We start from the raw sequence: 63597 nt of genomic DNA on the forward strand, positions 1-63597 counted from the left end.
CCAAAAATCATTTTATTCTCTCTCTCCCATATTCTAAGCCTTAAACCTATATTCCTAATTACACCATTCTTCCCTTAAGCACTCCAAGGAGTCCATATTTAACCCGAGGTTCCGTCCTTAAACCAAGGCGTGAAAGGTACACATAACTGAGGGTTTGGACAAAATCAACTCTACTTTTATTTAATTTAATTTTCATTTGATTTATATTTTTTATTGAAGTTACTAACGATTTATTCATGATGTAGCAATTTAAAGGAACGCGCGGAATGTGAGTAATTAATTAATTTAATTACTTATTTTATTTTAATATTGCTAGTATCATGATTAGGTTAATTTATATTTGATTTGACTAACGCTATTATTGTTAAATTGCTCCAATATTAATGTTTATTCTATTATTTATTTATTGATCACCATATTGCATGTTAAAGGGAATATGTAATTGAAAATCAAGCCTAATAAGATAACTTGGACGACTGGTTTAGGTTCCTTTTTAATCTTGATATTAATTAAAGTGATCACAATATTTTAGAATAATGTGTTGCATTAATATTCAACCAATTTAGTATAATAGTAGTTTGGAGCAAATTGAATCTTTGTTTGTATGTCTTTGAGATCGCAGGAATCACTTTTCACTACAGAATCGAGTAGAGGCCAATACGGGCGAATGTGACTCCATGACTCACTTCGTACCATCATCCCCGATCCTCCTTTCGTGGTTCCGAACCATATGGAGTTAGTAATCTCATGGATTATGAATGGGGTATAACCTTCACGGGTCAATCGTTGTTGCCTTTCGTTGTCCCTTAATCGTGGTTGCCTTTTATGATTCGTGAACAGTTTACAAGTTCCTTAAAAACTTGTTGGCGGCTCCCTACTTTATTTGTCCCTAATCTATTATGTCAATTCTCACTTCCTATGAGTGTCAATCATATTCACCACATGCTTTAACGTAGGCGCATTTCGAGCGACGCCTACAATAATAAAAAAAATAAAATAAAATAATGCTTGAACTTGAAATATTTTTGTGTGTTTTTTTTATAGGAATTAAAGATGATAACAACTCTTAAATAAAAATAACAATATCAACTTAATTATAAGATGCTTTTAATAAGCTAATAATTTAAGAATAAAGCTAAATTAGAGAGATTTTAACTAAAGCAAAGATTAGAGGAGAAAATTTTTTAGAGAGAATTTTTAGAGAGAGAATTTGTAGGAATTTTTGGTGTGTCTCAAACTTGAGAATTAGTGGGGGTATTTATAGGAAACTAAAGGGGTTAATTTGTAAATAAAAAAAGTAAATAAATTAAAAATCAAGGATTATTTTGGTAAATATCAAGATTTTGGTAATAATGAGAATCTTGACATTAAATTCTTTCGTTTTATATGTAACAAACTTACTTAATCTGTTTTGCAACACCTAAACTGATAAAATAAAGAAAACCGTAATAAAATCAACTCTAATATTCACATAAAAAGGTTCTAAAATGTCATGGTATTACAAAAAAAGAAAATATATGATCAAGTTATGTCACAACTCAGTAATACCCACATGGTATACAATAGCAAAGTGCCTAAATTTATTTATTGACTATTATACTTACCAAGGTATTAAAACAACACTTATAAAATAAATATCAGCTCTGAGATGTCAGCTCTGAAAGTTACACAAAGACATTAGGTTACAATACTAATAGGATTGGACAAAATATTTCAGAGATTATATAAAAAGTAAAAACAATAACCCCTGCCCTTATTAGACAGTACATATAAATTTACCCAAGAACATCTAAACATACGGCGAGACCTTAAAAGTACGAGCATTACAAATAATAACCCTTACTAAAAGTATAAAGGTAAATCATATAAAATCATAAGATTGACATGGTCAAAGTGAAAATATACCATGTAAAATCATACAATATTAAGTCATACGACATAAATTTCAGGTAGTCAAGAGTAAACTATATTCCTTTGACCGAATGACCTTAAAAAAAAAGGTGAACCCTTATCTTGGTTTACTCTACTAAAACACAAATTTATATTTATCATAGTCGTAAAAAAAAGATAAAAGATAAAAAACTAGATCAAAACAACAGGAAAACAAATAAAACAGAAGACAAAGACAAAGACTGCGGGATAAATAACGATGGGTTTAGTCCGAACTTATATTGATCGGATCAAGTATTAACTGCGGGACAAAAAGACAAAGACATTATAACAAGCGTACATAAAAGGATGTCCCTTTAGCACTACAACGTATAGTACCCATTTAGGTGTGGGGATGTTTGTCATTTCCCTATATTGGTTGGGCATGAGTCTTTAGAGTAGTGGACTTTATAGCTTAGGTAAACTGGTCATATAATAGAGTATTGCACAAATCGCAAAAATCACTAGATAAAATAAAAAGAATAAAACTTACTCTAGCAGTCTAAGTGAACATACGAATATACTTATTATACTCTAAAGGAGTAAACAACGCTTGTTTATAAAGAAAATGACATATTCCCCTGGCGAGACAAAAAATATTGTACTTTATACAATACGATTATTATACATATACATATAAAAATACGGTCTAAAATACTTACTTTTTACTATAAAAAGAAATTACCCTTATCCAAAATCTCCACTCACCACTTAATTTTTATCTTCTTCCATCTTTCTCCTTACCCGAAAAAACCTAACAACAAAAAAAAAACCATTAAAACTCGGCCACCATGTTTCGAGAAAACCAGGAAGATCAGCCTGTCTTCACCTTTGAGGAAGACATTAGGATGATAAGGGTGTACTTCATGTACATTGTGGGGCTAGTGGTCCTCCTAATGGCTGTATTAATTTACTTGTTAATCCACAAGTAAAACCCGAAAATTACTTCGGTGGAGTAGAGTAAAAATACATGTAGTGTTAGTTGTACTTCTATATTTTGTAATTTAGTAGTTTAGAAGTACAAATTGTAACATGTATTTTGGAAATTATAAATAAAAATCATTATTATTACTTGTTTTCTTCGTTTTAAATAATAAAACAAACGTCATTAAGTTTATAAAATATATTTAGCAAAATAATAATAATTATTTGCAAAAAACGATAACTATAATAATAAAAGATAATTAATAGTGATAATTAGTAAGATCAAAATTTGGTGTCTACAAGTGCCAGAGGTTCGCAACCCTAATTCATCGCCCAGCCAACAATTTGTCAGCCATAAGTAGTCCGCTCCCCTTTGCAAAATGGGGCATGGACATCTTGGGTCCGTATACACTAGCATCTGGTCAAAGACAATATGTGTTAGTAGCAATAGACTACTTCACGAAGTGGGTCGAGGCCGAGGCCGTCCGGGGCATTAAGTGTACGGATGTGTCAGCTTTCATATGGAAGAATATAATTACCCGCTATAGAGTACCTCAATCGATGGTGTTCGATAATGGGCCCTAGTTTGAAACACGCCAACTCAAGGAATGGTTGGAAGACCAGGGCATAGCTCATTGCTTTGCCTCAGTCGGCTGACCACAAGCCAACGGCCAAGTAGAGGCCTACAACAAGTTGATCTCCAATGGTATCAAGCGCAAGGTTGAAAAAGCAGGCACCCTATGGGCCGATGAGTTGGTTAATGTGTTATGGTCCATAAGAACAACAGCAAAAAGTTCCACAAGGGAGACTCCATTCTTTTTGGTCTATGGTGCCGAGGCAGTTCTCCCAATAGAAATGTACGAGCCTACCCCCCGGGTGATGTTATATGATGAATCAACCAATTAAGAGGCCATGAAGACCGCCCTGGACTTTCTTCCAGAAGCCAGGGGCAATGCGGCGCTCAGGCACGAAATCTATCGTTTGAGGATGACAAGGCTATATAATCGCCGAGTGTCTAAGAGTCCGCTAAAGATGGGAGACCTGGTGCTAAGAAAAATGGAAGTTGTAGGTCGAGCAAATGAGGATGGTAAGTTAACCCTGAACTGGGAAGGGCCGTATCGAATCAGCGTAGAAGTTTGAGATGGTACTTTCCGTCTTGAAGCCCTAGATGGCCGTCCAATTCCACGAACATGGAACACGAACAATCTCAAAAAATATTATGTTTAAAGTCTTTTGTACTTAGCCAAAAAGCTGTATATACATCTAGGTCTTAATGACTAAGCAATGTAATTAGAGTCGTACGGCCCCAACAATGTAATCTTGACACATTAATGAAAAAGTTAGGCATTGTTATCTTATTGAGTTATCTGATTTTTGAAAGGCCGAGTGAAAATCATAACTATGTTGCTTGCAACATAGCAACACGGCCTATAAGAGATGAACAAAATTGTTTACGATATAGCAAGATGGTCACAAGGGGCCACATAAAATATATATATATGAATAATGACTAAAGCATCAGGTACCCTAAATCTGTCAAGGGCAATACCAAGGCATAATAGCCCAGCCAAATTTAGAAATTTCTGAGTTGAGATATTACTTGAAATTTCCTGAGCACGTCCGAGCGATAGATTCAACGGACGGCTCACATGAGGCACATCAAGCGGCCGCATAAGCTGTTGATTCGGCGTTTCACCTAATCCAAGGGCAATCATTACAATGATTTTATTAACTCGCTAGTTGTTATACCCTTTAAGGTATAAAAACTACCGGGTCAATCAAACCACTCAGAATATGGATTAGTCGAACGCCGAATAAAGGGGCATACCCCCCTCCTCCCAGGTTCGTACGAAAGCATAAAAGCGTAAAAATGCGCAAAAATTTTCTAAGTATAGAACAGATAAAATGAAAACCGCTCAGAAGGCGGCAAAATTTGCATTAATAAAAACCGCTCAGAAAGCGGCAAAATATCTTACAAAGCTGCTCAAAACAGGCGGCACCAAATAAAAAAAAATTTCGTTCAACAAAAACAGAAGTTAAAGACTGAAAGGCTTGAATTGAGGGACGGCCGGAGGAGGACCTGGGCTCTATTTAGCCAAGTCTTTGTCTTGGGCAGGCTCCTTAGAGGCAAGAGTGGATGCATTATCAGCAGGTTGTGTCTCTTCTTCTTCGCCTTCCGCCTCGCTGCCTCACCCTCCTCATCTTCCTCCTCGTCCGAAGTGGCCGGTGTAACGACCAGTTCGGGAGAAGGTTGTCCGGCCTTCTTGGCCTCCTCTCTAAGGCAGACGAAGTTGAGACGCTTAGCGAAGCGCTCCTGATAATAGGCGGCCTCCCCTTCCTCCACCATCAGCTCGAACGCCTTGAAGAAGTGGCTTTTCAACCTCTCCTCGGCGTTGTGTTGATCTCGGTGGGGCTGGGCGGCCGAGGTGCCTTAAGCTACTCAGACAAGTCTGAGACATTCTTCTTCAGCGTCTCCACCTCCGCCTTGAGGGCCTCCGCCTCTTGAAGGGCCGTCTCTAGGTTCCGTTGGGCAAGGGCCAGGTCCCCCTTCAGCTTTTCGGATGCCTCAAAGCCCTCCTTCCATTGTTGGGCGTTAAGGATAGCCTCGTCCCTCTCCTGCCGAAAGGCGTCCCTAGCTAAGGTCTCCTTTTCAAGAGCCTTCCCCAGCTTCACCAGATCCTCAGCTTCCCGTGCCGCCTTGTCGGACAGCGCGTTAATATGGGTCTCCAAGTGAACCCTTTGGACGGCGGTCGTCCCCGTCACTTTATCCTGGGCCTTTCTGACAGCGACCCAAGCCTCTTTCAGCCGTTCATTCTCCTTCTCCTTCCACTCTAGGAAGGTAGTGAGCCTGAGAAAGAGCTGCGCGCGGACGGAGATTCGTAAATAAGAAAAATTATTCAGGTATAGAAGCTAAAATAGCAAGTGAACGCAGACAGTTACCTCAGCGCTGCAATTTATCATGGGGCCGAGGAAGCCCTCGTTAATTCCCCGGAGCTTGTCCCTCTGCTCTTGAGGGACGGCCCTAGCCATGGCCTCCCTCATCGCTTTTCTGTCCGCACCAGTCAATCACTGGCCGGGCAGCCTCTTATTCATCTCCTCCCCAATATCTGTACACAATCGCAAAAGCTGTTAAGTTAGGAAAAAGATTGCAAAATAAAAAAAAATAAAAAAAAAAAAGGGAAAAACACAAGTTGGAATTCCTCTCTAACCAGTTGAGAAGCTGGGAGGAGATGGGAAGTTGAAGGTGAAGGGAGGAGGAGGTTGAGGTTCGTCCTCCTCTTCACCTCTGCGGCCGGTTAACTCTTCAGTCGAGTGACTGGCAGCCGCTTGCCAATCCGACTTCTCAACCCTTTGAACAGGGCACCCGTCCTCTCCCAAGGACAGGTCGTGGACCGACCTTGTTGGCGGGTCCACGACTTGGAGTCCCCACTCGTTGCCAGCTGGGGTTGGTCTCCTTTGGATTGCTTTGAAGCAACCCGCAGCGTCGTCTTGGCCGCAGAAGCTAAAGGGGTCCTAGCAGAGACCGACTTCCTTTGTTTGGACGCCTTCTCCTTGTCCTTAGAAGAGGTGGTCAGTGCCTTTCGTTTTGCCCTTGGGGTAGGGGTGGCTAGCTGCAAAGAAAGGAGGAAATTAGCGCAGGAATAATTAAGGCAAGTAAGCTTCCGCGCTAAAAAGGGAAGGAGACCCCTCCAAACATAGCAGCACGGACATGAAGAAAAGTTCCCGCAAAAAAGGTGATTCCCCCCGTAGTAGCAGGACGGACAGAAGAAATTGTCCGTGCCAAAAAGGGAGGAAGCTTCTCCCCAATGTACCAGTACGACAAAGGACTTAAAATAGGGCAGCTCGTACCTCCTTGGTCTGCTCGTACATTCACTACCGAGCCTTGTACCGAGCACGATCAATCTCGGACATGTCAGCTTCCCCCTTCTGCTCCTCGTCCAACATGGCGTACGCTTCCTCTGCAAAAACAAAATTTAACCAACAGTTAGAATAATTTCCAACACGAAATGAGTTCGGACGCCAGAAAGAGCTAAAGTCCCACCTTAGAGAATGTTTGTGTACAGGCCACATGCGGACATAAAAATTGGGTCATGGAGCCAGCCGGCCAAGGGGATCTAGTTCTGGGGCATGACCACCAACTTTCCATCCTGTCTAACCTTCCTGACTTTAAAATATTTAAGTTGGTGAGCCTAGTCTGGATGGACGGGTGGTTTGTATGGTCTATGATCCCCTCGGTCGAGTTGGATCGGCTTGGCATTAAACCGATTCATCCGCAAATTGAACTCTGTATCCTTTGTTTTAATGCGGTAGAACCGGTTCTTCTAATCACGCCACTTCGACACACGGTCCATCACCACCATATAATCCTTTGTGGTGCTAAGTATGAACCATCCATCCGTGTGCTTCTCGAGGCGGATCATTGCGTGTATCTCGCAGAAAACCGGGAAATCCGGCTTGAAGCCCTTACGGATGCACGTCACCAAGTACCCAAATATGTTCAACCAGCTGTTTGGCACCAGCTGAAAGAAGGCAATATCGTACTCGTCCAGTACTGTACGAATGAAGGGGTGAATGGGGAAACGAAGTCCAACGTCTAAGGCAGCTCGGTAGACGCTGAATGATCTGCGACACGGCCGCTCATCCTCCCAGGCGGCCACCGAAAGAGACCTTTTTCGGGGCCTTAAGTTCAAATCCTTCTCCCAACTGGAGAAACGTCTTGTACTTGTCAAAGCCATCATTCAAGTAGGCTAAGGTCGTGTTACCCACCGTACAGGCGTACGGGCCCTTAAAGGTGTCTACATTGGAAACAACCTCCTCGGCCGTTACCTCACCCTCAGCCACATTCCCGCCTTCGGCCGTATCCACTGCCTCCTCTTCTCTAAGGTGAGGAGCAGATCCAAACTTAGTAGACAGAACTCTGTCTAGATCAGCAGCCTCAGCCCAGCTCCTACTTCTGGAGCCGTGGTCGCCCCTAGAGACAGCTACCTCTTTAGGAACTAAGGGACCCTTGCCCTTGTCCCTTGCAACGGCCGCCTGATTTGTCGAAGAAGGGTTGCTGCGAGGTGGCAGGTCGGACGGCTCATTAATGATAACCCCGGTCCTAGGCATGTCCGTTCTGCTATGTTGGAGATGGGATGGTGCAGGAACTGAGACGGACGGACCAGCAGTGGCCGCCCGAGAAAGGGAAGGAGGCCTCTCACGAGATAGCAACTCGGCCACTTGCATGGCCAAGTTGGCATGTTGTGAGAACCTGAGTTCCGGGGTTGGCCCGGACACTCCTGCAAAAGAAGAGATGCCCTGTGCACGTTGGCGCTCTTCAAAAGAAGAAGTTACTTCCACGGCCGAGCAATGAGTACCCGTGGAAGCGGTTGTATGGGTAGTAGACCCGGTTCTACGTCCGTGTTATTTGGGTCATAAGGATTCCTAGGATTGACCAGACTACCGCCTGGATTTCTGGCCGCACGAAGATCATATGTTTGCCTTGTCCTTGCCATGTCCGACTGCGGGGACAGTGAAGAATAAGTGGAGGTGAGTAGGTACGCACTAGAAATGGACCCACTCCCTGAAGGAGACAACTCTTCTCCATCCACTATAGACTCCTCAGTCCCAGGCGAACGGCCGGCCTCATGAGGAGAAACGGACGAAGCCGAGTGTTGAGCCAGATTTGAAAAAATAAATAACACAAGGAAAAATAATAATACAAGTAAAGGTGAAGGGAAAGAAAACAGGCGGCCTACCTCTGTCCGTGTAGAAAACTCGAAGAGTTCTTGAAAAGACTTGAAAGTTGACCGGAAAACTCAAAAATATGCCCGAAAAACTCAATCACACGACGGAGCTCTTGAAGATTCAAAGGAAATCACTTTCTCTCTCTAAAAAGCTCTGATCTCTCTCTAAAAATTCGCAAAGTTCCAAAGTGCAAAAGTGAGGTCAAACCCTCTGCATATATACGCAAAATTTATGGGGGCATATTAGTAAATTCATCTTTTTCGCCCTCAGAATTCGAATGGTTATAATTTGAAAATGTAACCTAGAATTCAAAAGGGTGAAAAGATAGTCATGTTAAGTTGGACGGAGAAAGAGACGGACGAGTAACGGCGCATCCAAATAGACGGTCAAGTAAACGGAATTAAGGGATTCGTCCTAAAAATCCGGGCGTCCGAGCTTACCCCCAAGAATCCAAGTGGCATAGTTCGTCCGTCTAACTCCCGGACTCGAGCGTCCCCTAGAAAAGTTTTTAGGCGGACGAAGACAGTCAACCAACGCAGGACGGCCAACTTTATGAGGGCGGACAAATCTGCTCGCCTTCTCAGCAACATGCCCAGTCTCCATGTACTCGTACGCCTCAAGATGGGTGAAAGATCAGAGGAGGCGGCCTGTAGCATACGAGCCACCCCCTCCGAGGGGCAAATATTTAGGGTAAAAATACCCCATAAACGTGGTCCAACCTCGTAGCGACACGTGGTCCAGTAAAAGGGCGACACGTGTCCCTATGGGAAGATGACGCGTGTCCAAGGCTCAAAAGAGCACCTGAAACCAGCATAAAGAGGCCTTATTGCATCATAGCCCAACTTCCGAGAAATATTCTTGAAAGCCGCAAAACGGCGCCCCCGTATTACACGTGGCACCTCCTAATTGCGCAGCCAATCATGTCACGGAATTTTAGGTCACAAACCCTAAAGGGGCACAAACTCCCACCCCTATAAATACCCCAATCATTTATGATGGGAAGGGTGGATTACGACATTACATAAAAAGAGCATAAAATAGCTCCAACTTCTCTCTACTTTCTCTCTCTAGCCTTTCCGTTTTAGATCTCTAACTTCATCGTCGGAGGCGAATATTCCGGTTAAGGAATATTCGTTCATTTTGCAGGTGTCTGAGTCTCATTGCCTGCAGAGCGCGACCGGTATCCGAGGAGATCCAAAAAATACCCGAAACATTAACTGTACTTCAAAGTTTTGTAATTTAGTAGTTTAGATGTACAAATTGTAACATGCATTTCGGAAATTATGAATAAAAATTATTATTATTACTCGTTTTTTTTCTTTTTAATTAGCTTAAAAATTATCATTAAGTTCAAATATTTTAGCATATACTTGTGTTATTACCACATAATTAAAATAAAAAAATAGAAAAATAATGATAATTGTTGCAAAAATAACAATTATGATGATAAAATAATAAATAATAATATTAATGATAATAAATAATAATAATAATAATAATAATAAATAATTAAATAAATAAATAATCACAATAGTGAGATCAAAATTTGGTGTCTACACCTCTAATACCACCTCTAATAGTATGTAGAACCGCTAATACCGTTAGCAAATGTATATTAAGTAGAACCGTCATCATTGTTAGCAGTTTATATTGGAAAAAATCAAAGCTTGGAACCCAAACCTACGTGGACGGTATTGTAAGAAATAATTTATAAACCAAACTATGTAAGGAATTAGTTTATGGAGTAACATTATTTCTGTAATTCGCCCCTTTTATATGCGTGTGGCTAGCCATCATGGGAATTATTTTAGTACTATAGTGAATACTCGGTTAGTGTTATAGGGGTTACTTCGTTAAATTTATAGGGATTATTCGGTTAGTATTACAAAGGTTACTCCATCAATATTACAAGAGTTACTCTTTTACAAGCGACCACATGGTGTGGTTAGCCGCACACAAAACGTGTTGTTTTTAATAAAGAAATAAAAAATAAACATAACGTTTCCTGTTGGTCACTAGGGATTACATGTGGATTTAAAATTTGGGTCCTGTACCGCACCCACCTCAATTGGAGAGGGTATGGGTCCAACTTAATTAGTGGGTAAATAGACGGGTATGGGTATAAAAGTTATACCCATTGTGGGTATTAGCGGGTAGCTAGCTAGTGGTGGATTTGATGCCATACCCTGCCTTTTCGCCCAATTATCAGCTAACTTATTACTACTTTTATTATTTTATCACAAATTGACTTTAAATGCAAATCAAGTGTCAAAAAGTTAAAACTGCTCATGGTGTTGGGAATTTTCCCCAAAATATTACAAGTTTACTTTTTGATATGCATACTCTCTCTACTTTATAATAATGCACATTTTTCCACCTTTTAAAAAGTTTGATATAACTCTTAAGAATAGTGTTTGAATGATTATACCCTCTAAATATTTATTTACTTATTTGCCCTCAATAATGTTAATTGCCTCTTTATTTGAAATTTTAAGAGCTTTATGCGGGCATTTAAACCGAAAGAGCTATTCGAAAATGACTAACTATGACACTTGTATCGCGCATATTTTTTGAAATAAAATTGATACATAAATAAAAGTCATACGACATCTACAAAGAGATTTAGATCTAACAAATACATAATAATTTAATCAAATGAAAACACTTTGTAAGCAAAGCTACGATCGTTGTTGCAAATCGTACATTCTTCATACCCTATTTCATATCGTTGTGATTTACAGCCTTCTTTGGCGAGGGGGCCTATCAATCTGTTGTAGCCATGCAGAAAATTTTAGTCCGATTCGTTAGATTGTAATCGAAATATTAACCTCTTTTTCGATCCCACACAAAGTTTTACCCATAAAACAGATCCATAGAAATCCATGAAATAAAAAAGCAAATCCTCCCTCAAAAGAGAGAAGAAAAACTCGGTCTTTCAAAGGAGCCAAATCCTCCTAAAGAAGAAGAAAAATTATGTCTTTTGAGGGAGAAATGTTCCTCGCTCCTAGAAGAAAAAAAGTTATTATAAACCTAAAATAAGAAAAAACAAACACAAAAACGACGATTGGGGCTTCCACCGGTAAAAACCGATGGAAGCCCCTCCGAAATTCTCCAAAATTCACAAAATTCTCGCATTGCGCACGTTAGCTGCCATTGTTTAAAAAAATATGTCATTACATGCAAATGCATAACTTTAACCATTAAACCATTAACATCATTAATAAGTCTTGCGTAAGGCAGGTGTACGTTAATTTTATTGTAAGACAGTTAGTTTGAGGATAACTTTAACTATAGTAACTTTAACCCGATAAAGGGTAACTACTTTTAATTTGTCGCTGGTTTGAATTTTATATTAATGTGTAGTTTTTTATAGATTTATGATTACAAACTATAAAGACTAGTATGATTAATATAATACATTATAAGTTTTTGTATAGTAAGATAAAATTTACTCCCTACGTTTTTTTTTTTTTTTCATAAACTAGAGTTGAGAGTTTTCACTTTTTATATGTCATCATTGATTTAAATTTTTACCAATATATTATATATAAATATGATCATATGATATGTTGTTGGATTTGTCATAATATCTACTTTTATAAATTAATTTTTTCATAATGTTTACATCTCTCATTAAAAATATTGATGGTCAAAGTTGTATCTCGCCAAATGTGCAAATTTGACTCTAGCTTATAATTAAAAAAAAACAGAGTAAGTATATTTGAAAAATAATAATTTTTAGGAAAATTTGTTAAAAAAAACCTTTTAAAAGCATCATTTTACGAAAAACAACCTTTTTAAAGCTTTTTGGCAAAAGAAAATCAAATTTTTAAGTTTTTTACAAAAGAAAACCCGATTATAATTTTTTTTGTTAAAGACAACCTAGTACTTCTAATTCACTTGATTAACTTGTAATTTCTTTTGATTAGCCTCTAAATATAACATAACCATTTAATTATTAAATTAATTTATAAATTAAAAACAAAAACCACCACTTCCACCACCAACAAGCCACCTCTTCCCTTTCCCCCTCCCCTAGCAGCACCGCCAGACCCCCCATCTGCAACCCCACGGCCACCAATCCTCACCTAACCACCGTACCCCCGCCTAACCCCCTAAAATTGACCACCCAGCCACCATGAAACCCCTAAAAATCGACCATCTCGAAATCACCAAAAATCAATCATCGCAAAAACCCCCTAAAACCCAATCGTTACTCCATTTACACCACTGTCTTTCATCGAAATATCTAATTGGTTGTTGTTAATTGATATCAAAACACACCCATTATTCCCACTGCAACCGCCGCCGCACTCGCCACTTTCAATCACTCGTGTCGGTGGTCGACTTTTGGGGATTGGTGGGATTTTTGGAATATTGGTTAGGTCGATTTTGGGGTTTTGGGGTGGAAGGGTAGCTTGGTGGGAATCTGGTAGAAAATAAAATTATGTGGAAGCTTGAGAAATTGTTCATTCATGGCAGAAATTTATCTTCCATTTTTCTGTAAAATTCTCTCTCCTTGTAGCAGTGGTTTTTGTGGCTGAGGTGGTGGGTAAGTGGGTTGTCAGGCTTAAAGTGTAGGGAGGAGGGTTAATTGGTGGTGGAGGTGGGTTTTCGGGGTGAGGGGTTCAAGGCGGCGGTCAATTTGGGAAGGGGATTGTTGCCGAGGGAAGGGGAAATGGAGAGGGGTGGCTAGCTGGTGGTGGAGGTGGTGGTTTTTATTTTTTATTTTCATTTATAAATTAATTTAATTATTATATGGTTAAGTGAGTAATAGAGGGTAATTAGAAGAAATTATAAGTTAATTAAGTGAATTAGAGGTACAGTTAGGTTTTAACAAAAAAAAAAATTAACTTTGGGTTTTTTTTATACGATAACACTTTTAAAAGTTTGTTTGTTTGTTTTTTTTTCACAAAAATGGCGCATTTAAAAGGTTATTTTTTGACAAATTTTCCTAAATTTTATAGTATATGTTTATTGTAAATTTCGTCAAGTGGGATTGAATAACAAAATCTAGGTTACAAACCAACTAAATAAAATCTTAAAAGAAGATAATGCAAAAATAAAAGGATGACACCAGGAATTGGTGACGCGAAAAACCCAAAGAAGGTAAAAACCGTGGGTAGAATAAGGATCTACCAAACTTTCACTATGTAAAATATTAATTAGAAAGGTTACAATGTATGCTCAATGTATTTTCGTAGCTAGGTTTCAGTGTGTTTCTCATGGACGAAGCTTCTTGGGTTGAATGTAGTTGTTGTAGAGTGATAAGCTGCCTTCCCCAATATTTGGAGTTATCCTTTCAATTGCTAACCCACAACTAAGCCCACTAACGGCTGTATTTGGCTGGGTAAAGACCAAGTCTTCAATGCTTATCTCGTTCTGGAAAATAAGAAAGCCATTTTTTGAGTTTTGTCCATCGAAGCTGGGCTCTTTTCGTCGAAGCTTACTCTCCCGTCGTTGACAATGGCTGACTTTCGTTGACTTTGACTTATGAAAATTTACCCATAACAGTATAAAGTGTAACTTTAATTACTTTTAAGATAACTTTAACTCGTTTTATAATGAAAATTTACCCATAACAATTTAAAGGAGGGCTGCCAGTTAATATGCGTTATTAACGATGAATGTTAATATACTGGCAAAATCGCAATTAAAAGAGGTTTCTTGTATTATTTTAATATTTTCTCAAATTGCAGGTGAGTTGGCACTTAACTTCGACGTTAGTCAATGGTTAACATTCATTTTGGATCCCGTTTTGACTTGCATTTGGGCATCCGCATCCTCTACCAAAGACCGTTATTGTTGTCTGAGTTCTAGTTCTTCAATCTCCAGCACATGTGAGAGAGTGGGTGAGACGAAATTCAAGGTTGGAGTCTTCAATCCAGATTATTGGAGCTTCCTTGGTGCAGAGTGCTGTTAGGGCTGCAGTGACAGGTAATTTTTTTTGGATTTGAAAACCCTAGCCGTTGTAAACCCTTACAATCGATTGATTAGATCAGGGGGCATTTTCTCATTGTTGAGGATATGGTAGTCGGGGGATAATTAATTTGCTGCTTGTGACTCAAAATGAGGGGATATTGATTTGTAATTCATAATCACAAGAACTGGTTCTCGTTAACAACAGAAGAGCATATGTTTCGAACGGAGATACTGCAAAACGGGGATTCCTTTTTTACGGACCTCATTCAGTTAAGAGGTGATGGTCGTTTTGCCGCAGTTAACGTCCAAACTTTAGTAGACAAGTTTACCCTTAGTACAAGGATGGAAATGACCCTGAGAACCCCATATTAACACGACTCGTCAATATGCAATATTAACGAGTATTTTCTCAATTTAAAATATAACTTTAATTACTTTTAAGATAAATTTATCTCGTTTTACAATAAATTCTCTTACATTCACCTTTTTTTAGAATTTGTGTAACTTCATTAGATCGGTTACTCAAATTGATAAATTGGAGCTCCCTTATTTTGTTGCGGTCTGTTAGTTAAAGTGATAACCCCGTCTAACCCTGTGTCGTGGATTCCTCCTATTGTACATTTGTACATGTTCTCGGAGGTAAATCGAACAAAGGTGAAAGAGAATTCAAGATTTGCTGACTTCAACTTTCCGAATTCTGCCAAATCTCCAACCCACATCATAAAATTCTTCCAAATCCTCGAGAAATTCAGCTCAAATCTCTTCCTATTTCCAGAAAAATTCAATTCATCGGCTACAATTTTCTATGATTGATTGAGATCGCCTGAAATTCACGAAAATTGAAGTTTGAGCTCATCTTTATCTATTGGATTACATTGATTTTGATTCGAAGGCGAAAATGATGGTGGAAGACCTCGGTGTCGAAGCCCGAGAAGCGGCGGTGCGCGAGGTTGCCAAGCTTTTGCCTGTTCCTGAGCTTCTTCAATCCATTTCTTCAATTAAGGCTGATTACATTTCGCGTCAGCAGGTAAATTAATCTTTTTTTTTAGATTTGATGCTTTTCATTTATTGCTTTGTATACTGCAATTGTGCGCTTATAATTCTCAAGTAGGAGTGGAATTTGTTCTTGGCGATGTGGGATTAAGTTTTAGTTAGAATTTTACTCTTTTGTTCAGAATTAATAGTCGTGTTGATAGTGAAATTTGAGTCGGAATTCGGTACTGTGGATGTTAGGGAGTTGTTAATAATAAGGGTGTTGCAAATAGATGATGAACTCATACTATTGTGGATTCATAGGTTGAAAACATGTTTGGATTGGAGGGTTTACAACCCTATTTGTACAATTAGTAATCACTTTCACCGGTTTCCTAATGAAGACAATGTTTCGCCTTTATTGAATCTTCATACCCGTGTTTCATGCTGCTGAAAAATGGCTGTGTTCTTGGATACTTAAAGTTCCTATTCGTTAGAATTTAAACACTATTATGCTATACCATCTATGGGATTTTGCTCTCTTTTTGGCTTTTGAAAGAGATAGTGAAATACAAAATGCTGTATGGATTAATTATCATTCAGGCAGGACATGGATTGACGCGGTGGAGAGTTATGTTGACTGGCATATGTTATTCTAGACAACTACCCTTCAGGATGTCAATGGACCTCATAGCCTGAGAAACTTCAAATATGAGGAAACATGGTTCTACTGAAGTGTAGATAAAATGATTTATGAAGTTTGAGATGCTAGAAAACCTAGATATTCTTTTCCTTGCACTCGTACTAAGAATGATGCCTTGAAAATTCTTTAATTATTCTTTTTTCAGTGAAATCAAGTGAGCTTATCATCCATAAATTGAACTAAAGCATATTTACCGTTAATTGCACTGTACCTAATGGCCTCAAATATTTGTGTGTTGTTTTCAACTTACCAACTTAGAACTGAATTAGAAAATGTATTTTTGTTAAGGGTTAGGTAAAATTTTAAAACTTTCTTAGTTCGTCTTTGACCTTGATGAGATTTAGACTAGGTGCTGTAATTTTGTTTAACTCAAACAAGATTGGCCTTGGAACTCCACAATTATGCTAGAATTTTCATTTTCTTGTTTTTCTTTTTATTCCTTAGCAAGTTAAGCCTATGTATTGATCGATGTATATCTGCAGTTGAATGTTAGTTTAATGGTTTCAAACTTTATTGTTTGGAGATTGAGCTGTTAAATTTACCATAGCATTGAGCTGATGCTTTTGGGATTGTTTCGACAAATTTTTGGCAGCCTGAACTTTATTAGACAGCCATGGGGACCTCTATGGCTACCCTTCCACTTTCTAACTTCACTAGAGCCTACCATTATCCATTTTCAGCATACTTTGACTAAGCATGGTTGCATGGGTAAATTGCCTACATGAATTCACTCTAGAATGTGGAATGACGTTGCATTGGAGCGTGAATTCACTTGATATTGAAGGGACAATCGAACGGGACAATTTGTATGGATTTGCCAAGAATCTTAAAAGAAGATTTATAAGCTTTGCATGGCTTTAACTAACAGTTATAATTGAAGGGACATAAAACATGCTAAGGTTTCCTATCCAACTACTATCGAAGGTTTTTATTTTTTTGGTTGACAATTTGACACAACTCAAAGTGGATGGAGTTGGTCTCTTTGGTATTTAGGTGATTATTGATAGAGTATTATGCCAGGCTAGTAGCTGATTCAAGAAGTTTTTTTTTTTTTTTTTAATTTTTAATTTTTTAATTTTAAGTAGTGGATCATATTAGCTAACATGACTACTTGGTAGTTTGTACTTCTTCCATCCTTTTGGATACAAGATGCACACCTTTTGGATACGAGACGCACCGCAAGTGTCAAAACCCTGTAAAATCACTCTATAGCAATGTATAAGCTTTATATATTCAAATAACATATTATTAATGCATAAAATAGCGAAAGGACCACAAGATACCGCCAAAGGCGCTAATGGCATAAAAGTCTTCAATTAAGAGGTCTAAGACACAATTCACACACTCAACATAAAATGAATATGTAAATAAGCAGAGAGAAAAGCAAATATAGTAGTGCTTCAAGCTTGCTACTTGGCATACTAAGATACTAGTAATCTATCTCATCAATGTCATAGCATCCTCTTCTTTTTGACTAATGTCCTCTTCTATAGTATATTATGGTAGTCCCTTGACCTGACTGCAAATTTCTATTGTTATGATCAGGCAAATGATGCTCAGCTTAGCACCATGGTTGCCGAACAGGTATTTTCAAGCTTGTAAATAGCTTCAATATTTTTCCTAATATTTGTGTAGCGTTATTGTTGTTTGGTATCTTTCATTGCAAATCTGCCGACATTTTACCAATAATATGCCTTTTTGCAGGTTGAGCAGGCACAATCTGGACTTAAATCACTTTCCTTGTCAGAAAGAACAGTTAATAATCTTCGAGATAACTTTGTTTCCATTGAGAAGTAAGTTGTTTAAGCATAGCCTCACACTAACCTTAAAGCCTTCTTTTCTTATACATCTTGAGTTTTGGAGATTTGGCCTTTTATCCACCTAATCCAAACCCATATGATATTAAATCATGCTTTTCTTAGACATCATCTATCATTCCTATTCGAGAGAAGAAAGGGGTGGGGGGCTAGTATGATGGTAAGAGTTTGAACAAGGCGTAGAGATAGAGGTGTCGTTCCCTGGCTTCAATGATTAGCTGCTGGTTTGATAAAATTATTAAGAAAGTACACCATAGGTTACTATCTAGTCTTTGATGGACTCTTGACTCTATTCTGTGCCAACTTAATATTCTTTTATACATCTGAAAATATGTTTGTAGGTTATTTGATATGGCTTAGGAGGTATTTCATTGCTGAAAAAAAGATAAGAGTATTTAGTGGCATGAATGCTCAACAACTTGTGGTGTGAGGCTGAGAACAGCGGAAGTAGTTGTCCTGTTTTGGCTTGCTGGAAGAGTATGTTCATAAAATGGATTGGCCACTATTTAGGTTGCCAGTGAGCAACCTCATAATTTATTCTCAATGTGGATCGTTAGTGGTACAGATTTAAGTTGGTTAGTCTTATGGAAAGCTCTGCTACTAGCTTCTATTTGCTGTATATTGTAGACTAGTTGTTTTCTTAAAAATAAACTACCTCCGTTAACGGTTATGTGCAACTTTGGGGAGAGGAACGGACTCCAATGCAAAACTTCTTAATGGTGCTTAACAAAAAGTAAGGGTATGTCATTAATAGTTAATCAATCCAAATCTTTAAAAAAAAAAAAAAAAAAAAAAAAAAAATTAAAAGAACCATCCGGCGTCCCAGCCACCGAAACCCATCGACAGAACCACCACCTCCACGAACACACACCAAAACCCATATCGACGACCACCTTCCAAAACCCACCGACGGAACCACCAAAACCCACCCACCAGAACCCAGATCCACGATCACCCACCAAAATCCACACACCAAAAACGACCACCCACCGAAAACGATCACCCACCAAAAACGACCAACCCACCAGAAACTAAACCCTCAACTCGAACCCAGAACCACGACCCACCCCAATTCGAACCCAAAACCACCTAAGAAACCGCCACACTCACCGAATACCCATCCAAAAGGTGAAAAATTAGGGTATGAATGTGGAGAAATTGGATGATTTTGAACTAGTTTGGTTGATTTCAATGAGTTATTGGGGGAGATGAATTAAATTTGATAGAATTAGTTAGATTAATTAGGTTAGATTAGTAATTAATTAATTATGTTTTTAAGAATGTAATTGATGTTATAAAGTTTTAAGTAAGGGTATTTTTGTTTTTTTGTTAATTTTTTTTTACTAAATATGGAAAGGTTTGGAAATGTTGCACATAATCTTTAGCGTCCATTTTTGGTATAAGTTGCAGATAACCATGAACGGAGGTAGTATTAGAATAACATAGGGCCATTTTGTATTCTTGGGATTTGGGGTTGGCTAACATGAATCGTCATAAGGAATCGTCATAAGGAATCGTCCAAAAAGGATAAAGAGCATAGCAAGATAATTGATTGAATAAAATTTGGGTAAAAAAGAGGTGAGTAAAGTGAGAAAAAAATAGAATTTACGAGAATTTTAAAAGAGTGGCGAGGGATAAAAAGGAGAGGAAAAATATGCGAGTAAAAAACAAGGTTTGAGAAAACCATAGCAAAGGAAATACGTAAAATTTGCAAAACACGAGTTGAGTAAATAAAATAAGTAAATACTAAAATAGAATAAACAAAAAGTATATACATATATAGATCATGACACGTCTTCCACGTGAATTTTCTTCCTCCACTCCGCCTATCCAACACCATATTATCCTCAATCCCTAAAGCACTCATATCACTTTCAATCACCCTTTTCCAAGTTTGCTTAGGGTTTCCCCCACCCCATTGTGATCCCAACACTTTGCCACTCTTCAAGCCTCCTTACGGAAGCGGCGAAGCCTAACTTTGTCTCCCTTTTACGTGGCTAAACCACTTTAGGTGATTCTCCCTCATCTTGTATTCAATGTATATAACCCTTATTTTCTTCCTCTTTGACCCTTTCTTGTATAGCTACTCATCCATCGCAACATACGCATGTCTGTCACATTCATCTTATGCACGTGACGATACATCATAACCAACATTCGGTACCATATAGCAATGCAAGCCTAATTGCCATTCAGTCCTTCGATCTATTAGGCATGCTAGGATCACATAAAAATCCCTTTTCTTCCAATTCAACCAACCTGCTTTGATCCTATGAGCTACATCTCAATCTAATTCTCTATCCTTTTGAACAATAGTTTCCAAATATCGGAAGACCTCATACAATCTTCCATCCAATGCCTCCTTGTTTCTTACTACGCTAAACTTTCATTCTAAATACTCTGTCTTACTTCTGCTCACCTACAAGCCATGCGATTCCAAAGTCCGTTTCCACATTTCCAACTTAATTTCCACGCCTCCTTTCGTCTCATCAATCAACACAACATTGTCAACAAACATCATGCACCATGGTATATCATCTAGATTGAATTCGTCAATTCGTCCATGACTATGGCAAAAAGAAAAGGGGTAAGTGTGGAACCTTGACGAACTCCAATTGTGATAGGGACTCTTCAGCTTCCGTTATAGACCAACTTCGACAGTCTGTAATAACAATAAATAAGCAAGAATATAAGAGGAAATCTTGATTGATTGATAAAAACTGATTAATAGGGGGTGACTAGCTTTAGGCTATCAATCTCACTAGTAGCTTTAGGCTATCAATCTCACTAGTAGCTTTAGGCTTCGAGTAACAAGTGTTTTCTCTCAATTTCTGGATAACTTGTTATACTACTTCTTTTACTGCCTTTTTATACTCAAGCTCTATTATGAGGATCAAACCTACATTTAATTGCATTGGTCTTCTTCTGACAAAAGTATCACAAACTCAGAGAATTAGTCACCACTCTGACAAGTGCTTCATTAACTGCTTTTGTTCTGTACCCTCTTTTGGCTAATTTTGCTGTTCTGTCGCTTGTACTCCTGTCTCCTTGCCCTTGGTTTTCTTTCGAGTATAGACTCATATTGGTGGAAGGTCCGAATCAAGTGTTGGGTTACTTAGGTCCATGACATCTTCCCAACAGTAGTGCGCACTCTTGCACTAGCTCCCTCATACATGTCCTTAATAATGTCTATATATTTCTGCAAAATGCCTTTCCTTGTTAAACCCCATCAAAGTATCTCCCTTGGTCTGTTATCGTTGGCTTTCTCCAAATCAATAAATTCCACATGTAAATCATCCTTATCTCAATGAGTCTGTAAGCAAATCTTTATTAATTATCCATAAGAATATCCAAATTTTCGTATTCATAATGCACACCTGATCTATGAATTCTGGATGGTTCCTATCTCATTGTGTGAAAAATTACGATCCTCATACCTCTCAATAGGTCGGTGTACCTTCATCCGAAATTTTTCCAGGAATGATTGGGAATTATAATTTCTCAGAAGGTCCAACTTTTACAGTAACAATGTGTTTTGCTTACCAATTGTAAAAGGTATGGAAGGGGAGAGATGAGGATGGTAGGCTGTAGTAATATTCCAAAAATCCCCCCCTCCCCACCCCCCCCCCACCCCCCTCTTTTTCTGGTCTCCCCCTTTAATTTCTCACATTGCAATATTCATGGCTCACTCAATTTGATTTCTTGTTGATATCAGACTATGCCAAGAATGCCAAACATTGATAGATAATCATGATCAGATAAAACTCCTGAGCAATGTGAGGAATAACTTGAACAAGACTCTGAAGGTTGGATTCTCAATCAACCCAAGCTTGGTTACTCTGAAGAGATGTTGCTCTCGGTCAAATTTTACTATTATTGATTTGTAATGATTAATTTATTATTTTAAAAAATTTAATTAAATGAACCTAATGCAGGATATTGAGGGAATGATGTCCATATCTGATGAAGCAGCTGAGGCACGAGAATCACTAAGTGATGATAAAGAGCTTATCAACACATACGAGGCAAATCAAAATTTTGCATACTTCTCTCTTTTTAGGTGTTATGTTTTTCTCCCCTATTCTTAGCCCTGTTAATTATGGCAGAGATTGACTGCTCTAGATGGAAAAAGGAGATTTGCGTTAGCAGCTGTTGCATCACATAAAGAAGAGGTTGGAAGAATAAGGTAAGATTTGTTACATGGATGCTTGGTAATGTTTATTGGTGGTTAAAGAAAAGCGGGATTATCAATCATCCCAAGCAGTTACTTGGTGATGATATGTTTTGTCTTGTGCTTATGTTTGTGTAATTATCTAATTTCTTACCATTCATACTCATATGATACATCCCATCACAATGGTTACACCTAAAAAGCTATCAAGAAATTCAGGTTTGGCATATCTAATCAAATAGTTCCATTAGACATGGTGTCAACCACCACCCTCTTTAGGATGAAGCAAAGACAAGCATTGGTAGTGAGGAACCTTAGGTGCTTAGATCTAGTGCCAGTAATAGTTCAAACTATTTAGAGACTCGAGAAGCCTATTCTCAATTGGCTTATCTGTATGAGGACATTTGAATTTTTATTATATATTTGCTGTAGATCTTGATTCTGGAGTATTGTTTTTTTATGAATTTGGTTGTATAGTAAAAAGAGTAAGGTTTATTTTCACATATGGATGGATACCCTGTAAAACAAATTTCTCTTGTATGATTTCGGATCTAAGATTATTGAACTCTGCTCAAACAAGAAAGTGACCTCATATACTAAGTCATCTCAACTCAATAATTGACCAAGATTATACTGAAAACTGTGGGGTTTTTAGTTATTTTTTTTCTTTGGCATTAATATGTTGATGTATTTGCTTTCGGTTTCCTTTATCATGTGATGCTTTCAAGACTTACAATATTGATTTTTACCCAGAGAATATTTTGAAGATGTAGATCAAACTTGGGAAACATTCGACAAGACCTTATGGGGTCACATTGGCAACTTCTATAAACTGTCTAAAGAAAGGTATGTGCATTTATTGTTTTTAAGAAGTAAAAATGGCGTTACTTTCTCCAGAAATTACTCTTATTCCTAGATTTTTATGATTCAAATGCAGACTGGTTATTTCAACGGTGTAACTGAATTTTATTGATAAGAAAATGCATGCTCTTTCTTTCTTGGTTGCTTACACAAACACTTAGGGTGAAAAGAGGGGAGAAAGGGGCAGACACTAAGGGAAAAAAGTTGCCATCCTTAGTTTAGCTCTTTGTTGTTATTTGCTTGATATTTGTAACAAACATGGATGTGATTAATGAGCAACTGGTACATGAGAGTACTACCTTCTTGAAAGAAAACCAGGAAAAAGGTGGACCATTTCAGCAAATATGTTTTTTTTTTTTTTTTTTTTTTTTTTTTTTTTTTTTTTTTTTTTTTTTTTTTTTTTAAATGTGAATGTATGATCAGCTATTGGGAATTGTAAATTGAATGCTTTGTTGTAGTCTGTAATATTCTTTAAGTTCTGATGAATATGTTACTGTGCACTTTCTGTATAGCTATTACGTATGACTTGTATTACTTAATGGTCATTCAAAGATTCAAGAGTTGAGAAGTTAACTAGGCGCGCCAGGTTAACCTTGATGGGACTTTATAAGTATTTAGAATTGTTAATGGGAACAGTTGTCTAATTCTTTATACAGTTTCAATTAGAAATGTTTAAGGTAGGTTAACTAATTAAATTGATAAGTGAGGGTGGAAGATTTTTTATGGGTTTTAAAATTAAAACACACTTGTCTCTGATTTTTGTTTTTGCTTAAACTTGTCTTATGTAAATAACATGCTTTTTGGATTGTGATATCAACCCTTATATTCATCTTTTGCCTCAGCTATTTTGTATTCGAATGTGCTAACTGATACCTGCTATCTTCTTTGCAGTCCTCAAACTCTTGTTCGTGCATTAAGGTACACATATATGTCTGAATCATCTATTCTATATATCACCAGTGATGGGTGTCTATGAATTTTTTTAGTAAAACCTCTGTCTGTTTTGTACTGTGAGTTTGACATGGATGGTATATATTATGAAACCTTTTTCATGATTGAGATCATATATTTTTCCCTTCTTGTTTTTCTAATCTTCTATATGTGGAAATATGAATCATATTCCTCATTTCCTCGAGGACCATAATCTTTTAATTAAGCATGATTAATCAAATGAGGCCAACCTTAATTAATGTGTCATTACAGATCTGAAAATAAAATTAGGCTCTGATTCCACTTGTGCTACTTGTCCGGACATAAAATAGGGACCATGGCATTTAAGGTTGTGTTTGTGAACTCAAATTTACTTTCAAATACTGAAATGCTTTGTGTAATGTCAAATGATGAATTTCATTTCCAATACTTGTTCTTTGGGGATAATTATCTTAATTCTAGAATAGTGAACACAATTTGGAGGGAAAAATGTACGCATGAAATCACTTTGAACAATACTCCTCTCATGATGGTAGTAGGTTTTACCTTGTAAAAGACAAGAAGAAGAGGTATCAAATATTCCTAAATCACACCTTTGATTCTCCTTTGTTCTACTCATAATAGTCATGGGGATACAAAGACCATACAAAGACCAAAGAAATCAAAAGAAGCCATATAAAGTGGAGCCTGATAAGTAAAAAAGTTTTACCGCAAGTGCCCAGTGTGTTGAGACTTAGCAAATACGGGTTGACCAACATGGATAAGAAATTCGACTATTTTTTTGTACAATTAACTTAAACTATATTAAGCAAACAAGGCTGATTTGAACAATTTCAAACTACTGCAAATATTGAAAATGTGAGCATACTTATTTAATTAGATTCTAGTACTTTTTACATTCCATCATGCATATACCAATCCAAGAACACAAATCAATTCAAAAATATATAAAATAGGTGAAGTAATTTAGGAAAAATACATTTTAATAATCCCAAGTATTCCAATTTACCTACAATAATCCCAACTAAGGTTTATTTTTTAATAATCCTAACTATACACCCAGTTTTCCTCCAATAGACCCAAAAACCGGTAGGGTAAACTCTTTTTTTTTTTTTTTTATAAACGCCACATGTCAACACATAATTGGCTTATTTTACAAAAAATAAAAAAAAAAGAAAAAAAATATCAGAAATCATCCCAACCGTCCCCTCCTCCTTCCAGCCACCTTACACCCACATGAAACCCTAGGCCATGGCAGCTCCACCCTTTTTCTTCGCCCAACACCGCGGCTCCGTTGCCGCCACCATCGCCTCCATCACCTGCCCTTCCGACCAATCGCAGCCCCACGCTGCTGTTCATGACCACCCACGAAACTCCCTTTTCGCTCTCCCTCTCGTGCCTCTTTCTCTCTCCTCCGCACTGACGATCCGAATTACCACCAGGCACCAGCGCCACCCACCTAAACCGCCACCCACCTAAACCGCCACCGCTCCCTGCCTCTACTGCTCCCTTTCCTTCTTCCTCCTCCAACCCCACCAGTCACCCAAAACCACCAATCGACATGCCTCTTAACCCCTAAAACCACCATCCACCGACACAACAACTATTGCTACTCCCGTAGACCGGCCCCACCAACGACCCTCCCAACCCCCAAAACCACCCGCCATGATCCACCCCACACCAACCCCTAATTGCTCGCCTCTTGGTCGCAGCAATTCGACCTCCATTAACCACCCCTCCTTTCCCTCCCTCGCCGGAAAATCGAAAAACGAACCTTAGTTGGGGAGTTTTGCTAGTGGATCTAGGCGAATCGGAAAAGGAGATAAGGAGGGAGGTTGGGGTGGTTTCGTGAGCGAGGTTGTTTTCGGTGGAGTGGTAGGGGAAAGGGGAGGTTGTCGGCGAGGTGGTGGTGGAATTCGGTTGGTCTAGGGGGATAGGGGGATGGGGGTAGCCGGTAGGAAGGAAGGTTTTTTTTTTTTTTTTTTTTTTTTTTTTTTTTTTTTCCTTCAGTTTTTTAATTAATTTTTTTTTTTAATTTTTAATTTTTTTTGAACCACTTACGTGATGCCACATGTCAAAGCAATCTGTTATATTAGGTTGATGTCCGGCTGGGTCTGCTTTAGGAAAATTGGGTGCATAGTTAGGATTATTAAAAAATAAACCTTAATTGGGATTATTGTAGGTAAATCGGCAATAGTTGGGATTATTTAAGTGTATTTTTCCAGTAATTTAAGTATATGTTAATACTACAGTCTGATATTGAGGTTGGAGCTTTTGGAATGGATTGGAATGGAGTTAGAATCCATTCCATCCATTTTATTGTTTGGTATATGTAATCTCATACTAAGAGGTTTCTAACTCCACCTAGCCCTCACCTTATAAGATTATTAAAAACCATTTCAAATTGTAAACCAAACAAGTTTAGACAAGTATGTTGGGTTTAGAATCCATACCTCCCTAGTATGAGATCTCCATACCAATCCATTCCATTTTAACGAACCAAATGTCCCCTTACATTTCTGTATATGTAGTATGATTGCTAACATTATCAGATTTTTCAATCGTAATCAACCTCTAATGTAGTCCCTGCCTCTGTTTTAGCAAGCGTGGCACTAATGCAGCACAAGTGTGGCCGTTGATTGTATTAATTGCTTGACAACAAGCACAAGGAAGATTACAATTGCAATGACGAAGAACAATTAGTCGTTGGCGTTTTGGCGCTTTGTTGCTTAGTGATAGTGCCACAAACAAAGCTTAGGAGTTCCGAAAACTTAAACTAATGATTCTTAAATTTGACCTATCACATGAACATTCTTATCTACTCAATGACAATGACTGAAATGTCTATCAAAAATTTTTCGATTCATCCATATCATATTCAAATCGCCTCATAAACTCTCCGACTAATGCTGAAATTGCATCCACTGATAATTGTAATAGACTAACCTAAGGAGGGGCAGTATAGGTATTCTAGTAATATTCTTAAATTTGACCTATCACATGAACATTCTTATCTACTCAATGACAATGACTGAAATGTCTATCAAAATTTTTTCGATTCATCCATATCATATTCAAATCGCCTCATAAACTCTCCGACTAATGCTGAAATTGCATCTGATAATTGTAATAGACTAACCTAAGGAGGGGCAGTATAGGTATTCTAGTAATATTACGTTTATAGTCATTAGTATAAGTAGAGAGGGAGGGAAAGAAAATGGTAGGCAGAATTTGGGAGTGAATCCTTAAAGAGTTGTGACCTGAAGTCACTATTAATTGTAATAGATTCATGCCAAGCACAACCAAATAACAGAGAATGCAATAGAACAGTAAAATAGAAAAGTTTGAGACTTTAATTACTAAAACAACGGTTTACACAATCGATAGGTTTAGCCTGTCAAGCTCTATAGTGACTTAGAGGTTCACAACTCTCTAAGGATTCACTCCCAAATTCTGCCTACCAATTTCTTTCCCCTCCCTCTCTAATTGTACTAAGGACTATCAATCTATTAAAGTAATATTACTAGAATACCTATACTGCCCTTGCTTAGGTAATTCTATTACACACTGCTATTTGAATCTTTTGTACCCAGACACTTGATTTCACCATTAAGTTTTAGTATATAAAACATTGTTTGCAAGTACAATATATGGAATAGCTATGAAGTTTAAAATACTGCAAATAAAGCCACTGCCAGTTTGCCAGTCTCCATTTAAGGAGTAGTTCCTCACCTAGAAATCAATTTACCATATAAAATTAAGGGTTTAGGTCTCTTTGAGTATTTTCAATCTCTAAGTAGAGAGCTAAAAAAAAAAAAATCTGTTCCATGCAGCTTCCTAGACCCAAATTCCTATTCCTTGGGTGTTCTGAATGCCACTAAGTTGAAGCCTCTTCTAAAGCTTGTTTCCATGCCCGTTATATCCCCCTAAATGCTGGATTCTCTCTGTTTCCGGGCCTGTTATTTACATGGCATGGTAATGTCCCTCTCTTTCCTATTTGAAGGAGATACAAAAAAAATAAAAAATAGTAGTGTCATGATAGGATATTCATTGAATCCAAATGTTTTTGCTGTTTGGTTGAGTGCTTGTTCGTATTTCAATATCGAAAGAGTTTTGCATTGCATGCTCTTCCTCTGAAGAAGTAGATTTTGAATATTATATCATTGATGTCCAAGTATGTCAAATGGACATTTATTGTTTCCCTTTTGCTGTCTTCAATTATTTGTGGACTTTACAGGGTGGTTGAAATGCAAGAGATTCTTGATCATCAACTTGCTGAGGAAGCTGCTGAGGCTGAGGGAGATGGAGCAATGGCATCGATTGGAAATGCTCGTCGAACCACAAAGTAAACACCTTTTGTCTGAATTATTTGCATTGATTCAGTACAAATTTATCTTAACAAATCTTTCTTCACTTATGCATGCTTGAAATTAGTTCTCTTTCGATGGAAAATTTTATCTGTGAATACATTTGTTGTCTTTATTACTTGCGCTCATTTATCTTAGGAATTCTGCAACCTACAAAGTATATCAAATCAGACAATTTTGTTTAAATCAGTGGTGAAGAATCACATTAAGAGGTCACTGAGGGGGTGTCAATCCTGCACAATAGGGAGGATATGGTAAAAATTATATGCTCCCTCCAGATCAGTTACAATTTTCCTGAAATTAAAACCTGAAGATAAATTGAAGCCCTCTATCAGGCATGGTCTCATCAACAAATTTAAGGAAACAGAACTGTTGTTCATTCCACTTATGGTTCCAACTGTTAAAGAACCTCCAAATATGGAACTTCAATATTTGGTATGGCTTTCAACTTCCAATTGGTCTCAGAAGTGAAGAAAGTGTTACCAGTCCCTTAAAGCTTGATGCATATTTACTAATAGACTAAACACCTACACATACTACCATACCATATAATCATCCTCATCAGATTTGGAAATTTTCTTATTTAGCAGTAACATCATGCTGTAAATTGCTACTGCTGCCCTTTCAATTAGAGGTCTATACTAGGATAGATCCAAATGCGTTTAGTATCATTTGATGATGCCACGTTAGATTCTTGAGCCCCGTTCAGGCTTTGGTACCGATGCTGAACACGAGAATGGAAAGAAGTCTGTTTCCAGGAATTGGAAATGACAAGAAATCTTTTTGTTGATAAAAAATTTCCTGTAATGGTGTGTATTTTGTTGGGAAATAAATGAACTTGAAGCAAGTTATCAAAGCAGTCATCAGTTGACCACCACTGCCTTTGGACGTGCAAAGTTTCCGTATCCAGTTTCCTTATGATCCCCTATTTATAATTTATCAAATGACCCGGCTATTTTTCAAGATATACTAGTGATAAGCTGATAAGGCATTGCTTTGGTCCGTTAAACTTTATGGTAGCAAAGCTACCCACTGTTATTTGCTTCTTTTGCTTATAGCTGATTATGGACAGTATACATAACCAATGGCCATATGTGCTCATTAAAAACATCCCTTGATATCTAGAATTATGATTAGTGCTATTGTTTCTAACACATTACAATAATTCACAATTACTGAACTACATTTTTTTTTTATAATTTCTGATTCAGCTGCCTTTTCTCCAAGAGTAATTCAATCTGAAAATCTCTTTCCTAATATTACTGCTGTTGTTGTTAGGGATGGAAAAAGAATTAATGCAACAGCATCTCCTCAGCTGAAAATTCAGGGAAAAGGCTACAAGGACAAATGCTATGAACAAATAAGAAAGACAGTAGAGTACCGGTTTAGCAGGCTTCTTACAGAGGTTAGTCTTTCACATCAATTTCATCCATAAAGCAGTGTGATGGTGCTCTGTGATATAGTTTTGATAAGTGCATGACCATATCCTAGTTGCCTATCCACCGTCTCCTACCTTGGCGTCTTGACGAATAGGTGATACTGGAAGTTGTTCAAAATGCAACTAATATGAAACCTGTAGTGAATAAACCGATGGGCTAATAATAACCATTGTGTGCATGATATATGTATCTTTATTTTACAGACTGCAGAGGTAGAGGGATGGGGTCAGTATATCTCTCATCTGCAGATCTTAATTCCTGTATTGGCTGTATATATCTGATTATTAATATTATGGGTGGGTGAACATAACAGTTATTCAATTTGAAACATTGATTATCCTACAAAGATAATTTGCTTGCATTAAGTATTGGATTAGGAATGAATCTCTTTAACCAGTGTATGAATTTGATACGCTGGATTTATCTAGGTCTGTCTTTCCTGCTTAATGTCTCCAAAATGACAAATCTTTTTATATGCTGTGCTGGTCTTCTTTGCTGCAATACTGAGTGGTTTTATGAATTTGAATGCCCCAGTGGTTGGGGTTAAATTGTTAAATGGATTTTAGCCCCATGATTCTTTTGCCTAGATGCATGTGTGGCTTGGTTATCATGTATTCTTTGGGGTTTATGATAATTTGACATTGAGTATGTTAGAAAAATTCTATGTTTTATTTTAAAGGTTCAGAGGCTTGTGTTCTCATCTGTGCACATTTTGTGTCTTGCTAGCTGAGAGACAGGTTTCTTCTATTCTAAATTGGCTACTCAAAAGTTTTTCAATGGTGCTGAGTGAGGTGGGAAATTATGGTAAACATGTGTGCGTGTGCGTTAACATGTATTACGGATTTTTGAATTCTTTTAACAGTTGGTTTTTATTTATATATCATGAAAGCAATTTGGTTACAGATGCTCATACTCGATAAAGATTGGGAAAATATGTCGATTTTCTTTGACAGTGTATCATATAGATGAAAGGAATAATGGAGTTAAGGCAGTCAAGCTGTTGAAGCACTGACAATGTTGCATGTTTCTTTTGAGGGAGGGGACAAGTAGGGTTAAAATGATTTCTTGACTCATGCTGTTGTATTCTTTTGAAAGATGCTTTATTTATTTGATTTACATCTATTTGATAATTGCTAGCAATCTTGTTTTAAAATAATCTCTTAATAGATCACTGTTCATTACTCCTTTCTTTAGAATAAGGGCCTTTGTTCATTTTAATTTGCAATGTGAAACATGTTTTTCTTGGTAACTAATGGAAGCAAATAGAGTTATTCACTTACAGAACTTTCTAACTATTGTCTATGGGCCAGCTTGTTATTGAAGACCATAAAGCAGCACTGGAGGAAGCTCGTGCGGTATGTTTAGATCCCTTCTGCTCTTATTTTAGTTTAAACTTGTAACTTCATCATTTTATTACTCAGAATATACATGTTCATCACTAGTAAATGTCATACTTGTAATTGGCAAATCATTGCTGTTTAATTGTAGCCATTAATCATAGTATAACTGCCATGTTCCCTACTGATTTTAGATTCATCACTCTTACATATTAGGTTCAAAACTTGAAAGATAAGCTAGTTCAAACATTGATAAATTGTAGGTTCTCATTTGTTCGTTCCCGATACTCTGTATGCTGTTCTATATACATCTCAGGTTCATAGAATTGATTGATTAGAGTGATCCATTTGCCCATATTTACTGTGTCTAATGAATGGCACATACATTTAGCAAAGTTAATCATTAAATCACATTAAATTGTTAACCTTTTAAAGGGAACTAACAAACTTTTTTCTGACCTATTTCTTGTGTCCTCACATTGTACATCAAAATTGTGGCTCTTTGTCTTTTTAATGTGTTGAATCTTTCTAACTGCTATGATGTTGACTCGGAAATCCCTCACTCTTAGTTTATATACTGCGTTGGAAACCTAAAATTATGAAACATTCTGCAAGATTTAGTTTGTCACATCTCTTGACATGAGCCACAATGATTGAGAGTAGTACTAGGGTGGGTGACCTCATGGGAAGTCCTCATGTTGGTTCATGTAGCTGGCCCAACTTATGGGATTAAGGCGTTCATTAGTTAATGGGCTGGGCTATTACATTGGTTCATATATGAGGATAATCTAATTCATTTAGTTGAAAGAGTAAATCATTTTGAACGTATTTAACTAAATAGACTGAAAAATCTCTATTGCTATTATTCATATCGTGTCGTTTTCATTAGGTGCTGTGTTAAGTTACCTTTCCAGCTGATTTCTCATATTTTCTACAAGGCTTTCTAAAACACAAGGAATAGTGTACAACTTATTCCCAATAAGAAACTAATCATCCTTGTAAGAAAGACAAAGAAATCAAATAATGAAAGAAAGTATGAAACAAAGAGAAATTTGCACTCCTAGTGCACAGATACTGTAGTATGTATTCAAGTTTAGTAATTAATATTGTTTTCTGTGACCCTACAAAGCATTTTTCCTGATACGGAAACCATCTGCTCGTCTGGGCGATCTGGCGCTATGTATGGGTAGCCATTTCCAAATTATTAATTTTTGGCATCTATTCTTATTGAATTTCGTCTAGGGACCTGGGAAAAGAAATTAAAGCTGGATTTAATGAGTACTAGAATAATAGCATTCTTACTCATTTGCTTATGTTATACTTGTGTTTTCTTTCTTAACTACTAGATTGGAGAAGAGCTTGGAGATATTTATGACTATGTGGCTCCTTGTTTTCCACCAAGGTTTGTGTTCTTTAGATTTATTTTAAAATTGTTTTTTATCTCTGTTATTCTTTCATTATTTTGTATGAGGAAATAGTATTAAAAGAGCCTAGTATTGATCAAATATTGCTCCATAGCCATCTTACTGGGTTAAGATCAGGAATTGCTTTTGGTGTGGTTTCATATAGAACTTTGCCTATTAGAAGTTTATTTATTGATTAATTTAATATTTTCTAGGTATTTGATTTTACCTATTTTGTTATTGAAATAAATTTAAAAACTAATAGATCATTCTAGAGCTGCAAATTGTTGTGTTATGCAATCCTTCAATTGGCTTTTAATTTGTTATTTCTAATAATTGAATATAGAAGCAAAGCATTTGTTGATGACATGGACTCCAATTTTGTGTTTGCACTATTATTTCAAGTATGAGTGATACTTAAATGCAGCCGAATAAAAATCATTAGAATACTATGAACCAATTTTCTTGTAATAAGATTCTGGTGCTTAGAAAAAGATGTCTGTGAAAAACATGGTTGAGCATTCTACCAAGTACTAAGCAAATCATGCAATTTGTTAGATTTCCTAGTTTAAAAGTTTCTGGTGCTTTTCTTTGGGTTTATCTGTAACACCCCAATAATTCTCTCTTTAAACCTGGAAGTAACCTGAACAATATTCAAGAGAATTACTGGCGTGCTACCGCCACGTGTTCAAACGTTAAGGTTATATCAGAAATTAGCAGCGAAAAACTAAATCAGTTATAAATAAGTTTCAAAACCAATAACCAAAACCAAGTTAAGTTTTACAACTTGGAACCATTAAGGCCCTTATTCAAAACTCAAACCAATAGAAGTAGTATAAAAGTGAAATTAAGTTTACATAACTTCAAAAATAAACAGCTATAAAAATAAGAAAAGCAACCAACACTCCACTCAAGATCCCACCACCTAGCTACGGATGCTGCATGTGTAAGAACCTGTGGTTAATCTGCTTCCCAATATTACAAGTGTAAAAATTGGATCGTCACAGGGTCATTGAAAGACGAAGGCCATGACCAAAGAAAGACACACAAAGCACGCAATCAGCAAAGCTGAGTACATATAATTAAGCTGCGAAACATAATAAGAAATCCCTAGCATGCTACTAATAATCAATCAACACACATCATTAATTTGTAGACTCAACTATTAATTTACTAAGACTCCATTAGTTAAAAGTAGTTAACTCATCATTTTTATTCATTGGATTAAGCAATAGACAAGGTTGCCCAACCCATGCTCCATTTGGAACATCAATAAAAGAAAACCCCATGCCTCCTTTCGGAAACATCAATAAAACATCTAACGACCACGGGCACGACTCCGTGACCGTAGCTAGTATGAGATCTCATCTAACTCTTAGTTTTGAAAAGTATTTCAAATAAGAGACTCGTAGATCAGACGACCTCGAGAAAAGTGCACGGCTAATACCCCGTGTACCCCACCCCTGATTGTCATTACTCTAGATGTGCACCAATCCAGAGTTTTATTGCTCATCCATCTTGCACTTTGCGTGATTTACAAGTTTAGACTTCGTGATGACTCATATGCAAGCAATACAATCAATCCAATATCCATTCAATCAAGTACACCAAATTTCCAATTCAATTCTTGATTAATTAGTGACAAGCAATGTTCATTATTGGTTCCTTTAACTACCTCGATATATAAACACCTTGAGTGCATAAGGCACCCCCAAAACCTTAACCTCGTCTCATAAGACTTGAATTCTTCATTTACTCATTCTATTTCAATAATCATGAATGAGTAATAAATAAATCATTCCATATATTCACATACCTTTGCCTCTAATCGCATCTTGAAAAGTTAATGCATAAATAATATTTGCAAAGTAAAATAGTGCACATCATACGGAAATCACAATGTATAACCAAACAATCATTCCCAGTCTTCTCTACACATGATACTAAGTTCGCAATACATCCCTAAACATGCTTCTAAAGGCAAGGTTTCGTAACTCGTACGTACCTTGAGTAAACGAATTGGTATGCCACTTTACTCACTAGAAATCACCTTCTATAAGCTCCTCTCCAAAACAAAACAACGAGAATTAAATTAATACCCAAGCTAATAAATTTACAGCAATACTATCTTACTTAAAAACCTTTAAAATCCAATTAAACAACACTTTAAAACCTTCCCTTTAGTTAAAATTAAAGGCTTATATATAGTTCTTTAAATTTTCTTCATAAAAACCGTAAAATATACTCTTATACATGAAATTACAGCAAGTTTAAAGTTTAATAAAAATCTAAAAATTATTTAAAAACCCCTAATAATCTCCCTTTTTAATGGGTGATTAAACCCTCTTTATAAAACATCAAAAGTAGTACTTAGAAACTATTTCCAGCACTTTAGATTAATTAAAAACCCTTCAAAACTTTATCAACACATCACTTTTATACTCAATTAAAAGTCTCCTAGGAAATAATCACTTCCTAAAAAAAAAACAACCAACAATTAATATTATAATATGATGAAAAACTTCTTAAAACTTTAATAAAAACATATATTTATGCTTAATTAACTTTAAACATAATTAATTTTATTAATCAAACTCAAGGATAAAATTTTAAGCATAAAAAAACTTCGTTAAAAATAAAAAACTACCTGAAAATCATATTTAGAGGCTGAATTTGGCCACGAGAGGGTGGTGCTCACTACCAAAGGTAGTGAGTCTTTTTTAAAACGTTGTTTCCACATGGAAAACACTGCTTTTTTTTTTTTATCAAAATCGGATGAGTTCAGAACCTGATCGGGATTAAAACGGGATTAATATTAACGAACGGAAATCTAAAAATTAAAACACGAATTTACGTGTTCAAAATAATTTGGAATTAAGTTAAACTAATTAGTAGTTATAATCACCAAAATTTCAAACATCATTACTATAAAAGCCCTAAATCAATTGTTCGTAAAAACCCTGAAATTGTGATTTTCAATAATTAAAAACCTTAGGTTATAAAATTTACAAAATCTGAAAATTATGACATTTATAAAATCTGAAATTATAAAGTTTAATCATCAAAATACAATTTGATACTAATTAAATTAATTTCAAACAATAAAATCAAAACCCATAAATCAATAATTATATTTACACAAATTAATAAAACAAAGGAGAAAGAAAATAAGACTAATCTTTTTGTGTGAGAAATTTTCGGGGATTCATGGTGTATTTATAGAGTAGAGAGTGTAGGGTTAAATTCGAGCTTATAAAAATATGGGCTTAAGTTTTGGGATAGGGCTTAAGTTATGGGTTTTGGAATGGGTTATTCCAATAAGAGTATGTAGGAATAATTGACATTGCCCAATAATTAATTAACGTTTGGCCCAAAATATATTTTACTTTTATAAAACCTTATATTTAAAATACTTTAACCCTTTAAAATATTTAATTAAAATACTTGAGCCCTTAACAATACATTTTATTAATACTCAAATACTTTATAAAAATGCATAAAAATACGGGGTATTACATTATCTATTGCATAATGTTACTAGGAGTATTCTAATTAACGCAAGTGATATGCATGCATACTTTTATCATCATTTTCTAGTTATGTTTTTCCTATTTTGCTGATGACAGATATGAAATTTTCCAACTGATGGTCAACCTGTACACAGAGAGATTTGTTCAGATGCTTAGATTGCTTAGCGACAAGGCAAATGAACTTACCAACATTGAAATATTGAAGGTAACTAATTATATCTAAAAAGACCAAATGTTTCAGATCTTTCCATGGCAAATTACTTTGATGGTGTAGAATGGGACAAAGTTAGATTTCTGTCAGTATTGTTAAGTCAATTTTGAAGCATTTGTTACCATAGGGTCCATAGCTCAGTGCACAGTTTGAGTTCAAAAGCTTATTCTGTGCGTGAGTGTGACACCTTATCAACCTCAGCCTTGTGAGCTTGGACTAGATGGGTCTATGTTGGTCTGTTTGTAATTCCATGTCCAATTCTTACCTATCAAGGAAAGTGAATAAAAGAGTAGTGAAGGGAAACAATGATAACATCAGACCAGTAACAGGATATCTTAGTGCGGAGGAATGGAATTCCTCTTAGTTCTCAACGGACATCAGCTGCCATTTTCTTTGTTCTTTGTTTCTTTTTCAAATTTTTCTGATGATATTGACTCCCGTAGTCCCGTACTAACTAGATTGCCCATTTTAGCTGGGTAAATAGATTTAAGAATTGTCTTTTGGCAGGGCATTGTTGAGTGAAGATAGAATTAAATATTGAAGTGGTGGTTCTTATAATTCTTTTTTAACTTTAAAATTTTTATTTTATTTTTTTATTTTTATTGATGGATAGATAAAGTGGGACACTTGGGAAGAGAGATAAAAATTATAATGAACAGAAATGAAAAAAATAGAAGTTTAACATTATTATATTGAGTGGACAGTCTGAATAAATGAATGGTCAACCTTTTAAAGTAGACTTAACTGGAGAAATGGACAATCTTTTGAAGAATGGAGGGAGTAATATATTAAAAATAAATGGCCACTTTGTAAACTAAATAAAATGATTTTGACTGTTATGAAGGGGTAACTAAATGCATTCATTTTCTCACATACTTTTTTTGTATAGCTTAGCTTGACTTGTGAACTTGCTTATTTGTTCGCTTTTGTATTTGCATCAGCTTTCCACAAATCTTTTGTGGTTGACTGACGTGTATCTGCTTATAATTTGCTTATGTCCAGGTAACTAGTTGGGTGGTAGATTACCAACAGAATTTGATTGACCTTGGTGTGGATGAATCTTTAGCTCAAGTTTGCTCTGAGAGTGGTGCAATGGATCCTTTGATGAATGCTTATGTTGAAAGAATGCAAGCTACAACAAGAGTAAGATCTTTTTGGTCTGATGTTAGTTATCACTTTTAGTATATGTTTCTATATGTGTATTCTTATATTGCTATTCCTCAGCAGCTAGCTGGACACTGATTCTGCTTCTTTATTTTAGAAATGGTACTTAAATATTTTGGAGGCTGACAAGACACAACCTCCAAAGAGAACAGAAGAGGGGAAACTGTACACACCAGCTGCTGTGGATTTGTTCAGAATCCTAGGAGAGCAAGTGCAAATTGTCCGTGATAATAGTACTGATGTCATGCTGTACAGGATTGCATTGGCCATTATCCAGGCAAGTTCATTGGCACAATCTCTGCTGAATTTAAGATAAAGGTGTCAAATTGCTATGTGCCATGTGTTATTTGAATTTTTTGATTTTTCAATTTTCCTTTTATGATCTTCCACCTAAGCAGAGATTCGTTGTACTTCTCTTGTAGCCCTGCTCATCTTATATACATTCTTAGTTTTTAAGGTGAACTGAGAAGGAGGGGGACGGGGAATTATCATGTCCATCTTGGCTGACATTCCATGCTACTCTTGCTAGAGTACAACCAGCACACCGGTCTTTCTATCACGTAAGAGAGAGAGAGTGTGTGTGTGTGTGTGAAGGTGGGAAAACAAATGGGGAAAGTAGTGGTCAATCATCACCCAACAATGCAAGTGCATAAGCTGTGGTGGAGTGGTGGGCTCCCAAGCATTTAAAAAAGCGCGCTGAGGCGCAAGGTGTTAGGATTAATGCACTTTTGTGGTCTAGGCGAAGTGAATTTGATGAGGCGCAGCGAAGGGGCACCCCTTGAGGCACAACCTTTTTTTAGGAATTTTTTTTATTGTTTATTATAGGTGTCTCACTTCAATGAAGGCTTTAGGTGCAGGGAACTTGTGATGGGCTTCGAAACGCCTTGAGCTTTTGTATACATTGTGCTCCAATAATGTAATATTGTACTCCCTCCGTTTTTATTTGTGCCCCATTGAGACTTTTTGCACTTTTCACTTGACCTTTGATCAATATTTGTGATTTATACTCCCTCCGTATTTTATTACTTGCTCTATTTCTCCATGCATTGAGTTTTAGGAGGAATAGTGAAAAGTAATAAAATATGATGGAAGTGGGGTTGGTTGAAGAATAAGAAAATTTAAAAAAGCAAAAGTGAAAGTGGGGAGGAGAGAGGATATGAAAAATATTAAAATATGATGTGAGGGGACCACTAGTGGATAGGAAAATAATAAACTATTGTTATAAGTTTCCAAAAAAAGGAAATGGAGTAAGTAATAAAATACCGCCGCAAAAGGAAAGTGGAGCAAGTAATAAAAGTACATGAGAAAAAAATAGTCTTGTGGGTAGTTGTTGGAATCGCCTCGATGAATAAATTACTAATAATTAATTGTTAAAATTTATATTTATTGATATAATTAAAGATATTATTGGCCGAAGTTCATTGGCATGTGTGCCAAGTCAACATGGGACACTTAAAATAACATAAATGGAATAAAGTAAAGATTGAAATTTGAAATAATGGGAATGGGCTTAAACAGAAAATGCAAAGAACTAACAAAATGGGAGGGTAGCAGTTAGCACTTTCTTTATTGTTAAGTAAAGTCTATACCTGTTCTACTGGAACATTAGGTGGTTTATTACTATCCGTTACTCCCCCCTCCCCCTTGAAATATCTTTTGAATGTTCAGTGTTCCTTTTTAAATACCATTTGAACTTTTCAAATCAAGTAAACCCAATGTTTGCAAATGTAGACCGTACATGTGACTACTTTTGCTTTAAAGAGGAGAGAGATAGAGTGCAAGAAATTTATTGATATAATTGGACTCCACAAAGTGGGGTTGTAGTTGATAAGTAATGAATAAAATTTTGCTATAAAGGAATAAAGTAAAAGTGAATAGAACTTAGAAAAACAGATGAAAACGGAAAATGTGCAAGACTTTGGTAAACAGAGGGAGTAGCTATAACTTTGAAGAAAATAATTGATCCAGGGGCAAAGGGAGTGGTTAAATTTAGTTGAAACTGGTAATGCAAACCCATATTGATTATAGAAAGTAAGTTATAATCTATTTTTATATTTAAAGTGACATTTAATTTTGAATTAGTTTTCGAAATAAAGTAAAAATATCTTTTTATATTAGTCTATTTCCATCACCCGGTTGACTTTAGGCAGAGATGCAACTAGATCGTTCAGATTGGGTTTGGGTTGTGTCACATTTGAGTAATTAATAATTTTGTTTTACTTTGGGATTAATTTGCTTTGAGTTTAGTCAATTTCAGATAGAGTTTGCATTAGTGTAATAACTATAATCAGGGTTTGCTATGGGTTAAGTTTGCCAGGTCTAGCTTCAAAATTAGAAGAGAACTCCAATGCTAATCAACAATTAAAAGAATCATAACAACTTGTAGCATTAAATGAACACCTTTTGTCTAATAAATAGAAGCAGATGGATTATCATTTGTGTCACTTGAAAGGCATCCTCAATATATATTATTGAACTCTCATTGTTGCTCTCTTTCCCCTTTGTGTAATAAAATAATTCTGCTGAGCAACATTGTCTACTGTCATAATGAAAATCGTGCACCTGCCATCTGCAAATGATGTTTAGTAAGGATAATTTATGGTGGTGTGATAACGCTAGCCTAGTAGCTGTGCTTCTAGATGGTCATTGACCTTAATATGGTTATATAACACTGCAATGCAAACATAATATGAATCTCAAAACACATTAAGAAAATGGCTATGCAATATTCCTTTAAGGATGGCCACTTCCTGCCAGTTCCTACTAGGGCTTTTCAACGCATAGTACTACCTCTGTTCCTTTTTTGTGTTACACCTTCTTATTTCATCCGATTTTGTTGGATACAATTTTGATTTGTCAAATTTTGTCTCACACAAAGCCCACTTACAACAGTCTCTTACTTTTTCTTACAAAAACCCTGCCTACAACTCTCGCTACCACTTTTAAACTCTCTCCTACCCTCCTTGGTCTCTATTAGTGCAGTAAGTTTAACTGTCATTTAGGAATGGAGGTAGTATAATAATAAGGTGAAATGTCCAATTTATCAATTCGCTTCTGAATACAGATGCAATTTTCCCAAGGTGGCATATATGATGTTATTACGCTTAAGTCTGACTATATTTTTGTCCCATGATTCCATCGACAACAATTTCTTGCCCTGAATATCTTACCACTTGCAGCTCAGTGTTGCTAATAATTATATAGGTATAACAATTAAAATTCCTTTTCTAGTTTCTGGGAAGAGAAAAATCATAATTAAGCATTATTGAAGCACGAGGTAATAACATCAGTAGGTTCTTCATATCAATCTTTGATTTCTTTTCTTTCATGTTTATGGGGCTGTGGCACAATATTGTTGTCTTCTGCTTGCATGGTGCTTGTTTAAATAGGAATCAACTCGTTAGTATTTTTTCACTAATTACCGTCGATTAGTCACCTTAAAGTCATCTGTCATATCAATTTGCTTCCTTCAGGTAATGAATGATTTTCAAGCAGCTGAAAGGAAGAGGCTTGAAGAACCTGCATCAGAAATTGGCCTTGAACCCTTATGTGCTATGGTTTGTGAATCATTCTATTTTCTCTTTCTGTCCTATATTACTTACTTGAGGTTCATATGTTATTGATAATTTTTTACAAACACTGCAAAACAGATCAATAACAATCTTCGCTGTTATGATCTTGCAATGGAGCTCAGCAACAGCACTCTAGAGGCTTTGCCTCAAAATTATGCAGAACAGGTGATTCCCCTTTGTTGTCGATATTATTCGTACTGTATTTCCTGTATCTGTCACTTAGCTGTATGTGAGTTTTCCTCCTTTAGCATGTTGTAGAATTTTAGAGGGTGTTTGGTTGGGATTAGGGATAGGGAAGGATAGGAAACTAAAAAAAGAGAAAAGATAACAATTTGTCATGATCTCCGCCACCATACACTGTAGAAGTGTAGATCATTTTCTTTCAAATTCTGTCTCCATTTAATTGTCAGCTGCAGCAAGATTCTATTTGTTGTGGTCGAATTTGATCAGAGGCATCAAATCTTGAACACTCCTGGCCAAGTTCAACCATTTAAGTTATTGTCAGCATCATATTTGTGGAGGTTGATTTTGTGATGATTGTTCCTTGAATTTGTGGTGGTGGTAGTTTGCAATGTTGATGGATAGGGTTTTCAATTTTCAGTGTTGGTAAATACGGAAGTGTCCCGGTTCAGTTTACTGCGATGATGGTGGACTATTGGTTGTCTGATTGTTCTGTTTCATGTGACAATGATAGGTGAGGCGTGGTGATGTTAGGTGGTAGCTTGGTGGAGTATTGAAACCCAGATGTTTGTAACAAGTGGAGGAAGATGTATGGTTGCTAGTGGTGGTGGCAGTTGAAGTATTGCTGGGGATGAAGGTTAAGGCTGGGCGTGACCATGCTGGTGGGACAGATGGTTGTCAAAGTTGATGAAGGTGGTCACTGTGTAGAAGACTTTGGAGCCTTGTCGGTTATATTGAAACCTCTGGGAGCTGATGACGGGGGAATCATTTTAGAGTTAATAGGGGGTAACCCAAAATGAAAACAAGGTAGAGGGTGTGAGAATAACGACTGTCCAAACAACAGAAAATGAGTTAGGATTCCCTCTCCCTTTCTTGAAACCCCCTATACAAACTTCCCCTTACTTATCATTTATAATGACCGATCAATTGGTGGCTTCTAAACCTGGTTGTTCGAAACAAATAGGGTTGTCCTAAGCTGATAAACACATCCTGAGGTTCCATACTTCAAATCTTTTTTATATTTCTGTATAAAATAGGGTTTGGTCTAGTTATGAATTTTGGGTTCAATTTTTTCCATTTGGTGTTCAAGCTGCACTAGTTTAGTTTATTTCAAGTTGCTCTGTCCTGTATCCCTCCGAATAGGCTGTAATAGACTAGCTTGGAGGGTTAGTATAGGTATTTTAGTTTACTAGGGTTAATAGTCCTTAGTATAAATAGAGAGGGAAGGGAAGGAAATAGGTAGGCAGAATTTTGGAGTGATTCCTTAGGATAGCTGTGACCTCAAGTCACTACTGGAGCTTTGTAGGCTAAACCTACTACTATCGTTTATAAGAAACCATTAATTTGTTTACTCTGAGTTTTCTCCTTCGTTGTACTGTTATTATATTGAGTAATATCAGTCCATTACACTTGGTATCAGAGTGGTGTTCCTGGCTGTCCGGTGCCGGAAACCACCACTATGAAAAAAAAAAAAAGAAAAAAATATGGTGTTCGTTATTGCTAGAAGAGAGGCATCACACCTTATGCAAAATTGGATCCAGGAGGGATTCGCATACATTTCTAGCAAGGGAGAGCGTGGAATTTCACATCTGAATGACGAACGAAGAGTCCGATGTGAGCTTCAACTTTCTGAGTTTAATGGGAGGAATCTGGATAACTGGGCACTCCAACTAGAGGATACTTTCCAATTTTTCCAGTTAGACGAGGAGGTGAAATTGAAGGCTGCCATTATAGGGCTTAGCGGCGAAGCGTTGGAGTGGTTTGAATGTGAGCACAGGTGGCTACCAATACGGGAGTGGCGGGTTCTGAAGAGAGTGTTGGCGAGTCGTTTCGGCTCGTCATCTATAACGCATTGGCATGAGCAACCAACTCCAGTTCTGCCACAATCAATCGAAGTGGAAACGAAGGTGTCACCTCAGAAATTCTCAAAGGAGATAGAGGAAAGCACAAAGAGAATCATCAAAAATGTTCAAAGAAATTTGGACAAAATCACTAACAAAGCTTCTTCTCCAATGAATAGGGAGGAAGGAGATTATCAAGCAAAATTGGAAGATGAAATTGAAAATGCAGATGAGGAAGTGGAGGAGCAGGTACACCCTAGATTAGAGGATGATAAGGGAATTGGTAGTTCGGAAAACCTTGGCGGTGAGTTGAATTGCGTAGATAAGGGTTTTGGAGGAGTCAAATCTAGTGGTAGGCTTGGCGATTTTGGGGATGGATTCGCTGGTGGAGGTCAAGGTGGAGCTGACGGCAAATTTGGTGGTGGACATCATGGGGTTACTGGTGGTGTTCAAAATGATTTCGAGGAAAGTAATTCGGGAAAGAAGCTAGTTGGGGTCTTAGGTGGTTCACCAGCAAAACAATTTGAGAAGGGAGGTGCTGGAAGAGGTGGGTCCGGCGGTGGCCTTGGATCCTTAGCCGGAAAAGGTGAGTTTGGTGGTAAGGCCACCACTAGAAGCAGGCTGAACAGGGACGGGGTTGACTTCGTGAGAGGCGGGTCAGCAGCTAGTGGGTCCGGAGGAGGATCTGGTGGGTCAGGAAAGGGTGAGGATAGTGGTAAGACCACCACTATCGGTGGCCTAAGTATAAAAGGAGGTGTCTTCGTGAAGGGCAGATCTGGTGCATGTGGGTCAGGGGGTGGACCGGGTTGTGTGTGTGGGGTGCAGGAACAAAGGGCTACAGGTGGTCTAGGCTGTTGGGTCGCCGGAGAAAATGGTGGGGGATTGCACAGGAACGTCCATGGCAGAGGTGGTGTTGGTCGTGGTGAATTCATGCAGCAGAGGCTTGGTGATTTCGCTGGTGGTTTTACCGGCGGTGGTGATCTCGTCGGAGATGGACTGATGTCTTTTGTTGGTGGGGGGTCTGTTGGTCAAAAAGGGTGGTACTGGGTGCTGAAAATTTCAGAAGTGGGGTGTATGAGAAGCTTTGTGGAAATTGTCCTTAGCTTGGAGAATAAGGAAAACCTGGAAGGGGATAGTAAGGGTATTACTGTCAAAGGAACAAAAGAATGGCTTAGATGGCAACCTGATGGTATTTGGTGTAATACAGTGTGGGTTAAACCATTCCCAAGTAAGTGGGCTTACTCTTTTAAAGCCCAATCTATCACATTTTGTGGTGACTACAGGATTGTTCAAGTTGCTTACAAATTAGATTTGCCTTATCCTTCATGTTTTGGGCTTGTCAACTTTAGGGCCATTCATCCAACATTGGTTCTGAAATCCAAGTTCATAACCCAAATTTTCTACTATCATTCTTCTAACCTTGAGCCCCCAAAACCATCAGCCTGTAGTCATCCTCCTAACACATACTCTCATTTCTTTGGCCAAGGGTTAAACCAAAACATTCATTTCAATTTACAGCCTTACAATCCCAAGTCAACAAATACCAACTCTGCCCAAAATTCAATCAACTATCATGACAAGCTGGTACATTATTTAGATTTTTCTGCCATAGTAACTTTCAGCTATGCCTATGAACAGAAATTCTCGCTGCAGCTCGCTCTTGGTTTTGGCCATTTCAAGAGTTGGATTGGAGATCACTATTGCCCAAGCCGAGTTTCAAGTGCCGATTATAAACCACCTTGAGGATAAGGTGGAAGTTTAGGGGGCTGTTATTGTAATAGACTAGCTTGGAGGGGTAGTATAGGTATTTTAGTTTATTAGGGTTTATAATCCTTAGTATAAATAGAGAGGGAAGGGAAGGAAATAGGTAGGCAGAATTTTGGAGTGATTCCTTAGGAGAGTTGTGACCTCAAGTCACTATTGGAGCTTTGTAGGCTAAACCTACTATTATCGTTTGTAAGAAACCATTAATTTGTTTACTCAAATTTCTGAGTTTTCTCCTTCGTTGTACTGTTATTACATAGAGTAATATCAGTCCATTACATAGGCATTCAATAAATCAGGAACAATTTGCAAGGGCCTTGGTAATGCAGCACTCACTGCATTTCTAGATGATATTTGTACAATTTGTTATTAAAATTGGGTCTTGAATTTTTCAGATGAAAAATTAAGGAGCTTCTTGACTAATTGAAGGATATTATCAAACATTTTTTGTGTAGAAATTGTGCTATGAAAGAACCTATTGATTTGGCTTCATATTTTTATTGTCAAGTTAACATGGCTTTCTTTGTGGTGGACAGGTCAATTTTGAAGATACTTGCAAAGGTTTTTTGGAAGTTGCAAAGGTAAGCTTGAACATTTTGTGGTTTTATGGTACATAAAAAAGTTTATTTTTGAGCTGTTACTCATTACGGCTTGTTGAGTTGCATCCAATGTGGTAACATAGTTATTTATAATTAATATCACATTGTGCTTTCAAACCTTGTTAGATATAGCTTAAAACCTTTTTGGAACTGACTTAACTTAATGGAATGGCAAATGGTGATGTTCAATGCACATATAGAAAAAAGAAATTTTATCTTTTTTAATCTTCCAATTTATGTTTTATTCTTTGTGGAAAAGAAAATTCTCTCTTTTACCCTTCTTCACCCCAATACATAGGTCCACTTATACTATTTAATAAAAGTTATAGTACCATTCTGTCTAGATAACATTCTTTCCTATGCAAAAAGTCAAAACAGGACCCACTTTCCACTAATTCTCTTGTTTCCTTGTTTAATGTTGCAATAAATAGGAAGATCAAATAAGAACCGAGGGAGTAACATGCAATCTAGATTCTAATATTTAGGGACCAACTTTAGTGTTGAAGCTAGTTGTTAGCTCATTCACAAGGTGTTGAGTGAAGCAGTATAATCATTTAGGTTATTTTTTATTGGCTATGTTACTAAAGCTATTCAATAACTTGTCATTTGCATGTTCAACATGTAGACATATACATGGTTGAACATGCAAATGACAGCTATGCTGCGTCAATCTTTCCCTTACATAGGACTATCCTGAAAATTTTATGTGTACATTCATATATAGGGGGTTGAGATCCCTGCTTAAGCGTGATGTTCATCGGAACAAGGGCAGCTGCTGGTGTAGAATATAGCTACTGGCCATTGTTTTGCACATTACCTTTTTTAGTTTACGTCCTTTTCCTCTGTGTGTGTGTGAGGGGGATTAATTTTTGGATAAAGGTTTAGCAACTTCTTGGTCTCCCTGACTTTTTGAGTCTTCTAACTTCTACGCTTTTGACCGTGGAAGCATGCATTTAAAAGCTTGTCCAATTTTTCTCAGTAAAATTATGCATTCTACCACTTGAGCACTATGGATACTAAACTCTGCTCATGATTAATAGGAAGGTGTGCATCAAACTGTTACTGTTATATTTGAAGATCCAGGAGTGCAAGAGTTGCTGGTCAAGCTTTATCAAAAAGGTAAAGTACCTTTGCCTAATATTAACTTTCTTATATGACTCTAGTGTTGTACATAGACTTATATGAAATTTTAACTTCTTATAGTAAAGGTAATGCCCACTTTCCTTACAACAGGATCCTTTTACATCCAGTTGGTAGCTGATATGTGTCTATAGCTGTTGTAAATATTTCGTTTTCATATAGCTATCTCAAATATCCCAATGTGTTTTTTCTTATTTTTTTATTATTTTTTTCATATTTTTATAATTGAAAAAAAACAGAAGTTTGAAGTGATTCATATATTCTGGCTACTGTTTTATTATCTCTTTTTCTTAATCTTTAAGTTGGGTACCTTTCTCCGCTGCATGCAATCTTGCTCATTTCATCTTCTTTTTTGTACTTATAAACTACATCAGTCAATCAATCAAAGCCTTAATCCCATATGTGGGGTCGGCTACATGAACCAAAGATGATTATTTCGTATAGTCATCCACAGAGATCTTCCTCCATCCCTTACGATCTAATGCTTCATGCTCTTGCAAATCCATATACTTCATATCCCTCCTAACTCCTTCCAACCAAGTCATTTTCGGTCTCCCTCTCCATTGGTCTTATGGCAGCCATGTATAATTTCCCTTTCAATTGTACTTATAAACTACATATTGCATTAAAATCATCTGCACGACTGCACCTCATGTCACACACTTCCTCCGATTTTATTTAGATGAAACACTTTAAAATATACACTATTCACACTATGCAATATTTTTAGAGATTTTTTTCATGTTGAAAAACAGTCTTATGGAGTCTTGTTAGGCTCGTCTTAATTTATACTTCCTCTGATTCTATTTAGATGACTAACATTCCTAAAAAGGAAATGTCATATTAGATAACCTATACTATAAATGGAAAGTTTAACTACCACACTTCCTTCCTAATAAAGCCTTATGTTCTGTACTACCCAACTCCAAACCTTCAAACCCACCACCCTTGTCCACCGAACCACCACCCCTTTCCACCGAACCACCACCCCTGTCCACCAAACCATCACCGTACCCAACCTCCCAAAACCACACACTCCCTAGAAAACATCGCCCTCCTCATCGAACGACAACCCAGCCACCACAATTGCCGTCACCCCAGGACGCAACTCCATTTTCTCTCTCCGTTACCATCTTCTTTTCTTCACGGCACCACCTTCACTATCAGCTCTATATTCTCTCTCCTAAGCCCCTCTCCATAACCCACATACCTCCCATCGTCGTCGCCGCGCAAACCACCACCACATTTGTTGTTGTTTTGGAGATCGAAAAAGGCAAAAGAAAGGAAAAAGAGGGGAGAAAATCCAATGTGTTGTAGAAAATCCAATATGTTGTAGAAAAAGAGTTTTTATTTAAATATGTTAGGGCCCATTTTTAAAATTAGAACAGGGCATCAAAATAGTTTGAGAAAATCCAACAATGCAAATGGGCAAATTTTTTGTAATATAAAGTATAGTTAGTATGCGAGAGAAATGATAAGAAAAAAAAAAAAAAGTAGTGTAAGTGGGGTTGGTAGGAGAGAGATAATAAATTATCTGTAAAAGTGGGGTTAGTAGGAAATAGAATTAATAAAATTAATAGTGGGTCCTGACCAAATAAGGAAGTGTTGCAATTATTACGAAACTGAGGAAGTAAAAATTTAAAGATTTCAACGGTTGAAGATATGCATTGGAAAGTGGGAAAACTGAAAGGTTTTATCTAATAAAAAAATGAAGTATTTGTTTCTGTGGACTAAATACTTTTTATACTCTAATTTTATTATTGTTAATTTTTTTTAATCATGTAGATCATAGAATTCTTCCTCATTTAACTTGCTGGTGATGCGTTAGCTGCAATTTCATTGGGAATTGTTAATACTAACATCAAAGGATTCTCTTAACTTTCAATACTAACCCACCTTTTTATTAGTTTTGCTTAGCCGTATGGTGACCAGTATCAAGCTCTTCTTATGACTATTGTTAACTACTCTTGCGTACCCTTTTCCCTACCGTTTTGCAGAATTGATTTCTGGTCACACATCACTTCCCCTCCTCCCCCCCCCCCCCCCCCCTCCGGTTCTAAATCAATTAGCAGTGTTAAGCTTACTTATTTTTCATTTACTTCCCTGCTACCAATTTTCAAAGTACTTTCTTTTTACCTTTATCATATCTGATTGCCCATACTTGGAAAACCCTGTATCTGTATTTGTATAGGTTTTGTACCATGTGACACTGGTCAGTACCCACACCTTAGTATAGTAACATAATTCTTCTAGATGATAAGCATCAATATGATCTTCCTGCTATATTTGACCTTGTAACATGTCCTGTTGCAATATCACTGAATGTTCAAACTAAAAGGATTCTCAGATAGTCAGTTGCAATGTTCTTTTTTTTTTCTTTTTCCAATCTGTAAATATTTATATGTTTTGGTTTAATATTTTATATTTGGCTGAACTTGTACCATGTGCTTTGTTTCAGAATGGTGTGAAGGACAAGTAACAGAGTACCTGGTAGCAACATTTGGAGATTATTTTGCCGACATAAAAATGTTAGTACTTTTCTTGCTTATAGAAATTCCAATATGTTGTGCTTAACAAAGATTAGTTTGCATGAAGCTACTTTACATTGCTATCTATGTTGACATTCATTCTTGACACTACGCTACATGACATTAATAGTTTCAAGAAAAACAATCAGGTTACCTCCTTGCATGAGCATTAGAACAGGATTTTTAAAAACTGGACTGCTTGTAGTTACACTCTATAGCATTGCAGTAAAAGCCAATTCTGTTTTCTAAAAGCTTGTAAATTCAATTGTCCTTGGTTGCATTTTCTTCTAATGAAGCTTTGTGATTATCTATCTTGATTAACTTTAGGCTGTCAGGCACACTCAGACCTTGAAAAATTTGAACAGTGCTTGATACTTTTAAGCTGAATCAAGCATTAATCCAGCTGAAAACAGAATAGGATAATAAAGAGCTAGAGGGTCTTAAGAACATGGTGTAATTATTATTAACATAATTTAGACTTGCACATTCCAATGGAAGATAACTTCGTCTGTTGCTGTGCTGTGGTGGTTGATCTATCATAAATTGTGCCTCACTTTTCTGAATTAGTGAAATATTTCATTCTCTCTTATGGTGTTCATAACAGTGCTACTGACTCAAGCCCAAAAAAAAAAAAATTAAGAGATTATTATTTCTGAGTTTTGTCTCTGTTTAGTCCTTAACTTGCTTCAGCATTGGTATATGTATATTGCAACTTTATCTAAAGTATATAATCTCTGTAACACCTGGATCTGTAATATAGGTACGTTGAAGAAAGATCATTCAGAAGATTTGTGGAGGCCTGTCTAGAAGAAACCGTAGTGGTCTATGTGGATCATCTTTTGACACAGGTTGTCCCAGAGTCGTGGATTCCTCAATCATGACCAGTAGACTTGGTTAACCTATCAGTCTCATGAATTCCCACTATATATATTTATATTTTACTCACGGCTTTGCCATTGCCATGTTTCTGCAGAAAAATTATATTAAGGAAGAGACTATTGAGAGAATGAGATTGGATGAAGAAGTGTTGATGGATTTCTTCAGGGAATACATCAGCGTGTCTGTAAGTTTCTAATCAAAATGTCCAAATGTCAATATACTTTTGGTGATCTCTACAATTTTCAGAAATCAAGGCTTTGTACTTAGTTGTGATTTTTTAATCTGTGCTGCAGAAAGTAGAATCCAGAGTAAGAATACTAAGTGATCTGCGAGAGCTTGCTTCAGCTGAAAGTCTTGATACATTCACACTTGTATACACAAATATCTTAGAACATCAACCAGACTGCCCGGTAAGACTACTAATTTGTTTGATTGTTTCCCAAAACCTTATCTTTTTTAAAATGGGGAAGAGCTATTCTAGTATAACTGAAATCTCACTGATTCTTCTAATTTTATCCATCATTTCTACGTTGTTTATGAAACTGTATCGTTTCTCTGTGCAGGCTGATGTGGTTGAGAAGCTTGTAAGCTTGCGAGAAGGCATACCAAGGAAAGATGCTAAAGAGGCAAGTCTACCTTGTCATTTCCTAGTGTACACGTCAAATAATAGCAGAAATATGAACTCGGTTTTTTTTCGGGAACAATGAAACCAAATATGCTTTCTGTTGTGTTGCAGCTAGACTGTATATCTTTGATTTAAATAGCTCTTACAACTTTACAAGCATTAATTTTATCTTATATATTCTGAAGAGTCATCAAGTTATCAGTGGTTCGTCAAAACCTTTTTTTTTTTTTTTTTTTAGATCAAAATGTTACATCAGGTCAAGTATGATTACATGTGCTATTGCATCTATAGTACCAGAAATATCAATGAACTCGTTTATTATAAAGGTCTGGATTTCATTTTTAACTTCTACTGTCTGTCTCTTAGTTCAAGACACTACTGATGGAGAAAAGAATTTGTTGCAAAAGTCAACCTCTTGTAAAGTTTTCAGAGAGGGACTTCTGTCTCTCTAGTATCTCTGATGTTTCAGAAAGTTTGATAGACAGAAATAGTGCTTACCAGTCTGCATAGGAATTTGAAATAATACAAAAACCTTATTTATTTGCAGTTCAAATGTCTAAAATTCACTTTTGTTGTTCAGGTTGTACAAGAATGCAAAGAAATTTACGAGAATTCATTCGTTGGTGGAAACCCTCCTAAGGCTGGGTTTGTTTTCTCCAGAGTTAAGTGCCTACAAGCATCAAAGGGCTCCATATGGCGCAAACTAACATAGGACTTACCTGCATAGCTGGTTTAGAATGTGGATGTTTGCATCCAGATTACGTAGTTGTTTTCAATAGGTTGTCAATTTGTCATTATTCTTTCTTATGAAATTCCCCTCTTTCGTATCTTTCACCTTCCCCATTTTTATAAGTAATTTCTCATTTTTGAGGTTGTATTATAGGTTAAGTGTTCATGTAATACGTTGGAAGTTACAGGTCAACAATAATAGACAAAATTAAATTAGCTTCTGTTTGTAAAGAACTTATTGGATTGATTTTTTTTTATTTTTATTATTTTTTTTTAATCTATTTGGCTTTACAATTCCAGACAATGCAATTCTATTGTTAATCTTAATTTTGTTGTACTGTATGACTATTTCTAATTCTATGATAAATTAATACTTCCTCATTTTTTTTTTGGAGTTAAGTATAAGACAGGGTTATCTGATTTTTCACCATTTGAGTACTTTTATTTTTCTTTCTTTTTTCTTGCTTACAGTTTGAGTACTCATGATTGGATTGCGGCCAAAAAATACTTCGTAATTAAGTATGGCTCAAAACATAGTCCCTTAGGTTAGAAAACATAGGTCCTTGGGTAACCTTTGGGTTTACATTAAAAAGGAAGCTTTAGACATTCAATATTTTTGTACTTTTTTGATTTTTTATGGGATTATTATTAACTTTTTTTTTTAATTATTTTTTTTTATATTTTTTTTTTGGGAAATTCTACAATATAACCCGTAACTTTTAGAAATTTTACGTTGTGCCCTTACTTTTAAAAACTTCTATATAGTAACCCGCAAGTTCATTTAGTGACTATATAGTAACCTTGCCGTTATCTCACCATTAATAAATTCCATTAGTAGGGCCTACTTTTCAATTTTTAATATTTTTTATTGATTTTTGCGTGTTCTAAAATGTTCCGTTAAAGGTTTTGGGGGTTATTTTGGCACTAAAGGTCCAAATTGAGGTTAAATTGGCAAATATGAAACGTAAATACCTCGTTTTTTGCGTATTAAGAAATGTCTCGATTTGCGTGTTTATATTTTAATATGTAAAACGAGGTATTTACGTTTGTTTTTTGGCAAATCTAAGCTCAATTTTACAGAACATTTTACAACGCGCAAAAATCTAAGCCCAAAATAGCCCCCAAAACCTTAAACGGAACATTTTACAACGCGCAAAAATCAATAAAAAATATTAAAAATTGGAAAGTGGGCTCCACTAACGGAATTTATTAACGGTGAGGTAACGGCAAAGTTATCATATAGTCACTAAATGAACTTGCGGGTTACTATATAGAAGTTTTAAAAAGTAAGGGCACAACGTAGAATTTCTAAAAGTAGCGGGTTATATTGTAGAATTTTCCTTTTTTTTTCTATTTATTTTTTTTTATGGGATTTAATTGTAAAGATTGATTCTTTTAGAGAAAATTCTTTTCTTGGGGGTTTTGATTAAAGATGTGGTTTATGTTAGCTGATGCTTGTCATGCAAAAATGGGGGTAAATTTTGATGGAATGTTGATGATTGAAGACGTTTGCTACAATGAGTGTATTGATCTAGTTTATCCAAGCTGGCAAACTATTTTACAATGAATTTGTATTTTTAGGAAAAAAAAAATTAAATGAGAGGAAATTTCTGTATTTGGGTTACTGAAATTATTGGTCAGAGGGTGTTCATATGGTGATGATCATGATGATATTCTTGCTAAAATCAATGGGGTTTTCTGAGGCGTGGACAATTGTGGTGATGATCATGATGATATTTATTTTTATTATCCGCCCTTGTGGGTCTCTAAACCTCAAAAAAACTCATGAAATCATCTCTGTTGTTGTTGTGCATTATTACATAGGAAATGAGCCATACGATGGTTGTTATGAATGTAGGTTCATCATCACAATTGGGAATTTATGAAAACGTGGCCTACAGGATTAAGTTGGGCTGGCTTAAATGGAGAGCGGCCATGGAAGTGTTATGTGACCGAAACATTCCTTTACAGTTAAAGGAAAAATTATACAAGACTGCCATAACATCACTGTTGCTCTATGGTATAGAATGTTGGGCTTTTAAGAAGCAGCACATTAGAAAGATAGAGGTTACAGAAATGCGAATGTTAAGGTGGATGTGCGGGATCACTCTAACAGATAGAATTAGAAATGAGGTTATTCACAAAGAAAGAAGGGGTGGTAGGCATTATAAACAAACTAAGGGAAAATTGTCTGCATTTGTTTGGACATGTAAGACGAAGATCCGGGGGGTGCACTAGTACTAAGATTGGAAGAGTGGGACTATGGAGGGGTTAAACAAGGGAGAGGGAGATCGAAAATGACTTGGTTGGAAGGAGTTAGAAGGATATGAAGCATATGGATTTGTAGAAGGATGAGGTATTGGATTGTAAGGGATAGAGAGGAAGATTTTTGTTGATGACTAAATGGAATAATCATTTTTGGTTCATGTAGCCAACTCTACTTATGGGATTAAGGCTTTGATTGATTAATCATCACAATTGGCTTGTTTAGACCCCTTGTTCCAAGTTTCTGAAAATGAGGATTATCACATTAAAGATAGATTGTTCGTTAAACAATTTTGATAGTGTTATTGATTTTAGAAATATATAAAATATTGCATCTTCTGTTTGACTTAGTTTGATTAAATTGGTAAGTGAGTCAATGTGATCAATATGATGAATTTTGTATTAAAAAAAACTAGGGAGGTTTTGCCAATTCTTATTAATTAAGACATATATGTGATGTTGGTTCTTGTGCTCTTAATCCCATATTGTTAGTTGACACATTTCTATATTAGGGTTTAGGGTTAGGAATTAGTGTTCGAGGTTTATTGTTTAGAGTTAGAGTTAGGGTTAGGGTTTACTGTATAAGATTAATAACGATATGATGCCATGTTTTATAATTGAACATTGTCATTTTAGGCAATTATTATGAGAGATCATTGATTATAATCTCATTTGAATTCAACGATATTATGAAACATAACAATATCTGCAATATCCAAAAATCTTTACTCAATTTCGTATTCTCAAAACCGCAAACAAATAACCAAGCAAATCCGATTTATGTGCTTCTAATTTTTATGCAAATATTACATTAAAGGATAGTCCTAAAAATAAGCTTTCCAATGATATATCATAAGCCCTAGATTTAAAACAAAGGAGATATGATCAAAATACTAAACTCGGTCTAAAACCTACACCCTTGCATTATTTCGGCCATATCTTAAGATCTAGAAATAATATTGACCTAATTCTGATTGCGTTGGAAATTAGATTTTCAACACTTTTTCAACAATATATTATTTGTCTTAATCAAAGTTTGGGGTAAAAATAAAAATAAAAATAAAAATAAAAGAAGCAAAAAACAGGAAAAGCAAACGAAAACCTACTTTAACTCCGGCGATGACCTTGCCTCGGCTGGTGGTACACTACTACAAAAATTCTCAAAGAGATCTCATATAAGAGATCCATTAATTAAATATTGGGTCTCTTTGTTTCAAGAAACCCAATATTTGAAATAATGGGTCTCTTAGAGCATCCACATTCATTGGAAATTAGGGTCCCCATTTGACAAAAAGAAAATGTGACCTTCCCACCAATGTTACTACTTTCCAAGCTTGTCTAAAGGGAGGTTTAATATGCATGAACAAATGCATATCAAGGGGCAATTCTGTAAATTTGCATGCTTTAGTGGAAATCCTCCTCATTTCCCGTTATGCTTTTTGTTAGCCCGTTTGCAGAAGTATTTCGTATTTCTTGAGCGTATTTGGGTGAAATGTACAACTTGTCTTCGTCTTTGGTCACATGCAAATCTCAGTCTCTCTCTTCCTTTTGAAATGTACCCTTCTCTTTGTCTTCCCTCTATATTCATTCAAACTCTTTTTCTCTCTTCCATTAATTATTCTCTCTTTATTCCTTCTACATTGACCATCATTCTGAAGTTGTCTCTCTATATTCCCTCTATCTCCATCGTCCTCTCCTTTGTTTCTGGGTTTGCCGCCTGGAGAATTGAAGCACTCTAGGCAAGTTATCGTGAAGATTTTGACGAAAGTAAGTAAATTTTTCATAAATTTATAATTTTTCTCGAAATTAATCAAATAATTTTAGTATAAGAACTTTATTAAACTTAATTTCAATGTAATCATTTGACCCAAATTGAGTTAGGGTTTGTAAAATGCAGATCTATTAGGGTTTAAGGCGGGGGATGTGGTGTATTTTCTATCCGAAATCAGTATTAGGGTTTAAGAATTATATACAATTTGATGATTTTAACGCCAGTTACAATTGTCCCCCAAAATTTTTAGGGTTTCTATCATTGAATTTGTTCCTATGTGCAATATGATTGATAGGGTTTCTATGATTGGTGTAGTAGTGTATGATTGTGAGAAAATAGTGTTTGGGTATAAGAATTATGTACAATTTGATGATTGTAAGGCCAATTAATAGTTTTTCCCAATTTGTGAGTTATGTTTTTTAAAATGGTATTACGGAGCTTATTGTGTTATTTAAAAAAAAAAATCACTGCAACTTTATATTTTATTAACGAAACATTGTTAGGTAACCTTAAGCTCTTTTGTGTTTTATTTAATTGAGCTTCTTCAAATTTTTCTGAATAAATTATTTCCAAGGTGATTTAAGTTTGGTTGATGTAATTAGTGTGTGTGATTATAAATATAATGAATTTGTTAACTTGATATTAATATAAATGGTTGTATTATCAAGGTGTAAAGCTATTGATCAGCCCTCTATTATGTGATTGATTGGTCAATATATTCAACAACTGTGGTTTGATTTTCCTAATATTGTTAATAACATATTGATTTGTCCTTAAAAGACAAGCAATATATACAATTTGTTCCCTTGAATCTATGACAAGAAATAAAATCCGTGACAAGAAATAGTGTGTTCCCTTGTTTTGTTTTTGGGGATAAGGGACTTGAAATTGTACCTATGTGCAATATGATTGTGAAATGTTATGTCTTGGTTGTAGCTTGTCTTGATTGAAGATTTTATCCATGATGCTAAATTGCTAATTACAACTGTGATGTTCTTCCTAGATTATCAGGTTATAAGGTTAAAAATAGAACACCATGAGAACAAAGTCAGTTGTGCGGTCGAAGAGCTAGAAACATTTAGTACTGAGCTAATGTTATGAACTGTTTTTGTAGTTGGATGTGGTTTTTGAATTCTGAAATTGGTTTGTGATATTGACAATAGTATCCATCCAAGTGTTCAAAGGATCCATCGACTTCTAGGGGTGACTGAAGTGAAGGTGAAGAAAAACTCAAAATGGATGCCAAAGCGACCCAAGACCAAGACGATGTGAATGATGAAGAATATGAGGAATACAATGTTTCTAGTAATGCTCAACATTCCGATGAAGATAGTGAAGAGGAGTTGTGCACACCCGCTGAGTTCATGAAGATGATGATGGGGTTCATGAAGAGTACGTCAGAGTAAGAAGAGGAAAAGACAAAAGGTATAGTGAAAGTTATTTTAAATTTCTAGAACCTGCAACTACTTTCTAATACTGAATCACTTTTTTTTTTAATAAATTTTATGTGTGTGGGTTTAGGGTGAAATAACTGAAGGGAAACAGGTAGTGAGCGAAGGGGTGGTGTTGAAGACCCACTATGAGAACGTAGGAAAGGTATGATGTGCAGTGAAATTTTTTTTGTGTTAGGTCTGTTGTTGTTTTTCTTAAGCATGACCTTTATCTTGAAGAGTTTGGAAAGTAACACTTTGGGGATCTTAATAATCCTCCTCTTTCTCCCGAACTTGGGGTAAAATTTTACCTTATTGATTTTTTCTAATTTTGCTTTTTGAGGTAGAATTATTATATTGGTATTTGAAATTTGTGAATGATATGATGTTGATGGTTTAGTTTAATGGGTTGGATTGAATTTTGGTTACCCAGTTAGGGTGAAATTTTCTCTTGGATTGTGTTTCTTAAATTGTAATGACTTTCTTCACTCTGCTGTGGTGATAGTAAGCTGTTGCATTTGAAGAAGCTAGCATGTTTAGGCTAGAATATGCATATATATGCATATTTCTATATGAAGTAATTAAATTTAGTCACATTAATGGTTTAAATGTAGTTTTGTTCTTGAATGGGTAAATCTTCTGTTCTTTTCTTTTGTAGATTTGATTTTCCTTTTTTTTTTTCTAACCGATGATCATGCCTAGTTTCCTTATATACAACATTATATCTTTTGCCACCTTATTTGTGGAGTGACACTGATTTTTTTTATTAATCTAGTATTTATAAGTGATGTCTACATGGTAATGAGTATTCTGCTTGTTAATTGGGTACTTATGTATAGTTTGTTTTTTATGTGTAGCAGTACCCCAACATTGTTTATAGGGTTGAATCCTTTTGCCAATCAGTCTCTATATTTGATACAATAAGACGTGAGTTAGTGATAAAAATGGGTTTGAAGGTCTCCTGGATCTTGACATGACAAACAGGCCAAGGAAATTTTGTTATTGGTTGATGACAAGAGTGCTCCCTGATGTCACCATGTTGTTCCACAACAGGGAATTTTACCTTTAGGTCTTGCTCAAGTGAGCTCCGTACTTGGGTTACCTATGTCAGCTCAACCAGTCCTTTTTGATGTTGCTGATAATGATGAGGAGCAAGTGCAAAGGGTGCTAGGATTTTTGAGTCGTATGTGGTTGGTGCGAACAAAGAAACCATATCCTTGAAATATGCTTCGGACGCTTTATGTCCACTGGATGGATCTGGTAAACCGATTCCCCTAGTACATGAAGTTGAACAGGAGGATTTCATGACAGCCTTTTTTACTTGTAGACCTTGGAAAAGTGGTTTGTACCACCACTAATAATTCAAACATTCCAAAGTCACTCATTCCAACATTGACAGTGGCTAGTGAGGCTATCAAGTATGACTGGTGTTCGTTGACTTTCGAATGGCTATGCAACATGGCTAAAAGATTTCAAGTGAAGTTCCAGAAAGATGGTTATAGGTCAGGTTGTGGGGGAAGTTTCACTACAAGAATACGCGCGTTTACCGATGGAAAATACCGATGGCCACTAAAATCCATCGGTAAAAATATAATTTACCGATGGTTTTATCAAGCCATCGGTATTTTTTAAAATACCGATGGCCTTACCATCGGTATATTATTTCCGATGGTTTTCATCCATCGGAAAAATCTTATTTTTTAAAAGAAAATTAATTTTTTTTACCGATGGTTAAAAGCCATCGGTAAAATAAAAATACCGATGGCTTTTATCCTATCGGTATTTTACCGATGGCTATTAGCCATCGGTATTTTCTTAAAATATTTAAAAAAAAAATTAGAGGAAACCCTAATTTATTCTTTCACTTTCTCTTTCTTCCTCCGCCCCCTTTCACTTTCTCTTTCTTCCTCCTTCATTCACGCTTCTCCTCTTCTTCTTCTTCTTCTCTCTCCTCTTCTATCTCCTCTATCCTCTCATTCTTTCTTCTCTCTCCTCTCTCCTCTTCTTCTCTCTTCACCTTTTCCTCTTCTCCTTCTCTTCTCTAACTTTCCTCCTCCCTTCTCTGCACAATTTTTTGGGGTTACCACCATCACCGTCACGAGGCTACGGTTTTTTTGGTCAAACTCGACCATGAAAATTCCAGATCTAGAATTTTCATGGTCGAGTTTAACCATTTAAACCCAAAAAAGAAGAAATTTGAAAGGTATGTGGATTTTTTGTTTAATTTTGTAAGTTAATTTTTTTTGTGGATTTATTTGTGTGGTTTTTGTGGGTTTAATTTTCTACCATTTTCGTGGTGTGTTTGTTGAATTTCGTGTGTTTATTGTTTTTTAACTTTAATTTTCATCAATATTTGATTTTTTGTTGATTTTTCTGGTTTCTTTGGGGGTTGATTTTTGTGGGTTGTTTAGTGTTGATTTTTAGGGTGTTTCGGGTGGTGGTTGGTGGTGTTGAGTGGTTTACGGCGGTGGTGGTAGGTGGAATAGGGTTGTGGTGATGGTTTGCGGTGCTTAGTGGCTTACGGCGGCGGTGTTGGGTGGGTAGGCAGGGCCGTATGCAGGGGGTAGGTAGGCAGGGGTTCTAATTTTTTTTTATTTTTTTTAATAAAATTACCGATGGCCAAAAGCCATCGGTGATCCAAATATACCGATGGCTTTGACCATCGGGAACAAAACACCGATGGCTTTTGCCATCGGGATTTAAAAAGGTTCCGACAGTTGGTAACCATCGGTAAAACCATCGGTATTAAGTTTACCGATGGTTTTTCCATCGGTATTTTCGATTTTACCGACGTATTATAATCCGATGGTTTTTTACCGATGGCAGCCATCGGTAAATGGTTTACCGATGGTTTTTTACAATTTTACCGATGGATTTTGGCCATCGATAAATGGATCATTTCTAGTAGTGTTTTCTGTTTGTTATGGTGAGCAATATTGGCTTTATGTTGATCATTACAATTTAGTTGTAAAAAACCAAAGACTAATTAGTTATGCATTTTGTTTCTTGTAGATTTTTTATCTGTATCACTTGAGCCGTGTTCCCGTGAAGTGGGGCGTTTACCCGAGGGTCAAGGTGTGAAACAGTGGTGAGGTGAAGGCAGCTGTTGTCGAATATAAATTGTCTAGTAACGAGTACGGCAAGCTGTTGGTAAGAAATGCGCAGGATAATTTATTTTATTTGATCTACAAGTTAATAACTGGTTACCTAAATCAATATTTTGAAATTGTAGGTCATCGATGTTGCTTATGGGGAGGAACATCCCCTTGTCCCTAGGGAGAGTTCTGGTATTAATAAGAAGGGGCAACTATTTAGTCTTTTGGTTAATATTTTGTGGATGATGTAGTGGATCGGGTATGTTTATTATTTAGTCTTTTGGTTAATATTTCAAATGGCATTGGTTCACTTTGTGGTTATAATTTTGGTTGTAGAAAAATGTTTGGTTCAGGTACTAGCTCAGTTGAGCACAAGGCTGGTCAGTGTGGTTGAGAGTGTTATTGCTCGTGCCGTGAACAGTGGATATGATGCAAAGTTGACGAAGACCAACCCGGACCAATTCGAGGAAGATGTGCACACTACAATGACTACCAAAGGTAGCAACCCGCGCGCGTACTAGCATGACAACTGAAAATAATGGTCCAACACATAAAATAAATCCTGAAGCTGAAGAAATCAAAGCCGAAGACTTTTCATTATCTGCAGACTCAATTGATGGAGTTGATTCTTTAGACTTTGCAAAAATTAAAAACAAGAGTGATCCCACGGATAAGCAGCTATTGACCTTCGTTCAAGGGTGGAAGGAGTTGAAGGATGAAAACTTGTAAGACTAACTTCTCGTTTAAAGCTTTCTTTGATTTTTCCATTGAATTCACTCTTAGTTTGTCATTCTAATTCTCGTTTTGATTAATTCTACGAATTTGTGTGCATTTAGTCTCAGGTCATCCGTAATTAAATGTGGGGGGCATGGATGCCACTCAGAGGGATTGCTACCGAGTTGTTGCTCCCAGATTCGATGTTGGTGATCAATATGTGCGGATGGTAGCCGTGATGTACACAAAAGCATTGGATCATAATGAGCTTTTTGGGATAGAGAAGAGGATTATGTTCGACCCTACATATGTGGTAACTGTTACAAATAAAGATTTTGCTTGTTTTGAAGTTATGAATTATGGCTCTAATTATTCGGTTCCTTGTAGATGATGCTGAACTTGGGGAAGAAAGACTACGAGCAGGATTTGACGCGGAAGTACAGGAAAGCCTTCCTCAGTATCCCTTGTCAGTCAGATCAGATGTGTAAGTATCCCTGTGTAGGGAATATTTCAAACATCCTACACTTGAGCCCCACTGTGATCATACACTTAAGTATGGTGGCGTCCAAAGGGAAGGAAGTTAGAGCAAAAGAGTCGCCACCAAGTTTTAGGAACTTGTAAACCATTCACAGGGTGAAGGTTACATCCCTTCACGATCCTAGAGATTACTAACTCCATAGTGGTCCTGAACCATGACTGGATATTCGGGGATGAAGGTACAAATCCAACCTAAAAGAGGTTGAACCTGCCCTAAAAATAGGCCTCTACTTTATTCTTCTCATATTCATGTGCGTTTTCTGACTAACATACAATCAATATATTAATTCTAAACCTGTTTAATCTATGTTGGTTAAATATTAATGCACTAACAAATCTATTATTGGTGACTTGAATTAAAATCATATTAGCCTAAATAAAAATTATTAATTATCTTATTAAGCGTGATTTCAAGTACAAATTCCCTTTAAACCTGCAAGAGAGGGCGTGATCAAGCAATAACAATAATATATCAAGCAACATACTAATATTGATACAACAAATCATCATTGTCATATCTCAGCAAAGCATAATAATATTAGCAAGATCCTAGGCATGATACTAACAAGATTAATAACAAATCCTAGCATGTCACTAAAAAATAAAAATCAAAGCTTTATTCCTAACATGATACTAACATGATAGAAGAAATAGGAAGCAAAATAAACATGATACTAAAGCAATAAAAGCATCCTAGCATGATACTAGGAATTAATATAATTTAAGCATGCTTTCTAAAGATATATAACAATTAAACTACTTACTTTGTTGCCTCGTATCTCTTTCTATCAAAACAATACACACGTTAGTAACTTCAATGAAAATATTATATCAGACAATTAATTGAAATAGGGATTTGGGATCAAACCCTCAAAAATTATCAACCTTTCACGTCTAGGGCGAAGGCAACTTCGAGCTTGGCTATGTGTGTCTAAGTCTCGTGACGGACGAATGGTGTTTTTGAAAAGGAAAGGCTTAGAAAGAGGGAGAAAGAATAAGCTTCTAGCTTTGAGAGAGAAAGAGAACAGAAAGATGATTGTTGATGATTAAAAAACGGGGAAATAGGACCCTATTTATAGAGAAAAATCTATCGTAAACGATAGAAAAGAGTCATAATACGACTCGGAGTAAAACTGGTTCTATCGCGACGCCATCGCGACGCAACAGATCTCATCGCGACGCGATAGCTACTGTACGATAAAATTCGTACGGAGTCCTTCTTCTAATTGAATTTGGCTAAGTAGAGTCTGTACTTATCTTTTATTAAATCAGATTTAATCCTTTTAAAACACTTGCATTGTTTTATTCCAAATAGAATTCTTTATCTTTTCTAAAATATAATTATTAATCCTAATCTCTTTAGAACTTAAAATAACCTTCTAGATTACTCTAGGAAATGAAAGTAATTCCTAATGACTTTAGGAATGATAATTAAATGGACCCTCCACTTGATCATTGGGTCACCCATAACTCATTTAATATCCAATTTAATATTTGGGCCATAACTTCCTCATTATTCATCGGAATTGGGCCTATAATATATCGTTGGAAAGCTATTTTTGAGACCCATCCAACTACACTATTATTGTACCCATATCATAGACCAAAACTAAATTGGATTGGATATTTTTCATAAATAAGGTACAAAAAGAAATATTTTCGAAAACAGAAGGAAACATTTTTATTAAAAATAGAGGAATCACGAGACTCTTTCACATTTCACTTCGTTCAATAATCAATGACGTGAAAAGTACTCATTACTGGGTTTGGTTTTGGGGAGACACAATTTGGTGTCTACACCCTATCAACAATTGTTTTTCATACATTAGGTACTTTCAGGTGTACACCATAATATTTATATGTACTTGTTTTGTTTATTAGGTCTTCTTCCCAGTCCTAGAATTGATAGTTGAGAACGCTGAACATTGGTGGTGTCTAGGCTTTGATGTTAAGGCTCAACAAATGTGTATGATTGATGCTTTGTACCTCGATCCTTATGAAACACATGCTGGGGTTGTTAGTGAGCTGGTACCTTTATAACTCTTGTTGAAGTTGCAATTTTAATGTCTTGGGGTATAATCATTTGATTATTGGTTTGGCTGACAGGTTAAAGGTTTTGATGTCATTGGTGTAGTTGAGTGATCTGTTGTGCGAATTAGGTCGCATTAAAAAACGGGCTAAGAGAGTATATCCGGTTAAGCAGCCCAATAAATAAGTTATGGCCATTATTTGTGGATGTTCATACTTTTTCTATAGGGATAGTTAGTGTTGTTTACCTGATTGTATAAGTGTGTTGCAATTGTTAATAAATTGTGTATAATGTGTTGTTAGGGCATAAAGTAGATTTATCATGTTTTTGCATTTTTATTAGGAAAAATTGTCAAAAATAATACAAACTTTGAGCGGTCCGCTAAAAACAAGTTGAACTTTAGATTATTTCTAAACAAACTTTGAGGGGTTTCCGCTTAAAACAAGTTATAACCGGTTAGTAACTTGATTAACATGTTATACGGGACACGTG

At 36.3% G+C, this 63597-nt stretch overlaps 1 protein-coding gene across 1 annotated transcript; it reads left to right on the top strand.

The window, feature by feature from the left end:
* The first annotated feature begins 15075 nt into the window (after window positions 1-15075).
* On the top strand, window positions 15076-51558 carry LOC145580220 (exocyst complex component SEC6-like). Its single transcript, XM_081637628.1, has 25 exons — window positions 15076-15529; window positions 17723-17761; window positions 17882-17970; window positions 21710-21800; window positions 21930-22019; window positions 22101-22180; window positions 22919-23011; window positions 23918-23944; window positions 28194-28301; window positions 29602-29728; window positions 31073-31117; window positions 32446-32501; window positions 36129-36237; window positions 37246-37386; window positions 37505-37684; window positions 40881-40964; window positions 41058-41144; window positions 45301-45345; window positions 46404-46482; window positions 48962-49031; window positions 49792-49879; window positions 50005-50094; window positions 50204-50320; window positions 50474-50536; window positions 51116-51558. Exons 1-25 carry the CDS (start codon window positions 15401-15403, stop codon window positions 51245-51247), a joined length of 2259 nt encoding a protein of 752 aa, XP_081493754.1. The 5' UTR covers window positions 15076-15400; the 3' UTR covers window positions 51248-51558.
* Window positions 51559-63597: the final 12039 nt, after the last annotated feature.

The sequence above is a fragment of the Chenopodium album genome, chromosome 14 (assembly GCF_948465745.1).
Source record: "Chenopodium album chromosome 14, dcCheAlbu1.1, whole genome shotgun sequence".
In the NCBI taxonomy this organism is placed as follows: Eukaryota; Viridiplantae; Streptophyta; class Magnoliopsida; order Caryophyllales; family Amaranthaceae; genus Chenopodium; species Chenopodium album.

Bases quoted from the DNA above. Each gene is read 5' to 3' on its own strand.
- LOC145580220 (XM_081637628.1), top strand. From the start codon at position 15,401: ATGATGGTGGAAGACCTCGGTGTCGAAGCCCGAGAAGCGGCGGTGCGC. The intron at 41,145-45,300 runs GTGATTCCCCTT...TGTGGTGGACAG, and splicing joins CTCAAAATTATGCAGAACAG to GTCAATTTTGAAGATACTTG. The intron at 49,880-50,004 runs GTTGTCCCAGAG...ATGTTTCTGCAG, and splicing joins TGGATCATCTTTTGACACAG to AAAAATTATATTAAGGAAGA.